Here is a 71,447-nt window from a genome sequence, read left to right as displayed (position 1 = left end):
AGTAAGGTGAATCTAAACTAGTTAGTGGACAGTAACCAGTCCCAGTAAGGTGAATCTGTATTGCTTAGTGGACAGTAACCAGTCCCAGTAAGGTGAATCTAAAGATGTTTGTGGACAGTAACCAGTCCCAGTAAGGTGAATCTGTAGTGGTTAGTGGACAGTAACCAGTCCCAGTAAGGTGAATCTAAACCAGTTAGTGGACAGTAACCAGTCCCAGTAAGGTGAATCTGTAGTGGTTAGTGGACAGTAACCAGTCCCAGTAAGGTGAATCTAAACCAGTTAGTGGACAGTAACCAGTCCCAGTAAGGTGAATCTGTAGTGGTTAGTGGACAGTAACCAGTCCCAGTAAGGTGAATCTAAACCAGTTAGTGGACAGTAACCAGTCCCAGTAAGGTGAATGTGTAGTGGTTAGTGGACAGTAACCAGTCCCAGTAAGGTGAATCTGTAGTGGTTAGTGGACAGTAACCAGTCCCAGTAAGGTGAATCTAAAACAGTTAGTGGACAGTAACCAGTCCCAGTAAGGTGAATCTGTAGTGGTTAGTGGACAGTAACCAGTCCCAGTAAGGTGAATCTAATCCAGTTAGTGGACAGTAACCAGTCCCAGTAAGGTGAATCTGTAGTGGTTAGTGGACAGTAACCAGTCCCAGTAAGGTGAATCTAAACCAGTTAGTGGACAGTAACCAGTCCCAGTAAGGTGAATGTGTAGTGGTTAGTGGACAGTAACCAGTCCCAGTAAGGTGAATCTGTAGGTGTTAGTGGACAGTAACCAGTCCCAGTAAGGTGAATCTAAAACAGTTAGTGGACAGTAACCAGTCCCAGTAAGGTGAATCTGTAGTGGTTAGTGGACAGTAACCAGTCCCAGTAAGGTGAATCTGTAGTGATCAGTGGACAGCAACCAGTCCCAGATAGGTGAATCTGTAGTGGTTAGTGGACAGTAACCAGTCCAAGTAAGGTCAATCTGTAGTGGTTAGTGGACAGCAACCAGTCCCAGATAGGTGAATCTGTAGGGGTTAGTGGACAGTAACCAGTCCCAGTAAGGTGAATCTGTAGCTGTTACAGGACAGTAACCAGTCCCAGTAAGGTGAATCTAAACCAGTTAGTGGACAGTAACCAGTCCCAGTAAGGTGAATCTGTAGTGGTTAGTGGACAGTAACCAGTCACAGATAGGTGAATCTGTAGTGGTTAGTGGACAGTAACCAGTCCCAGTAAGGTAAATCCAAACCAGTTAGTGGACAGTAACCAGTCCCAGTAAGGTGAATCTAAACTAGTTTGTGGACAGTAACCAGTCCCAGTAAGGTGAATCTGTATTGCTTAGTGGACAGTAACCAGTCCCAGTAAGGTGAATCTAAACATGTTTGTGGACAGTAACCAGTCCCAGTAAGGTGAATCTGTAGTGGTTATTGGACAGTAACCAGTCCCAGTAAGGTGAATCTGTACTGGTTAGTGGACAGTAACCAGTCCCAGTAAGGTGAATCTGTAGTGGTTAGTGGACAGTAACCAGTCCCAGTAAGGTGAATCTGTAGTGGTTAGTGGACAGTAACCAGTCCCAGTAAGGTGAATCTGTAGTGGTTAGTGGACAGTAACCAGTCCCAGTAAGGTGAATCTGTAGTGGTTAGTGGACAGTAACCAGTCCCAGATAGGTGAATCTGTAGTGGTTAGTGGACAGTAACCAGTCCCAGTAAGGTGAATCTGTAGTGGTTAGTGGACAGTAACCAGTCCCAGTAAGGTGAATCCAAACCAGTTAGTGGCCAGTAACCAGTCCCAGTAAGGTGAATCTGTAGTGGTTAGTGGACAGTAACCAGTCCCAGTAAGGTGAATCTAAACCAGTTAGTGGACAGTAACCAGTCCTAGTAAGGTGAATCTGTAGTGGTTAGTGGACAGTAACCAGTCCAGTAAGGTGAATCTAAACCAGTTAGTGGACAGTAACCAGTCCCAGTAAGGTGAATCTGTAGTGGTTAGTGGACAGTAACCAGTCCCAGTAAGGTGAATCTAAACCAGTTAGTGGACAGTAACCAGTCCCAGTAAGGTGAATCTGTAGTGGTTAGTGGACAGTAACCAGTCCCAGTAAGGTGAATCTGTAGTGGTTAGTGGACAGTAACCAGTCCCAGATAGGTGAATCTGTAGTGGTTAGTGGACAGTAACCAGTCCCAGTAAGGTGAATCTGTAGCTGTTACAGGACAGTAACCAGTCCCAGTAAGGTGAATCTAAACCAGTTAGTGGACAGTAACCAGTCCCAGTAAGGTGAATCTGTAGTGGTTAGTGGACAGTAACCAGTCCCAGTAAGGTGAATCTAAACCAGTTAGTGGACAGTAACCAGTCCCAGTAAGGTGAATGTGTAGTGGTTAGTGGACAGTAACCAGTCCCAGTAAGGTGAATCTGTAGGTTTTAGTGGACAGTAACCAGTCCCAGTAAGGTGAATCTAAAACAGTTAGTGGACAGTAACCAGTCCCAGTAAGGTGAATCTGTAGTGGTTAGTGGACAGTAACCAGTCCCAGTAAGGTGAATCTGTAGTGGTCAGTGGACAGCAACCAGTCCCAGATAGGTGAATCTGTAGTGGTTAGTGGACAGTAACCAGTCCAAGTAAGGTCAATCTGTAGTGGTTAGTGGACAGCAACCAGTCCCAGATGGGTGAATTTGTAGTGGTTAGTGGACAGTAACCAGTCCCAGTAAGGTGAATCTGTAGCTGTTACAGGACAGTAACCAGTCCCAGTAAGGTGAATCTAAACCAGTTAGTGGACAGTAACCAGTCCCAGTAAGGTGAATCTGTAGTGGTTAGTGGACAGTAACCAGTCACAGATAGGTGAATCTGTAGTGGTTAGTGGACAGTAACCAGTCCCAGTAAGGTGAATCTGTAGTGGTTAGTGGACAGTAACCAGTCCCAGTAAGGTGAATCTGTACTGGTTAGTGGACAGTAACCAGTCCCAGTAAGGTGAATCTGTAGTGGTTAGTGGACAGTAACCAGTCCCAGTAAGGTGAATCTGTAGTGGTTAGTGGACAGTAACCAGTCCCAGTAAGGTGAATCTGTAGTGGTTAGTGGACAGTAACCAGTCCCAGTAAGGTGAATCTGTAGTGGTTAGTGGACAGTAACCAGTCCCAGATAGGTGAATCTGTAGTGGTTAGGGGACAGTAACCAGTCCCAGTAAGGTGAATCTAAACCAGTTAGTGGACAGTAACCAGTCCCAGTAAGGTGAATCTGTAGTGGTTAGTGGACAGTAACCAGTCCCAGTAAGGTGAATCTGTAGTGGTTAGTGGACAGTAACCAGTCCCAGTAAGGTGAATCTAAACCAGTTAGTGGACAGTAACCAGTCCCAGTAAGGTGAATCTGTAGTGGTTAGTGGACAGTAACCAGTCCCAGTAAGGTGAATCTAAACCAGTTAGTGGACAGTAACCAGTCCCAGTAAGGTGAATCTGTAGTGGTTAGTGGACAGTAAACAGTCCCAGTAAGGTGAATCTAAACCAGTTAGTGGACAGTAACCAGTCCCAGTAAGGTGAATGTGTAGTGGTTAGTGGACAGTAACCAGTCCCAGTAAGGTGAATCTGTAGTGGTTAGTGGACAGTAACCAGTCCCAGTAAGGTGAATCTAAAACAGTTAGTGGACAGTAACCAGTCCCAGTAAGGTGAATCTGTAGTGGTTAGTGGACAGTAACCAGTCCCAGTAAGGTGAATCTAATCCAGTTAGTGGACAGTAACCAGTCCCAGTAAGGTGAATCTGTAGTGGTTAGTGGACAGTAACCAGTCACAGATAGGTGAATCTGTAGTGGTTAGTGGACAGTAACCAGTCCCAGTAAGGTAAATCCAAACCAGTTAGTGGACAGTAACCAGTCCCAGTAAGGTGAATCTAAACTAGTTTGTGGACAGTAACCAGTCCCAGTAAGGTGAATCTGTATTGCTTAGTGGACAGTAACCAGTCCCAGTAAGGTGAATCTAAACATGTTTGTGGACAGTAACCAGTCCCAGTAAGGTGAATCTGTAGTGGTTAGTGTACAGTAACCAGTCCCAGTAAGGTGAATCTAAACCAGTTAGTGGACAGTAACCAGTCCCAGTAAGGTGAATCTGTAGTGGTTATTGGACAGTAACCAGTCCCAGTAAGGTGAATCTGTAGTGGTTAGTGGACAGTAACCAGTCCCAGTAAGGTGAATCTGTAGTGGTTAGTGGACAGTAACCAGTCCCAGTAAGGTGAATCTGTACTGGTTAGTGGACAGTAACCAGTCCCAGTAAGGTGAATCTGTAGTGGTTAGTGGACAGTAACCAGTCCCAGTAAGGTGAATCTGTAGTGGTTAGTGGACAGTAACCAGTCCCAGTAAGGTGAATCTGTAGTGGTTAGTGGACAGTAACCAGTCCCAGTAAGGTGAATCTGTAGTGGTTAGTGGACAGTAACCAGTCCCAGATAGGTGAATCTGTAGTGGTTAGGGGACAGTAACCAGTCCCAGTAAGGTGAATCTAAACCAGTTAGTGGACAGTAACCAGTCCCAGTAAGGTGAATCTGTAGTGGTTAGTGGACAGTAACCAGTCCCAGTAAGGTGAATCCAAACCAGTTAGTGGACAGTAACCAGTCCCAGTAAGGTGAATCTAAACTAGTTAGTGGACAGTAACCAGTCCCAGTAAGGTGAATCTGTATTGCTTAGTGGACAGTAACCAGTCCCAGTAAGGTGAATCTAAACATGTTTGTGGACAGTAACCAGTCCCAGTAAGGTGAATCTGTAGTGGTTAGTGGACAGTAACCAGTCCCAGTAAGGTGAATCTAAACCAGTTAGTGGACAGTAACCAGTCCCAGTAAGGTGAATCTGTAGTGGTTAGTGGACAGTAACCAGTCCCAGTAAGGTGAATCTAAACCAGTTAGTGGACAGTAACCAGTCCCAGTAAGGTGAATCTGTAGTGGTTAGTGGACAGTAACCAGTCCCAGTAAGGTGAATCTAAACCAGTTAGTGGACAGTAACCAGTCCCAGTAAGGTGAATGTGTAGTGGTTAGTGGACAGTAACCAGTCCCAGTAAGGTGAATCTGTAGTGGTTAGTGGACAGTAACCAGTCCCAGTAAGGTGAATCTAAAACAGTTAGTGGACAGTAACCAGTCCCAGTAAGGTGAATCTGTAGTGGTTAGTGGACAGTAACCAGTCCCAGTAAGGTGAATCTAATCCAGTTAGTGGACAGTAACCAGTCCCAGTAAGGTGAATCTGTAGTGGTTAGTGGACAGTAACCAGTCACAGATAGGTGAATCTGTAGTGGTTAGTGGACAGTAACCAGTCCCAGTAAGGTAAATCCAAACCAGTTAGTGGACAGTAACCAGTCCCAGTAAGGTGAATCTAAACTAGTTTGTGGACAGTAACCAGTCCCAGTAAGGTGAATCTAAACCAGTTAGTGGACAGTAACCAGTCCCAGTAAGGTGAATCTGTAGTGGTTAGTGGACAGTAACCAGTCCCAGTAAGGTGAATCTAAACCAGTTAGTGGACAGTAACCAGTCCCAGTAAGGTGAATGTGTAGTGGTTAGTGGACAGTAACCAGTCCCAGTAAGGTGAATATGTAGTGGTTAGTGGACAGTAACCAGTCCCAGTAAGGTGAATCTAAAACAGTTAGTGGACAGTAACCAGTCCCAGTAAGGTGAATCTGTAGTGGTTAGTGGACAGTAACCAGTCCCAGTAAGGTGAATCTAATCCAGTTAGTGGACAGTAACCAGTCCCAGTAAGGTGAATCTGTAGTGGTTAGTGGACAGTAACCAGTCACAGATAGGTGAATCTGTAGTGGTTAGTGGACAGTAACCAGTCCCAGTAAGGTAAATCCAAACCAGTTAGTGGACAGTAACCAGTCCCAGTAAGGTGAATCTAAACTAGTTTGTGGACAGTAACCAGTCCCAGTAAGGTGAATCTGTATTGCTTAGTGGACAGTAACCAGTCCCAGTAAGGTGAATCTAAACATGTTTGTGGACAGTAACCATTCCCAGTAAGGTGAATCTGTAGTGGTTAGTGTACAGTAACCAGTCCCAGTAAGGTGAATCTAAACCAGTTAGTGGACAGTAACCAGTCCCAGTAAGGTGAATCTGTAGTGGTTATTGGACAGTAACCAGTCCCAGTAAGGTGAATCTGTACTGGTTAGTGGACAGTAACCAGTCCCAGTAAGGTGAATCTGTAGTGGTTAGTGGACAGTAACCAGTCCCAGTAAGGTGAATCTGTAGTGGTTAGTGGACAGTAACCAGTCCCAGTAAGGTGAATCTGTAGTGGTTAGTGGACAGTAACCAGTCCCAGTAAGGTGAATCTGTAGTGGTTAGTGGACAGTAACCAGTCCCAGATAGGTGAATCTGTAGTGGTTAGTGGACAGTAACCAGTCCCAGTAAGGTGAATCTGTAGTGGTTAGTGGACAGTAACCAGTCCCAGTAAGGTGAATCCAAACCAGTTAGTGGCCAGTAACCAGTCCCAGTAAGGTGAATCTGTAGTGGTTAGTGGACAGTAACCAGTCCCAGTAAGGTGAATCTAAACCAGTTAGTGGACAGTAACCAGTCCTAGTAAGGTGAATCTGTAGTGGTTAGTGGACAGTAACCAGTCCAGTAAGGTGAATCTAAACCAGTTAGTGGACAGTAACCAGTCCCAGTAAGGTGAATCTGTAGTGGTTAGTGGACAGTAACCAGTCCCAGTAAGGTGAATCTAAACCAGTTAGTGGACAGTAACCAGTCCCAGTAAGGTGAATCTGTAGTGGTTAGTGGACAGTAACCAGTCCCAGTAAGGTGAATCTGTAGTGGTTAGTGGACAGTAACAAGTCCCAGATAGGTGAATCTGTAGTGGTTAGTGGACAGTAACCAGTCCCAGTAAGGTGAATCTGTAGCTGTTACAGGACAGTAACCAGTCCCAGTAAGGTGAATCTAAACCAGTTAGTGGACAGTAACCAGTCCCAGTAAGGTGAATCTGTAGTGGTTAGTGGACAGTAACCAGTCCCAGTAAGGTGAATCTAAACCAGTTAGTGGACAGTAACCAGTCCCAGTAAGGTGAATCTATAGTGGTTAGTGGACAGTAACCAGTCCCAGTAAGGTGAATCTAAACCAGTTAGTGGACAGTAACCAGTGCCAGTAAGGTGAATGTGTAGTGGTTAGTGGACAGTAACCAGTCCCAGTAAGGTGAATCTGTAGGTGTTAGTGGACAGTAACCAGTCCCAGTAAGGTGAATCTAAAACAGTTAGTGGACAGTAACCAGTCCCAGTAAGGTGAATCTGTAGTGGTTAGTGGACAGTAACCAGTCCCAGTAAGGTGAATCTGTAGTGGTCAGTGGACAGCAACCAGTCCCAGATAGGTGAATCTGTAGTGGTTAGTGGACAGTAACCAGTCCAAGTAAGGTCAATCTGTAGTGGTTAGTGGACAGCAACCAGTCCCAGATGGGTGAATTTGTAGTGGTTAGTGGACAGTAACCAGTCCCAGTAAGGTGAATCTGTAGCTGTTACAGGACAGTAACCAGTCCCAGTAAGGTGAATCTAAACCAGTTAGTGGACAGTAACCAGTCCCAGTAAGGTGAATCTGTAGTGGTTAGTGGACAGTAACCAGTCACAGATAGGTGAATCTGTAGTGGTTAGTGGACAGTAACCAGTCCCAGTAAGGTGAATCTGTAGTGGTTAGTGGACAGTAACCAGTCCCAGTAAGGTGAATCTGTACTGGTTAGTGGACAGTAACCAGTCCCAGTAAGGTGAATCTGTAGTGGTTAGTGGACAGTAACCAGTCCCAGTAAGGTGAATCTGTAGTGGTTAGTGGACAGTAACCAGTCCCAGTAAGGTGAATCTGTAGTGGTTAGTGGACAGTAACCAGTCCCAGTAAGGTGAATCTGTAGTGGTTAGTGGACAGTAACCAGTCCCAGATAGGTTAATCTGTAGTGGTTAGTGGACAGTAACCAGTCCCAGTAAGGTGAATCTAAACCAGTTAGTGGACAGTAACCAGTCCCAGTAAGGTGAATCTGTAGTGGTTAGTGGACAGTAACCAGTCCCAGTAAGGTGAATCCAAACCAGTTAGTGGACAGTAACCAGTCCCAGTAAGGTGAATCTAAACTAGTTAGTGGACAGTAACCAGTCCCAGTAAGGTGAATCTGTATTGCTTAGTGGACAGTAACCAGTCCCAGTAAGGTGAATCTAAACATGTTTGTGGACAGTAACCAGTCCCAGTAAGGTGAATCTGTAGTGGTTAGTGGACAGTAACCAGTCCCAGTAAGGTGAATCTAAACCAGTTAGTGGACAGTAACCAGTCCCAGTAAGGTGAATCTGTAGTGGTTAGTGGACAGTAACCAGTCCCAGTAAGGTGAATCTAAACCAGTTAGTGGACAGTAACCAGTCCCAGTAAGGTGAATCTGTAGTGGTTAGTGGACAGTAACCAGTCCCAGTAAGGTGAATCTAAACCAGTTAGTGGACAGTAACCAGTCCAAGTAAGGTGAATCTGTAGCAGTTACAGGACAGTAACCAGTCCCAGTAAGGTGAATCTAAACCAGTTAGTGGACAGTAACCAGTCCAAGTAAGGTGAATCTGTAGCAGTTACAGGACAGTAACCAGTCCCAGTAAGGTGAATCTAAACCAGTTAGTGGACAGTAACCAGTCCCAGTAAGGTGAATCTGTAGTGGTTAGTGGACAGTAACCAGTCCCAGTAAGGTAAATCCAAACCAGTTAGTGGACAGTAACCAGTCCCAGTAAGGTGAATCTAAACCAGTTAGTGGACAGTAACCAGTCCCAGTAAGGTGAATGTGTAGTGGTTAGTGGACAGTAACCAGTCCCAGTAAGGTGAATCTGTAGCTGTTACAGGACAGTAACCAGTCCCAGTAAGGTGAATCTAAACCAGTTAGTGGACAGTAACCAGTCCCAGTAAGGTGAATCTGTAGTGGTTAGTGGACAGTAACCAGTCCCAGTAAGGTAAATCCAAACCAGTTAGTGGACAGTAACCAGTCCCAGTAAGGTGAATCTAAACTAGTTTGTGGACAGTAACCAGTCCCAGTAAGGTGAATCTGTATTGCTTAGTGGACAGTAACCAGTCCCAGTAAGGTGAATCTAAACATGTTTGTGGACCGTAACCAGTCCCAGTAAGGTGAATCTGTAGTGGTTAGTGGACAGTAACCAGTCCCAGTAAGGTGAATCTAAACCAGTTAGTGGACAGTAACCAGTCCTAGTAAGGTGAATCTGTAGTGGTTAGTGGACAGTAACCAGTCCAGTAAGGTGAATCTAAACCAGTTAGTTGACAGTAACCAGTCCCAGTAAGGTGAATCTGTAGTGGTTAGTGGACAGTAACCAGTCCCAGTAAGGTGAATCTAAACCAGTTAGTGGACAGTAACCAGTCCCAGTAAGGTGAATCTGTAGTGGTTAGTGGACAGTAACCAGTCCCAGTAAGGTGAATCTGTAGTGGTTAGTGGACAGTAACCAGTCCCAGATAGGTGAATCTGTAGTGGTTAGTGGACAGTAACCAGTCCCAGTAAGGTGAATCTGTAGCTGTTACAGGACAGTAACCAGTCCCAGTAAGGTGAATCTAAACCAGTTAGTGGACAGTAACCAGTCCCAGTAAGGTGAATCTGTAGTGGTTAGTGGACAGTAACCAGTCCCAGTAAGGTGAATCTAAACCAGTTAGTGGACAGTAACCAGTCCCAGTAAGGTGAATCTATAGTGGTTAGTGGACAGTAACCAGTCCCAGTAAGGTGAATCTAAACCAGTTAGTGGACAGTAACCAGTCCCAGTAAGGTGAATGTGTAGTGGTTAGTGGACAGTAACCAGTCCCAGTAAGGTGAATCTGTAGGTGTTAGTGGACAGTAACCAGTCCCAGTAAGGTGAATCTAAACATGTTTGTGGACAGTAACCAGTCCCAGTAAGGTGAATCTGTAGTGGTTAGTGGACAGTAACCAGTCCCAGTAAGGTGAATCTAAACCAGTTAGTGGACAGTAACCAGTCCCAGTAAGGTGAATCTGTAGTGGTTAGTGGACAGTAACCAGTCCCAGTAAGGTGAATCTAAACCAGTTAGTGGACAATAACCAGTCCCAGTAAGGTGAATCTGTAGTGGTTAGTGGACAGTAACCAGTCCCAGTAAGGTGAATCTAAACCAGTTAGTGGACAGTAACCAGTCCCAGTAAGGTGAATGTGTAGTGGTTAGTGGACAGTAACCATTCCCAGTAAGGTGAATCTGTAGTGGTTAGTGGACAGTAACCAGTCCCAGTAAGGTGAATCTAATCCAGTTAGTGGACAGTAACCAGTCCCAGTAAGGTGAATCTGTAGTGGTTAGTGGACAGTAACCAGTCCCAGTAAGGTGAATCTAAACCAGTTAGTGGACAGTAACCAGTCCCAGTAAGGTGAATGTGTAGTGGTTAGTGGACAGTAACCAGTCCCAGTAAGGTGAATCTGTAGGTGTTAGTGGACAGTAACCAGTCCCAGTAAGGTGAATCTGTATTGCTTAGTGGACAGTAACCAGTCCCAGTAAGGTGAATCTAAACATGTTTGTGGACCGTAACCAGTCCCAGTAAGGTGAATCTGTAGTGGTTAGTGGACAGTAACCAGTCCCAGTAAGGTGAATCTAAACCAGTTAGTGGACAGTAACCAGTCCTAGTAAGGTGAATCTGTAGTGGTTAGTGGACAGTAACCAGTCCAGTAAGGTGAATCTAAACCAGTTAGTTGACAGTAACCAGTCCCAGTAAGGTGAATCTGTAGTGGTTAGTGGACAGTAACCAGTCCCAGTAAGGTGAATCTAAACCAGTTAGTGGACAGTAACCAGTCCCAGTAAGGTGAATCTGTAGTGGTTAGTGGACAGTAACCAGTCCCAGTAAGGTGAATCTGTAGTGGTTAGTGGACAGTAACCAGTCCCAGATAGGTGAATCTGTAGTGGTTAGTGGACAGTAACCAGTCCCAGTAAGGTGAATCTGTAGCTGTTACAGGACAGTAACCAGTCCCAGTAAGGTGAATCTAAACCAGTTAGTGGACAGTAACCAGTCCCAGTAAGGTGAATCTGTAGTGGTTAGTGGACAGTAACCAGTCCCAGTAAGGTGAATCTAAACCAGTTAGTGGACAGTAACCAGTCCCAGTAAGGTGAATCTATAGTGGTTAGTGGACAGTAACCAGTCCCAGTAAGGTGAATCTAAACCAGTTAGTGGACAGTAACCAGTCCCAGTAAGGTGAATGTGTAGTGGTTAGTGGACAGTAACCAGTCCCAGTAAGGTGAATCTGTAGGTGTTAGTGGACAGTAACCAGTCCCAGTAAGGTGAATCTAAACATGTTTGTGGACAGTAACCAGTCCCAGTAAGGTGAATCTGTAGTGGTTAGTGGACAGTAACCAGTCCCAGTAAGGTGAATCTAAACCAGTTAGTGGACAGTAACCAGTCCCAGTAAGGTGAATCTGTAGTGGTTAGTGGACAGTAACCAGTCCCAGTAAGGTGAATCTAAACCAGTTAGTGGACAATAACCAGTCCCAGTAAGGTGAATCTGTAGTGGTTAGTGGACAGTAACCAGTCCCAGTAAGGTGAATCTAAACCAGTTAGTGGACAGTAACCAGTCCCAGTAAGGTGAATGTGTAGTGGTTAGTGGACAGTAACCATTCCCAGTAAGGTGAATCTGTAGTGGTTAGTGGACAGTAACCAGTCCCAGTAAGGTGAATCTAATCCAGTTAGTGGACAGTAACCAGTCCCAGTAAGGTGAATCTGTAGTGGTTAGTGGACAGTAACCAGTCCCAGTAAGGTGAATCTAAACCAGTTAGTGGACAGTAACCAGTCCCAGTAAGGTGAATGTGTAGTGGTTAGTGGACAGTAACCAGTCCCAGTAAGGTGAATCTGTAGGTGTTAGTGGACAGTAACCAGTCCCAGTAAGGTGAATCTAAAACAGTTAGTGGACAGTAACCAGTCCCAGTAAGGTGAATCTGTAGTGGTTAGTGGACAGTAACCAGTCCCAGTAAGGTGAATCTGTAGTGATCAGTGGACAGCAACCAGTCCCAGATAGGTGAATCTGTAGTGGTTAGTGGACAGTAACCAGTCCAAGTAAGGTCAATCTGTAGTGGTTAGTGGACAGCAACCAGTCCCAGATAGGTGAATCTGTAGGGGTTAGTGGACAGTAACCAGTCCCAGTAAGGTGAATCTGTAGCTGTTACAGGACAGTAACCAGTCCCAGTAAGGTGAATCTAAACCAGTTAGTGGACAGTAACCAGTCCCAGTAAGGTGAATCTGTAGTGGTTAGTGGACAGTAACCAGTCACAGATAGGTGAATCTGTAGTGGTTAGTGGACAGTAACCAGTCCCAGTAAGGTAAATCCAAACCAGTTAGTGGACAGTAACCAGTCCCAGTAAGGTGAATCTAAACTAGTTTGTGGACAGTAACCAGTCCCAGTAAGGTGAATCTGTATTGCTTAGTGGACAGTAACCAGTCCCAGTAAGGTGAATCTAAACATGTTTGTGGACAGTAACCAGTCCCAGTAAGGTGAATCTGTAGTGGTTAGTGTACAGTAACCAGTCCCAGTAAGGTGAATCTAAACCAGTTAGTGGACAGTAACCAGTCCCAGTAAGGTGAATCTGTAGTGGTTATTGGACAGTAACCAGTCCCAGTAAGGTGAATCTGTACTGGTTAGTGGACAGTAACCAGTCCCAGTAAGGTGAATCTGTAGTGGTTAGTGGACAGTAACCAGTCCCAGTAAGGTGAATCTGTAGTGGTTAGTGGACAGTAACCAGTCCCAGTAAGGTGAATCTGTAGTGGTTAGTGGACAGTAACCAGTCCCAGTAAGGTGAATCTGTAGTGGTTAGTGGACAGTAACCAGTCCCAGATAGGTGAATCTGTAGTGGTTAGTGGACAGTAACCAGTCCCAGTAAGGTGAATCTGTAGTGGTTAGTGGACAGTAACCAGTCCCAGTAAGGTGAATCCAAACCAGTTAGTGGCCAGTAACCAGTCCCAGTAAGGTGAATCTGTAGTGGTTAGTGGACAGTAACCAGTCCCAGTAAGGTGAATCTAAACCAGTTAGTGGACAGTAACCAGTCCTAGTAAGGTGAATCTGTAGTGGTTAGTGGACAGTAACCAGTCCAGTAAGGTGAATCTAAACCAGTTAGTGGACAGTAACCAGTCCCAGTAAGGTGAATCTGTAGTGGTTAGTGGACAGTAACCAGTCCCAGTAAGGTGAATCTAAACCAGTTAGTGGACAGTAACCAGTCCCAGTAAGGTGAATGTGTAGTGGTTAGTGGACAGTAACCAGTCCCAGTAAGGTGAATCTGTAGGTGTTAGTGGACAGTAACCAGTCCCAGTAAGGTGAATCTAAAACAGTTAGTGGACAGTAACCAGTCCCAGTAAGGTGAATCTGTAGTGGTTAGTGGACAGTAACCAGTCCCAGTAAGGTGAATCTGTAGTGGTCAGTGGACAGCAACCAGTCCCAGATAGGTGAATCTGTAGTGGTTAGTGGACAGTAACCAGTCCAAGTAAGGTCAATCTGTAGTGGTTAGTGGACAGCAACCAGTCCCAGATGGGTGAATTTGTAGTGGTTAGTGGACAGTAACCAGTCCCAGTAAGGTGAATCTGTAGCTGTTACAGGACAGTAACCTGTCCCAGTAAGGTGAATCTAAACCAGTTAGTGGACAGTAACCAGTCCCAGTAAGGTGAATCTGTAGTGGTTAGTGGACAGTAACCAGTCACAGATAGGTGAATCTGTAGTGGTTAGTGGACAGTAACCAGTCCCAGTAAGGTGAATCTGTAGTGGTTAGTGGACAGTAACCAGTCCCAGTAAGGTGAATCTGTACTGGTTAGTGGACAGTAACCAGTCCCAGTAAGGTGAATCTGTAGTGGTTAGTGGACAGTAACCAGTCCCAGTAAGGTGAATCTGTAGTGGTTAGTGGACAGTAACCAGTCCCAGTAAGGTGAATCTAAACCAGTTAGTGGACAGTAACCAGTCCCAGTAAGGTGAATGTGTAGTGGTTAGTGGACAGTAACCAGTCCCAGTAAGGTGAATCTGTAGGTGTTAGTGGACAGTAACCAGTCCCAGTAAGGTGAATCTAAAACAGTTAGTGGACAGTAACCAGTCCCAGTAAGGTGAATCTGTAGTGGTTAGTGGACAGTAACCAGTCCCAGTAAGGTGAATCTGTAGTGATCAGTGGACAGCAACCAGTCCCAGATAGGTGAATCTGTAGTGGTTAGTGGACAGTAACCAGTCCAAGTAAGGTCAATCTGTAGTGGTTAGTGGACAGCAACCAGTCCCAGATAGGTGAATCTGTAGGGGTTAGTGGACAGTAACCAGTCCCAGTAAGGTGAATCTGTAGCTGTTACAGGACAGTAACCAGTCCCAGTAAGGTGAATCTAAACCAGTTAGTGGACAGTAACCAGTCCCAGTAAGGTGAATCTGTAGTGGTTAGTGGACAGTAACCAGTCACAGATAGGTGAATCTGTAGTGGTTAGTGGACAGTAACCAGTCCCAGTAAGGTAAATCCAAACCAGTTAGTGGACAGTAACCAGTCCCAGTAAGGTGAATCTAAACTAGTTTGTGGACAGTAACCAGTCCCAGTAAGGTGAATCTGTATTGCTTAGTGGACAGTAACCAGTCCCAGTAAGGTGAATCTAAACATGTTTGTGGACAGTAACCAGTCCCAGTAAGGTGAATCTGTAGTGGTTAGTGTACAGTAACCAGTCCCAGTAAGGTGAATCTAAACCAGTTAGTGGACAGTAACCAGTCCCAGTAAGGTGAATCTGTAGTGGTTATTGGACAGTAACCAGTCCCAGTAAGGTGAATCTGTACTGGTTAGTGGACAGTAACCAGTCCCAGTAAGGTGAATCTGTAGTGGTTAGTGGACAGTAACCAGTCCCAGTAAGGTGAATCTGTAGTGGTTAGTGGACAGTAACCAGTCCCAGTAAGGTGAATCTGTAGTGGTTAGTGGACAGTAACCAGTCCCAGTAAGGTGAATCTGTAGTGGTTAGTGGACAGTAACCAGTCCCAGATAGGTGAATCTGTAGTGGTTAGTGGACAGTAACCAGTCCCAGTAAGGTGAATCTGTAGTGGTTAGTGGACAGTAACCAGTCCCAGTAAGGTGAATCCAAACCAGTTAGTGGCCAGTAACCAGTCCCAGTAAGGTGAATCTGTAGTGGTTAGTGGACAGTAACCAGTCCCAGTAAGGTGAATCTAAACCAGTTAGTGGACAGTAACCAGTCCTAGTAAGGTGAATCTGTAGTGGTTAGTGGACAGTAACCAGTCCAGTAAGGTGAATCTAAACCAGTTAGTGGACAGTAACCAGTCCCAGTAAGGTGAATCTGTAGTGGTTAGTGGACAGTAACCAGTCCCAGTAAGGTGAATCTAAACCAGTTAGTGGACAGTAACCAGTCCCAGTAAGGTGAATGTGTAGTGGTTAGTGGACAGTAACCAGTCCCAGTAAGGTGAATCTGTAGGTGTTAGTGGACAGTAACCAGTCCCAGTAAGGTGAATCTAAAACAGTTAGTGGACAGTAACCAGTCCCAGTAAGGTGAATCTGTAGTGGTTAGTGGACAGTAACCAGTCCCAGTAAGGTGAATCTGTAGTGGTCAGTGGACAGCAACCAGTCCCAGATAGGTGAATCTGTAGTGGTTAGTGGACAGTAACCAGTCCAAGTAAGGTCAATCTGTAGTGGTTAGTGGACAGCAACCAGTCCCAGATGGGTGAATTTGTAGTGGTTAGTGGACAGTAACCAGTCCCAGTAAGGTGAATCTGTAGCTGTTACAGGACAGTAACCAGTCCCAGTAAGGTGAATCTAAACCAGTTAGTGGACAGTAACCAGTCCCAGTAAGGTGAATCTGTAGTGGTTAGTGGACAGTAACCAGTCACAGATAGGTGAATCTGTAGTGGTTAGTGGACAGTAACCAGTCCCAGTAAGGTGAATCTGTAGTGGTTAGTGGACAGTAACCAGTCCCAGTAAGGTGAATCTGTACTGGTTAGTGGACAGTAACCAGTCCCAGTAAGGTGAATCTGTAGTGGTTAGTGGACAGTAACCAGTCCCAGTAAGGTGAATCTGTAGTGGTTAGTGGACAGTAACCAGTCCCAGTAAGGTGAATCTGTAGTAGTTAGTGGACAGTAACCAGTCCCAGTAAGGTGAATCTGTAGTGGTTAGTGGACAGTAACCAGTCCCAGATAGGTGAATCTGTAGTGGTTAGTGGACAGTAACCAGTCCCAGTAAGGTGAATCTAAACCAGTTAGTGGACAGTAACCAGTCCCAGTAAGGTGAATCTGTAGTGGTTAGTGGACAGTAACCAGTCCCAGTAAGGTGAATCCAAACCAGTTAGTGGACAGTAACCAGTCCCAGTAAGGTGAATCTAAACTAGTTAGTGGACAGTAACCAGTCCCAGTAAGGTGAATCTGTATTGCTTAGTGGACAGTAACCAGTCCCAGTAAGGTGAATCTAAACATGTTTGTGGACAGTAACCAGTCCCAGTAAGGTGAATCTGTAGTGGTTAGTGGACAGTAACCAGTCCCAGTAAGGTGAATCTAAACCAGTTAGTGGACAGTAACCAGTCCCAGTAAGGTGAATCTGTAGTGGTTAGTGGACAGTAACCAGTCCCAGTAAGGTGAATCTAAACCAGTTAGTGGACAGTAACCAGTCCCAGTAAGGTGAATCTGTAGTGGTTAGTGGACAGTAACCAGTCCCAGTAAGGTGAATCTAAACCAGTTAGTGGACAGTAACCAGTCCCAGTAAGGTGAATCTGTAGTGGTTAGTGGACAGTAACCAGTCCCAGATAGGTGAATCTGTAGTGGTTAGTGGACAGTAACCAGTCCCAGTAAGGTGAATCTGTAGTGGTTAGTGGACAGTAACCAGTCCCAGTAAGGTGAATCCAAACCAGTTAGTGGCCAGTAACCAGTCCCAGTAAGGTGAATCTGTAGTGGTTAGTGGACAGTAACCAGTCCCAGTAAGGTGAATCTAAACCAGTTAGTGGACAGTAACCAGTCCTAGTAAGGTGAATCTGTAGTGGTTAGTGGACAGTAACCAGTCCAGTAAGGTGAATCTAAACCAGTTAGTGGACAGTAACCAGTCCCAGTAAGGTGAATCTGTAGTGGTTAGTGGACAGTAACCAGTCCCAGTAAGGTGAATCTGTAGTGGTCAGTGGACAGCAACCAGTCCCAGATAGGTGAATCTGTAGTGGTTAGTGGACAGTAACCAGTCCAAGTAAGGTCAATCTGTAGTGGTTAGTGGACAGCAACCAGTCCCAGATGGGTGAATTTGTAGTGGTTAGTGGACAGTAACCAGTCCCAGTAAGGTGAATCTGTAGCTGTTACAGGACAGTAACCAGTCCCAGTAAGGTGAATCTAAACCAGTTAGTGGACAGTAACCAGTCCCAGTAAGGTGAATCTGTAGTGGTTAGTGGACAGTAACCAGTCACAGATAGGTGAATCTGTAGTGGTTAGTGGACAGTAACCAGTCCCAGTAAGGTGAATCTGTAGTGGTTAGTGGACAGTAACCAGTCCCAGTAAGGTGAATCTGTACTGGTTAGTGGACAGTAACCAGTCCCAGTAAGGTGAATCTGTAGTGGTTAGTGGACAGTAACCAGTCCCAGTAAGGTGAATCTGTAGTGGTTAGTGGACAGTAACCAGTCCCAGTAAGGTGAATCTGTAGTAGTTAGTGGACAGTAACCAGTCCCAGTAAGGTGAATCTGTAGTGGTTAGTGGACAGTAACCAGTCCCAGATAGGTGAATCTGTAGTGGTTAGTGGACAGTAACCAGTCCCAGTAAGGTGAATCTAAACCAGTTAGTGGACAGTAACCAGTCCCAGTAAGGTGAATCTGTAGTTGTTAGTGGACAGTAACCAGTCCCAGTAAGGTGAATCCAAACCAGTTAGTGGACAGTAACCAGTCCCAGTAAGGTGAATCTAAACTAGTTAGTGGACAGTAACCAGTCCCAGTAAGGTGAATCTGTATTGCTTAGTGGACAGTAACCAGTCCCAGTAAGGTGAATCTAAACATGTTTGTGGACAGTAACCAGTCCCAGTAAGGTGAATCTGTAGTGGTTAGTGGACAGTAACCAGTCCCAGTAAGGTGAATCTAAACCAGTTAGTGGACAGTAACCAGTCCCAGTAAGGTGAATCTGTAGTGGTTAGTGGACAGTAACCAGTCCCAGTAAGGTGAATCTAAACCAGTTAGTGGACAGTAACCAGTCCCAGTAAGGTGAATCTGTAGTGGTTAGTGGACAGTAACCAGTCCCAGTAAGGTGAATCTAAACCAGTTAGTGGACAGTAACCAGTCCCAGTAAGGTGAATGTGTAGTGGTTAGTGGACAGTAACCAGTCCCAGTAAGGTGAATCTGTAGTGGTTAGTGGACAGTAACCAGTCCCAGTAAGGTGAATCTAAACCAGTTAGTGGACAGTAACCAGTCCCAGTAAGGTGAATCTGTAGTGGTTAGTGGACAGTAACCAGTCCCAGTAAGGTGAATCTAATCCAGTTAGTGGACAGTAACCAGTCCCAGTAAGGTGAATCTGTAGTGGTTAGTGGACAGTAACCAGTCCCAGTAAGGTGAATCTAAACCAGTTAGTGGACAGTAACCAGTCCCAGTAAGGTGAATGTGTAGTGGTTAGTGGACAGTAACCAGTCCCAGTAAGGTGAATCTGTAGGTGTTAGTGGACAGTAACCAGTCCCAGTAAGGTGAATCTAAAACAGTTAGTGGACAGTAACCAGTCCCAGTAAGGTGAATCTGTAGTGGTTAGTGGACAGTAACCAGTCCCAGTAAGGTGAATCTGTAGTGATCAGTGGACAGCAACCAGTCCCAGATAGGTGAATCTGTAGTGGTTAGTGGACAGTAACCAGTCCAAGTAAGGTGAATCTGTAGTGGTTAGTGGACAGTAACCAGTCCCAGTAAGGTGAATCTGTAGTGGTTAGTGGACAGTAACCAGTCCCAGATAGGTGAATCTGTAGTGGTTAGTGGACAGTAACCAGTCCCAGTAAGGTGAATCTGTAGCTGTTACAGGACAGTAACCAGTCCCAGTAAGGTGAATCTAAACCAGTTAGTGGACAGTAACCAGTCCCAGTAAGGTGAATCTGTAGTGGTTAGTGGACAGTAACCAGTCCCAGTAAGGTGAATCTGTAGTGGTTAGTGGACAGTAACCAGTCCCAGATAGGTGAATCTGTAGTGGTTAGTGGACAGTAACCAGTCCCAGTAAGGTGAATCTGTAGCTGTTACAGGACAGTAACCAGTCCCAGTAAGGTGAATCTAAACCAGTTAGTGGACAGTAACCAGTCCCAGTAAGGTGAATCTGTAGTGGTTAGTGGACAGTAACCAGTCCCAGTAAGGTGAATCTAAACCAGTTAGTGGACAGTAACCAGTCCCAGTAAGGTGAATCTATAGTGGTTAGTGGACAGTAACCAGTCCCAGTAAGGTGAATCTAAACCAGTTAGTGGACAGTAACCAGTCCCAGTAAGGTGAATGTGTAGTGGTTAGTGGACAGTAACCAGTCCCAGTAAGGTGAATCTGTAGGTGTTAGTGGACAGTAACCAGTCCCAGTAAGGTGAATCTAAACATGTTTGTGGACAGTAACCAGTCCCAGTAAGGTGAATCTGTAGTGGTTAGTGGACAGTAACCAGTCCCAGTAAGGTGAATCTAAACCAGTTAGTGGACAGTAACCAGTCCCAGTAAGGTGAATCTGTAGTGGTTAGTGGACAGTAACCAGTCCCAGTAAGGTGAATCTAAACCAGTTAGTGGACAGTAACCAGTCCCAGTAAGGTGAATCTGTAGTGGTTAGTGGACAGTAACCAGTCCCAGTAAGGTGAATCTAAACCAGTTAGTGGACAGTAACCAGTCCCAGTAAGGTGAATGTGTAGTGGTTAGTGGACAGTAACCAGTCCCAGTAAGGTGAATCTGTAGTGGTTAGTGGACAGTAACCAGTCCCATTAAGGTGAATCTAATCCAGTTAGTGGACAGTAACCAGTCCCAGTAAGGTGAATCTGTAGTGGTTAGTGGACAGTAACCAGTCCCAGTAAGGTGAATCTAAACCAGTTAGTGGACAGTAACCAGTCCCAGTAAGGTGAATGTGTAGTGGTTAGTGGACAGTAACCAGTCCCAGTAAGGTGAATCTGTAGGTGTTAGTGGACAGTAACCAGTCCCAGTAAGGTGAATCTAAAACAGTTAGTGGACAGTAACCAGTCCCAGTAAGGTGAATCTGTAGTGGTTAGTGGACAGTAACCAGTCCCAGTAAGGTGAATCTGTAGTGATCAGTGGACAGCAACCAGTCCCAGATAGGTGAATCTGTAGTGGTTAGTGGACAGTAACCAGTCCAAGTAAGGTCAATCTGTAGTGGTTAGTGGACAGCAACCAGTCCCAGATAGGTGAATCTGTAGGGGTTAGTGGACAGTAACCAGTCCCAGTAAGGTGAATCTGTAGCTGTTACAGGACAGTAACCAGTCCCAGTAAGGTGAATCTAAACCAGTTAGTGGACAGTAACCAGTCCCAGTAAGGTGAATCTGTAGTGGTTAGTGGACAGTAACCAGTCACAGATAGGTGAATCTGTAGTGGTTAGTGGACAGTAACCAGTCCCAGTAAGGTAAATCCAAACCAGTTAGTGGACAGTAACCAGTCCCAGTAAGGTGAATCTAAACTAGTTTGTGGACAGTAACCAGTCCCAGTAAGGTGAATCTGTATTGCTTAGTGGACAGTAACCAGTCCCAGTAAGGTGAATCTAAACATGTTTGTGGACAGTAACCAGTCCCAGTAAGGTGAATCTGTAGTGGTTAGTGTACAGTAACCAGTCCCAGTAAGGTGAATCTAAACCAGTTAGTGGACAGTAACCAGTCCCAGTAAGGTGAATCTGTAGTGGTTATTGGACAGTAACCAGTCCCAGTAAGGTGAATCTGTACTGGTTAGTGGACAGTAACCAGTCCCAGTAAGGTGAATCTGTAGTGGTTAGTGGACAGTAACCAGTCCCAGTAAGGTGAATCTGTAGTGGTTAGTGGACAGTAACCAGTCCCAGTAAGGTGAATCTGTAGTGGTTAGTGGACAGTAACCAGTCCCAGTAAGGTGAATCTGTAGCGGTTAGTGGACAGTAACCAGTCCCAGATAGGTGAATCTGTAGTGGTTAGTGGACAGTAACCAGTCCCAGTAAGGTGAATCTGTAGTGGTTAGTGGACAGTAACCAGTCCCAGTAAGGTGAATCCAAACCAGTTAGTGGCCAGTAACCAGTCCCAGTAAGGTGAATCTGTAGTGGTTAGTGGACAGTAACCAGTCCCAGTAAGGTGAATCTAAACCAGTTAGTGGACAGTAACCAGTCCTAGTAAGGTGAATCTGTAGTGGTTAGTGGACAGTAACCAGTCCAGTAAGGTGAATCTAAACCAGTTAGTGGACAGTAACCAGTCCCAGTAAGGTGAATCTGTAGTGGTTAGTGGACAGTAACCAGTCCCAGTAAGGTGAATCTAAACCAGTTAGTGGACAGTAACCAGTCCCAGTAAGGTGAATCTGTAGTGGTTAGTGGACAGTAACCAGTCCCAGTAAGGTGAATCTGTAGTGGTTAGTGGACAGTAACCAGTCCCAGATAGGTGAATCTGTAGTGGTTAGTGGACGGTAACCAGTCCCAGTAAGGTGAATCTGTAGCTGTTACAGGACAGTAACCAGTCCCAGTAAGGTGAATCTAAACCAGTTAGTGGACAGTAACCAGTCCCAGTAAGGTGAATCTGTAGTGGTTAGTGGACAGTAACCAGTCCCAGTAAGGTGAATCTAAACCAGTTAGTGGACAGTAACCAGTCCCAGTAAGGTGAATCTGTAGTGGTTAGTGGACAGTAACCAGTCCCAGTAAGGTGAATCTGTAGTGGTTAGTGGACAGTAACCAGTCCCAGATAGGTGAATCTGTAGTGGTTAGTGGACAGTAACCAGTCCCAGTAAGGTGAATCTGTAGCTGTTACAGGACAGTAACCAGTCCCAGTAAGGTGAATCTAAACCAGTTAGTGGACAGTAACCAGTCCCAGTAAGGTGAATCTGTAGTGGTTAGTGGACAGTAACCAGTCCCAGTAAGGTGAATCTAAACCAGTTAGTGGACAGTAACCAGTCCCAGTAAGGTGAATCTATAGTGGTTAGTGGACAGTAACCAGTCCCAGTAAGGTGAATCTAAACCAGTTAGTGGACAGTAACCAGTCCCAGTAAGGTGAATGTGTAGTGGTTAGTGGACAGTAACCAGTCCCAGTAAGGTGAATCTGTAGGTGTTAGTGGACAGTAACCAGTCCCAGTAAGGTGAATCTAAAACAGTTAGTGGACAGTAACCAGTCCCAGTAAGGTGAATCTGTAGTGGTTAGTGGACAGTAACCAGTCCCAGTAAGGTGAATCTGTAGTGGTCAGTGGACAGCAACCAGTCCCAGATAGGTGAATCTGTAGTGGTTAGTGGACAGTAACCAGTCCAAGTAAGGTCAATCTGTAGTGGTTAGTGGACAGCAACCAGTCCCAGATGGGTGAATTTGTAGTGGTTAGTGGACAGTAACCAGTCCCAGTAAGGTGAATCTGTAGCTGTTACAGGACAGTAACCAGTCCCAGTAAGGTGAATCTAAACCAGTTAGTGGACAGTAATCAGTCCCAGTAAGGTGAATCTGTAGTGGTTAGTGGACAGTAACCAGTCACAGATAGGTGAATCTGTAGTGGTTAGTGGACAGTAACCAGTCCCAGTAAGGTGAATCTGTAGTGGTTAGTGGACAGTAACCAGTCCCAGTAAGGTGAATCTGTACTGGTTAGTGGACAGTAACCAGTCCCAGTAAGGTGAATCTGTAGTGGTTAGTGGACAGTAACCAGTCCCAGTAAGGTGAATCTGTAGTGGTTAGTGGACAGTAACCAGTCCCAGTAAGGTGAATCTGTAGTGGTTAGTGGACAGTAACCAGTCCCAGTAAGGTGAATCTGTAGTGGTTAGTGGACAGTAACCAGTCCCAGATAGGTGAATCTGTAGTGGTTAGTGGACAGTAACCAGTCCCAGTAAGGTGAATCCAAACCAGTTAGTGGACAGTAACCAGTCCCAGTAAGGTGAATCTAAACTAGTTAGTGGACAGTAACCAGTCCCAGTAAGGTGAATCTGTATTGCTTAGTGGACAGTAACCAGTCCCAGTAAGGTGAATCTAAACATGTTTGTGGACAGTAACCAGTCCCAGTAAGGTGAATCTGTAGTGGTTAGTGGACAGTAACCAGTCCCAGTAAGGTGAATCTAAACCAGTTAGTGGACAGTAACCAGTCCCAGTAAGGTGAATCTGTAGTGGTTAGTGGACAGTAACCAGTCCCAGTAAGGTGAATCTAAACCAGTTAGTGGACAGTAACCAGTCCCAGTAAGGTGAATCTGTAGTGGTTAGTGGACAGTAACCAGTCCCAGTAAGGTGAATCTAAACCAGTTAGTGGACAGTAACCAGTCCCAGTAAGGTGAATGTGTAGTGGTTAGTGGACAGTAACCAGTCCCAGTAAGGTGAATCTGTAGTGGTTAGTGGACAGTAACCAGTCCCAGTAAGGTGAATCTAAACCAGTTAGTGGACAGTAACCAGTCCCAGTAAGGTGAATCTGTAGTGGTTAGTGGACAGTAACCAGTCCCAGTAAGGTGAATCTAATCCAGTTAGTGGACAGTAACCAGTCCCAGTAAGGTGAATCTGTAGTGGTTAGTGGACAGTAACCAGTCCCAGTAAGGTGAATCTAAACCAGTTAGTGGACAGTAACCAGTCCCAGTAAGGTGAATGTGTAGTGGTTAGTGGACAGTAACCAGTCCCAGTAAGGTGAATCTGTAGGTGTTAGTGGACAGTAACCAGTCCCAGTAAGGTGAATCTAAAACAGTTAGTGGACAGTAACCAGTCCCAGTAAGGTAAATCTGTAGTGGTTAGTGGACAGTAACCAGTCCCAGTAAGGTGAATCTGTAGTGATCAGTGGACAGCAACCAGTCCCAGATAGGTGAATCTGTAGTGGTTAGTGGACAGTAACCAGTCCAAGTAAGGTCAATCTGTAGTGGTTAGTGGACAGCAACCAGTCCCAGATAGGTGAATCCAAACCAGTTAGTGGACAGTAACCAGTCCCAGTAAGGTGAATCTAAACCAGTTAGTGGACAGTAACCAGTCCCAGTAAGGTGAATCTGTGGTGGTTAGTGGACAGTAACCAGTCCCAGTAAGGTGAATCTAAACATGTTTGTGGACAGTAACCAGTCCCAGTAAGGTGAATCTGTAGTGGTTAGTGGACAGTAACCAGTCCCAGTAATGTGAATCTAAACCAGTTAGTGGACAGTAACCAGTCCCAGTAAGGTGAATCTGTAGTGGTTAGTGGACTGTAACCAGTCCCAGTAAGGTGAATCTAAACCAGTTAGTGGACAGTAACCAGTCCCAGTAAGGTGGATCTGTAGTGGTTAGTGGACAGTAATCAGTCCCAGTAAGGTGAATCTAAACCAGTTAGTGGACAGTAACCAGTCCCAGTAAGGTGAATCTATAGTGGTTAGTGGACAGTAACCAGTCACAGATAGGTGAATCTGTAGTGGTTAGTAGACAGTAACCAGTCCCAGTAAGGTGAATCCAAACCAGTTAGTGGACAGTAACCAGTCCCAGTAAGGTGAATCTAAACTAGTTAGTGGACAGTAACCAGTCCCAGTAAGGTTAATCTGTAGTGCCTAGTGGACAGTAACCAGTCCCAGTAAGGTGAATCTAAACATGTTTGTGGACAGTAACCAGTCCCAGTAAGGTGAATCTGTAGTGGTTAGTGGACAGTAACCAGTCCCAGTAAGGTGAATCTAAACCAGTTAGTGGACAGTAACCAGTCCCAGTAAGGTGAATCTGTAGTGGTTAGTGGACAGTAACCAGTCCCAGTAAGGTGAATCTAAACCAGTTAGTGGACAGTAACCAGTCCCAGTAAGGTGAATCTGTAGTGGTTAGTGGACAGTAACCAGTCCCAGTAAGGTGAATCTGTAGTGGTTAGTGGACAGTAACCAGTCCCAGTAAGGTGAATCTGTAGTGGTTAGTGGACAGTAACCAGTCCCAGTAAGGTGAATCCAAACCACTTAGTGGACAGTAACCAGTCCCAGTAAGGTGAATCTGTAGTGGTTAGTGGACAGTAACCAGTCCCAGTAAGGTGAATCTGTAGTGGTTAGTGGACAGTAACCAGTCCCAGTAAGGTGAATCTAAACCAGTTAGTGGACAGTAACCAGTCCCAGTAAGGTGAATCTGTAGTGGTTAGTGGACAGTAACCAGTCCTAGTAAGGTGAATCTGTAGTGGTTAGTGGACAGTAACCAGTCCCAGTAAGGTGAATCTGTAGTGGTTAGTGGACAGTAACCAGTCCCAGTAAGGTGAATCTGTAGTGGTTAGTGGACAGTAACCAGTCCTAGTAAGGTGAATCTGTAGTGGTTAGTGGACAGTAACCAGTCCCAGTAAGGTGAATCTGTAGTGGTTAGTGGACAGTAACCAGTCCCAGTAAGGTGAATCTGTAGTGGTTAGTGGACAGTAACCAGTCCCAGTAAGGTGAATCTGTAGTGGTTAGTGGACAGTAACTAGTCTCAGTAAGGTGAATCTAAACCAGTTAGTGGACAGTTACCAGTCCCAGTAAGGTGAATCTGTAGTGGTTGGTGGACAGTAACCAGTCCCAGTAAGGTGAATCTAAACCAGTTAGTGGACAGTAACCAGTCCCAGTAAGGTGAATCTGTAGTGGTTAGTGGACAGTAACTAGTCCCAGGAAGGTGAATCTAAACCAGTTAGTGGACAGGAACCAGTCCCAGTAAGGTGAATCTGTAGTGGTTAGTGGACAGTAACCAGTCCCAGATAGGTGAATCTGTAGTGGTTAGTGGACAGTAACCAGTCCCAGTAAGGTGAATCCAAACCAGTTAGTGGACAGTAACCAGTCCCAGTAAGATGAATCTGTAGTGGTTAGTGGACAGTAACCAGTCCCAGTAAGGTGAATCTAAACCAGTTAGTGGACAGTAACCAGTCCCAGTAAGGTGAATCTGTAGTGGTTAGTGGACAGTAACTAGTCCCAGGAAGGTGAATCTAAACCAGTTAGTGGACAGTAACCAGTCCCAGTAAGGTGAATCTGTAGTGGTTAGTGGACAGTAATCAGTCCCAGTAAGGTGAATCTAAACCAGTTAGTGGACAGTAACCAGTCCCAGTAAGGTGAATCTATAGTGGTTAGTGGACAGTAACCAGTCACAGATAGGTGAATCTGTAGTGGTTAGTAGACAGTAACCAGTCCCAGTAAGGTGAATCTGTAGTGGTTAGTGGACAGTAACCAGTCCCAGTAAGGTGAATCTGTAGTGGTTAGTGGACAGTAACCAGTCCCAGTAAGGTGAATCCAAACCACTTAGTGGACAGTAACCAGTCCCAGTAAGGTGAATCTGTAGTGGTTAGTGGACAGTAACCAGTCCCAGTAAGGTGAATCTGTAGTGGTTAGTGGACAGTAACCAGTCCCAGTAAGGTGAATCTAAACCAGTTAGTGGACAGTAACCAGTCCCAGTAAGGTGAATCTGTAGTGGTTAGTGGACAGTAACCAGTCCTAGTAAGGTGAATCTGTAGTGGTTAGTGGACAGTAACCAGTCCCAGTAAGGTGAATCTGTAGTGGTTAGTGGACAGTAACCAGTCCCAGTAAGGTGAATCTGTAGTGGTTAGTGGACAGTAACCAGTCCTAGTAAGGTGAATCTGTAGTGGTTAGTGGACAGTAACCAGTCCCAGTAAGGTGAATCTGTAGTGGTTAGTGGACAGTAACCAGTCCCAGTAAGGTGAATCTGTAGTGGTTAGTGGACAGTAACCAGTCCCAGTAAGGTGAATCTGTAGTGGTTAGTGGACAGTAACTAGTCTCAGTAAGGTGAATCTAAACCAGTTAGTGGACAGTTACCAGTCCCAGTAAGGTGAATCTGTAGTGGTTGGTGGACAGTAACCAGTCCCAGTAAGGTGAATCTAAACCAGTTAGTGGACAGTAACCAGTCCCAGTAAGGTGAATCTGTAGTGGTTAGTGGACAGTAACTAGTCCCAGGAAGGTGAATCTAAACCAGTTAGTGGACAGGAACCAGTCCCAGTAAGGTGAATCTGTAGTGGTTAGTGGACAGTAACCAGTCCCAGATAGGTGAATCTGTAGTGGTTAGTGGACAGTAACCAGTCCCAGTAAGGTGAATCCAAACCAGTTAGTGGACAGTAACCAGTCCCAGTAAGGTGAATCTGTAGTGGTTAGTGGACAGTAACCAGTCCCAGTAAGGTGAATCTAAACCAGTTAGTGGACAGTAACCAGTCCCAGTAAGGTGAATCTGTAGTGGTTAGTGGACAGTAACTAGTCCCAGGAAGGTGAATCTAAACCAGTTAGTGGACAGTAACCAGTCCCAGTAAGGTGAATCTGTAGTGGTTAGTGGACAGTAACCAGTCCCAGATAGGTGAATCTGTAGTGGTTAGTGGACAGTAACCAGTCCCAGTAAGGTGAATCCAAACCAGTTAGTGGACAGTAACCAGTCCCAGATAGGTGAATCTGTAGTGGTTAGTGGACAGTAACCAGTCCCAGTAAGGTGAATCCAAACCAGTTAGTGGACAGTAACCAGTCCCAGTAAGGTGAATCTGTAGTGGTTAGTGGACAGTAATCAGTCCCAGTAAGGTGAATCTAAACCAGTTAGTGGACAGTAACCAGTCCCAGTAAGGTGAATCTATAGTGGTTAGTGGACAGTAACCAGTCACAGATAGGTGAATCTGTAGTGGTTAGTAGACAGTAACCAGTCCCAGTAAGGTGAATCCAAACCAGTTAGTGGACAGTAACCAGTCCCAGTAAGGTGAATCTAAACTAGTTAGTGGACAGTAACCAGTCCCAGTAAGGTTAATCTGTAGTGCTTAGTGGACAGTAACCAGTCCCAGTAAGGTGAATCTAAACATGTTTGTGGACAGTAACCAGTCCCAGTAAGGTGAATCTGTAGTGGTTAGTGGACAGTAACCAGTCCCAGTAAGGTGAATCTAAACCAGTTAGTGGACAGTAACCAGTCCCAGTAAGGTGAATCTGTAGTGGTTAGTGGACAGTAACCAGTCCCAGTAAGGTGAATCTAAACCAGTTAGTGGACAGTAACCAGTCCCAGTAAGGTGAATCTGTAGTGGTTAGTGGACAGTAACCAGTCCCAGTAAGGTGAATCTGTAGTGGTTAGTGGACAGTAACCAGTCCCAGTAAGGTGAATCTGTAGTGGTTAGTGGACAGTAACCAGTCCCAGTAAGGTGAATCCAAACCACTTAGTGGACAGTAACCAGTCCCAGTAAGGTGAATCTGTAGTGGTTAGTGGACAGTAACCAGTCCCAGTAAGGTGAATCTGTAGTGGTTAGTGGACAGTAACCAGTCCCAGTAAGGTGAATCTAAACCAGTTAGTGGACAGTAACCAGTCCCAGTAAGGTGAATCTGTAGTGGTTAGTGGACAGTAACCAGTCCTAGTAAGGTGAATCTGTAGTGGTTAGTGGACAGTAACCAGTCCCAGTAAGGTGAATCTGTAGTGGTTAGTGGACAGTAACCAGTCCCAGTAAGGTGAATCTGTAGTGGTTAGTGGACAGTAACCAGTCCCAGTAAGGTGAATCTGTAGTGGTTAGTGGACAGTAACCAGTCCCAGTAAGGTGAATCTGTAGTGATTAGTGGACAGTAACCAGTCCCAGTAAGGTGAATCTAAACCAGTTAGTGGACAGTAACCAGTCCCAGTAAGGTGAATGTGTAGTGGTTAGTGGACAGTAACCAGTCCCAGTAAGGTGAATCTGTAGTGATTAGTGGACAGTAACCAGTCCCAGTAAGGTGAATCTAAACCAGTTAGTGGACAGTAACCAGTCCCAGTAAGGTGAATGTGTAGTGGTTAGTGGACAGTAACCAGTCCCAGTAAGGTGAATCTGTAGGTGTTAGTGGACAGTAACCAGTCCCAGTAAGGTGAATCTAAAACAGTTAGTGGACAGTAACCAGTCCCAGTAAGGTGAATCTGTAGTGGTTAGTGGACAGTAACCAGTCCCAGTAAGGTGAATCTGTAGTGATCAGTGGACAGCAACCAGTCCCAGATAGGTGAATCTGTAGTGGTTAGTGGACAGTAACCAGTCCAAGTAAGGTCAATCTGTAGTGGTTAGTGGACAGCAACCAGTCCCAGATAGGTGAATCCAAACCAGTTAGTGGACAGTAACCAGTCCCAGTAAGGTGAATCTAAACCAGTTAGTGGACAGTAACCAGTCCCAGTAAGGTGAATCTGTGGTGGTTAGTGGACAGTAACCAGTCCCAGTAAGGTGAATCTAAACATGTTTGTGGACAGTAACCAGTCCCAGTAAGGTGAATCTGTAGTGGTTAGTGGACAGTAACCAGTCCCAGTAATGTGAATCTAAACCAGTTAGTGGACAGTAACCAGTCCCAGTAAGGTGAATCTGTAGTGGTTAGTGGACTGTAACCAGTCCCAGTAAGGTGAATCTAAACCAGTTAGTGGACAGTAACCAGTCCCAGTAAGGTGAATCTGTAGTGGTTAGTGGACAGTAATCAGTCCCAGTAAGGTGAATCTAAACCAGTTAGTGGACAGTAACCAGTCCCAGTAAGGTGAATCTATAGTGGTTAGTGGACAGTAACCAGTCACAGATAGGTGAATCTGTAGTGGTTAGTAGACAGTAACCAGTCCCAGTAAGGTGAATCCAAACCAGTTAGTGGACAGTAACCAGTCCCAGTAAGGTGAATCTAAACTAGTTAGTGGACAGTAACCAGTCCCAGTAAGGTTAATCTGTAGTGCCTAGTGGACAGTAACCAGTCCCAGTAAGGTGAATCTAAACATGTTTGTGGACAGTAACCAGTCCCAGTAAGGTGAATCTGTAGTGGTTAGTGGACAGTAACCAGTCCCAGTAAGGTGAATCTAAACCAGTTAGTGGACAGTAACCAGTCCCAGTAAGGTGAATCTGTAGTGGTTAGTGGACAGTAACCAGTCCCAGTAAGGTGAATCTAAACCAGTTAGTGGACAGTAACCAGTCCCAGTAAGGTGAATCTGTAGTGGTTAGTGGACAGTAACCAGTCCCAGTAAGGTGAATCTGTAGTGGTTAGTGGACAGTAACCAGTCCCAGTAAGGTGAATCTGTAGTGGTTAGTGGACAGTAACCAGTCCCAGTAAGGTGAATCCAAACCACTTAGTGGACAGTAACCAGTCCCAGTAAGGTGAATCTGTAGTGGTTAGTGGACAGTAACCAGTCCCAGTAAGGTGAATCTGTAGTGGTTAGTGGACAGTAACCAGTCCCAGTAAGGTGAATCTAAACCAGTTAGTGGACAGTAACCAGTCCCAGTAAGGTGAATCTGTAGTGGTTAGTGGACAGTAACCAGTCCTAGTAAGGTGAATCTGTAGTGGTTAGTGGACAGTAACCAGTCCCAGTAAGGTGAATCTGTAGTGGTTAGTGGACAGTAACCAGTCCCAGTAAGGTGAATCTGTAGTGGTTAGTGGACAGTAACCAGTCCTAGTAAGGTGAATCTGTAGTGGTTAGTGGACAGTAACCAGTCCCAGTAAGGTGAATCTGTAGTGGTTAGTGGACAGTAACCAGTCCCAGTAAGGTGAATCTGTAGTGGTTAGTGGACAGTAACCAGTCCCAGTAAGGTGAATCTGTAGTGGTTAGTGGACAGTAACTAGTCTCAGTAAGGTGAATCTAAACCAGTTAGTGGACAGTTACCAGTCCCAGTAAGGTGAATCTGTAGTGGTTGGTGGACAGTAACCAGTCCCAGTAAGGTGAATCTAAACCAGTTAGTGGACAGTAACCAGTCCCAGTAAGGTGAATCTGTAGTGGTTAGTGGACAGTAACTAGTCCCAGGAAGGTGAATCTAAACCAGTTAGTGGACAGGAACCAGTCCCAGTAAGGTGAATCTGTAGTGGTTAGTGGACAGTAACCAGTCCCAGATAGGTGAATCTGTAGTGGTTAGTGGACAGTAACCAGTCCCAGTAAGGTGAATCCAAACCAGTTAGTGGACAGTAACCAGTCCCAGTAAGGTGAATCTGTAGTGGTTAGTGGACAGTAACCAGTCCCAGTAAGGTGAATCTAAACCAGTTAGTGGACAGTAACCAGTCCCAGTAAGGTGAATCTGTAGTGGTTAGTGGACAGTAACTAGTCCCAGGAAGGTGAATCTAAACCAGTTAGTGGACAGTAACCAGTCCCAGTAAGGTGAATCTGTAGTGGTTAGTGGACAGTAATCAGTCCCAGTAAGGTGAATCTAAACCAGTTAGTGGACAGTAACCAGTCCCAGTAAGGTGAATCTATAGTGGTTAGTGGACAGTAACCAGTCACAGATAGGTGAATCTGTAGTGGTTAGTAGACAGTAACCAGTCCCAGTAAGGTGAATCCAAACCAGTTAGTGGACAGTAACCAGTCCCAGTAAGGTGAATCTGTAGTGGTTAGTGGACAGTAACCAGTCCTAGTAAGGTGAATCTGTAGTGGTTAGTGGACAGTAACCAGTCCCAGTAAGGTGAATCTGTAGTGGTTAGTGGACAGTAACCAGTCCCAGTAAGGTGAATCTGTAGTGGTTAGTGGACAGTAACCAGTCCTAGTAAGGTGAATCTGTAGTGGTTAGTGGACAGTAACCAGTCCCAGTAAGGTGAATCTGTAGTGGTTAGTGGACAGTAACCAGTCCCAGTAAGGTGAATCTGTAGTGGTTAGTGGACAGTAACCAGTCCCAGTAAGGTGAATCTGTAGTGGTTAGTGGACAGTAACTAGTCTCAGTAAGGTGAATCTAAACCAGTTAGTGGACAGTTACCAGTCCCAGTAAGGTGAATCTATAGTGGTTAGTGGACAGTAACCAGTCACAGATAGGTGAATCTGTAGTGGTTAGTAGACAGTAACCAGTCCCAGTAAGGTGAATCCAAACCAGTTAGTGGACAGTAACCAGTCCCAGTAAGGTGAATCTAAACTAGTTAGTGGACAGTAACCAGTCCCAGTAAGGTTAATCTGTAGTGCTTAGTGGACAGTAACCAGTCCCAGTAAGGTGAATCTAAACATGTTTGTGGACAGTAACCAGTCCCAGTAAGGTGAATCTGTAGTGGTTAGTGGACAGTAACCAGTCCCAGTAAGGTGAATCTAAACCAGTTAGTGGACAGTAACCAGTCCCAGTAAGGTGAATCTGTAGTGGTTAGTGGACAGTAACCAGTCCCAGTAAGGTGAATCTAAACCAGTTAGTGGACAGTAACCAGTCCCAGTAAGGTGAATCTGTAGTTGTTAGTGGACAGTAACCAGTCCCAGTAAGGTGAATCTGTAGTGGTTAGTGGACAGTAACCAGTCCCAGTAAGGTGAATCTGTAGTGGTTAGTGGACAGTAACCAGTCCCAGTAAGGTGAATCCAAACCACTTAGTGGACAGTAACCAGTCCCAGTAAGGTGAATCTGTAGTGGTTAGTGGACAGTAACCAGTCCCAGTAAGGTGAATCTGTAGTGGTTAGTGGACAGTAACCAGTCCCAGTAAGGTGAATCTAAACCAGTTAGTGGACAGTAACCAGTCCCAGTAAGGTGAATCTGTAGTGGTTAGTGGACAGTAACCAGTCCTAGTAAGGTGAATCTGTAGTGGTTAGTGGACAGTAACCAGTCCCAGTAAGGTGAATCTGTAGTGGTTAGTGGACAGTAACCAGTCCCAGTAAGGTGAATCTGTAGTGGTTAGTGGACAGTAACCAGTCCCAGTAAGGTGAATCTGTAGTGGTTAGTGGACAGTAACCAGTCCCAGTAAGGTGAATCTGTAGTGATTAGTGGACAGTAACCAGTCCCAGTAAGGTGAATCCAAACCAGTTAGTGGACAGTAACCAGTCCCAGTAAGGTGAATCTAAACCAGTTAGTGGACAGTAACCAGTCCCAGTAATGTGAATCTGTAGTGGTTAGTAGACAGCAACCAGTCCCAGTAAGGTGAATCTAAACCAGTTAGTGGACAGTAACCAGTCCCAGTAAGGTGAATCTGTAGTGGTTAGTGGACAGTAACCAGTCCCAATAAGGTGAATCAAAACCAGTTAGTGGACAGTAACCAATCCCAGTAAGGTGAATCTGTAGTGGTTAGTGGACAGTAACCAGTCCCAGTAAGGTGAATCTAAACCAGTTAGTGGACAGTAACCAGTCCCAGTAAGGTGAATCTGTAGTGGTTAGTGGACAGTAACCAGTCCCAGTAAGGTGAATCTAAACCACTTAGTGGACAGTAACCAGTCCCAGTAAGGTGAATCTGTAGTGGTTAGTGGACAGTAACCAGTCCCAGTAAGGTGAATCTGTAGTGGTTAGTGGACAGTAACCAGTCACAGATAGGTGAATCTGTAGTGGTTAGTGGACAGTAACCAGTCCCAGTAAGGTGAATCTGTAGTGGTTAGTGGACAGTAACCAGTCCCAGTAAGGTGAATCTGTAGTGGTTAGTGGACAGTAACTAGTCTCAGTAAGGTGAATCTAAACCAGTTAGTGGACAGTTACCAGTCCCAGTAAGGTGAATCTGTAGTGGTTGGTGGACAGTAACCAGTCCCAGTAAGGTGAATCTAAACCAGTTAGTGGACAGTAACCAGTCCCAGTAAGGTGAATCTGTAGTGGTTAGTGGACAGTAACTAGTCCCAGAAAGGTGAATCTAAACCAGTTAGTTGACAGCAACCAGTCCCAGTAAGGTGAATCTGTAGTGGTTAGTGGACAGTAACCAGTCCCAGATAGGTGAATCTGTAGTGGTTAGTGGACAGTAACCAGTCCCAGTAAGGTGAATCCAAACCAGTTAGTGGACAGTAACCAGTCCCAGTAAGGTGAATCTGTAGTGGTTAGTGGACAGTAACCAGTCCCAGTAAGGTGAATCTAAACCAGTTAGTGGACAGTAACCAGTCCCAGTAAGGTGAATCTGTAGTGGTTAGTGGACAGTAACTAGTCCCAGGAAGGTGAATCTAAACCAGTTAGTGGACAGTAACCAGTCCCAGTAAGGTGAATCTGTAGTGGTTAGTGGACAGTAACCAGTCCCAGATAGGTGAATCTGTAGTGGTTAGTGGACAGTAACCAGTCCCAGTAAGGTGAATCCAAACCAGTTAGTGGACGGTAACCAGTCCCAGATAGGTGAATCTGTAGTGGTTAGTGGACAGTAACCAGTCCCAGAAAAGTGAATCCAAACCAGTTAGTGGACAGTAACCAGTCCCAGTAAGGTGAATCTGTAGTGGTTAGTGGACAGTAATCAGTCCCAGTAAGGTGAATCTAAACCAGTTAGTGGACAGTAACCAGTCAAAGTAGCAGAAGAAAAGGCTGCCTCATATCAATGTAAACAAGATAACATAATCATTAAAAAAACAACAGTTCTTACAGTAGTAACTCTTTTCCTTGTTTTTACTGATATTTTTAATATAGCACATTGAGAATATGTCAAAAATTGTGACATTGAACCATTGTAGTTATGCTGTATTTCTCTTGTTGCGACATTTCTTTTTTTTTACAAATACATTGTTTTTGTCACATACGAGTAACCGTGGGGCTACACAAGTAAGTGTTAGGTGTTAAATGTCAACATTGTCTCTTGTCACCCATTCTAAAATATAAATATTGATGGGGGGGGGGGGGGGGGGGGGGGGGGTGCTTTGTGAAGCGCAAGTCATTGGCTAAAGCAGAGAGTGATGAATCAATCAATCAATCAATCAGTTCATAGAATATATTAGGTAGTGAAGTATTGCTGTTCTGTATATATTATGTGTATCCTGTGCAAGCATCAAAATAAGAAACATAGAGTATATTAGTCATAAGTTACCCTCTGAGGTATATATTACACTATATACAGTGCATACACATATTAGGCCTGGGAGTTGATTTTTAAAAAAAATGATCGATTCCCGATTCCTAACAGTGATGAGAAATTGGAAATAAACTCCTTCACACGGAATCAATTCATTTTTTAATCGGAATTAATGTTATATAATCCAATGATGATCCGTTCCAGTGAAAATGTCTGTTGTTGAGTTATTTGAGGTTAAGGAGTCTGTTTGAGGTGAAGAACTCATGGCATAAAGTGCTGACCATCCACAGTACCAAAAGTAAACCTGGCAAACAAAATTAAGCTCTTAGGACGTCCTCAGGACGTCTTGAAATGGTCCCCGTAAAGTGGTCAGGACTTTGTGTCATGGTCCCCTGGAGGTTTTGTCTTGTTCCCGGGTTGTTCATGATGGTCAGAAAGAAACAGTCCCCTCATTACCCATCAACCCTTGTTACTTTTGCCTATTCCTGATTGGTGATCAACTGATCCATTTACAACAACAACATTTTTTTGGCAATGTTTAGGGACACCCACACAAAAGGTACGTTTATACGTTGTTTCAACTTCCAAATGTGACACAGTTTGACGTAGATGTATTACGTTGTGTACGTTTATTCATACAGAAATTATTATTCAACACGTCCTCACCTGGGCTTTGAACTCACAACTTCTTTGTTCACCACATTCCAATCTTCCTGCTACGCCACCATGTCTGTCTCAATGACTGATTATACCTGTATTCCTACACTTTGCTCTTCAATGTAAATTTCAGAAAAAAGTATTATATTTATCATAGTGATTGAGGAGTAACAGAATAATACAGCATGCCTCACCAACATTAGACAACTATACTGAAAACCCTCAAAATGCTGAAATAAGTAAATGAAATCAAGGATAAGAGAATAATCGGATTAACTGCTAGCTAAAATAGCAGTGCAGTCGGCACTCTTTTTTTCTAAGTGCAGAGAAGATGTATTATAGGTAACGAATGTGTAAGGGACTTGACATTCTACAGACTTTTTGACACAGCCTACTGCAAATCCAGCGGTTGTGAGTTCAAATTCTAGGTGGGGTCATGTCGAAAAGTCAGTATGATTATGTCAATCCATCACGTGACAAAAACCCTCTAGAGGACCATGACACAACGTCCCAGGAATGTCCTTAAAATATCCTCGGGGACGTCCCCGTGACAATCGGGAAGTAGACAAAACCTCCAGAGGACCATGACACGACGTCCTAAAAACGTCCCCGGGACAAACTGGAAACTAGAAAAACGTTCCCCCAGTGAATGTTCCATTGGGACCATCATGTGATGTTCTTAGAATGTTCTCAGAGTGTCTGTGAAATAACGTTGCGCCGGAACCCTTAAAGGACCTAATGGAAATGTCCTCAGGATGTCCCCTGTTTGCTGGGAATCCTCAATCATGAATTGTCAAATTCCAAAATTCCACATATAAAGAAAGAGAGAAAACAAATCATATTTATAGAACGTAGAGGGAAACTATCCGTCAAAGTCAGCAATGGGATAATATCACATCACTATGATGACAGCCAGCACTTGCAATCCATTCTCAATCAGTCCTCGCAATGGACGTTTCACCCATCAAACCAAACTCAGTAATAAGTACTATAAAAACAAGCACATCTCCATGGGCATCAAAGTCACTCCGGGATAATGTTTCCTCTAGGTACAGATCTTGGATCAGTTTTCCCTACCCTAATCCTAACCTTAACTACTAGTGGGGCAAATGTAAAACTGACCCAACATCAGCGACTTGGGGCAACTTTTACCCTACTTCACTAAAGTCAGTAATGTTAAAATCCATTTCATTGTGTTCCTTTAGGCGTAGAAAATGAGTTCAGGTATCTGACCCCCCTGTACTCCTGTCCCATTGGTGCTGTCTGACGAACACTGGAACTGAAATGTCACCTTCCCACACTGCACCTCTGTCATTCCTTCCTGACCAAAGTAACTCAACTCGTTCCCATCCAAAACTACAGAAGCCGTGTAGAATGTATCAGGTTCTATCTGCACGGGGTACTCAAACCACACAGGGAACGTGTTACTAGAACCGTCAGAGAAGTATTTACTCAGGTTATGTCCAAGGAGAATGCCTTGGCGCTTGAGCTCGATCTTAGCTGAGTACTCTGCAGAGCCGCAGCTGGAGCCGTAGAGTCCGAACCCGGCGATGAAGACGCGTTTGTCCACAGCGAACTGGATGCTGTCGCATCGCCCTCGGTAACGCCATTGGTTGCTGCGGTAGGCGCAGGATTGGAACCGGTGGCAGCGTTGCGGAGATAACCCCTTCCGTGGCTGGCTGGCGAACTGGAGGTCCGGTTTCTTGGCAGCGGTGTACCACAGGAAGATGTCGTTGGTCTCATTCAGGGTCAGGACGCCCGACTGGGCGGCACCATTGGCGAAGTCGTCCAATGCCATGGTGGGGATGCGGATCAGGAACACGGCCTTGCCGAGAACCTTGAATAGAAAACAGTATACAAATGAACCATATAAATGTTGCTTTGCTACAAGAGCATTTCCAATGTAACAAGTATGTTAGTGTGTCAGGGGAAATGCAAGGGAATATATTACTTTATGTTGTATATTTTTCTACTGTATTATTGACTGTATGTTTGTTTATTCCATGTGTAACTCTGTGTTGTTGTATGTGTCGAATTTCTACGCTTTATCTTGGCCAGGTCGCAGTTGCAAATGAGAACTTGTTCTCAACTAGCCTATCTGGTTAAATAAAGGTGAAATAAAATAAATAAAAATAAAAAATAAAGTATTTCTTCAAGGAATATAGTGAACTATAGGTAAATATTTACAAAAAAATATCAATACTTGAGTAAAGTACAGATACACTCAAAAGTACTTAAGGACAGTACAAGTATTTGTACTTTAATCCACCGATACATTTGATCAAAAGCAACCATCAGAAATACCTTTCTCTTGTTGTCTATGGAGGTGGTGAGGTCCTGTCTCTGACACTCTGCCTCGGCCCAGCTCAGAGCTGCCTCAAACACCACCTCCTCCTTGGCGTTGAGGGTCTCTCTCTGGAGGATACTCTCTAGTGTCTGGGAGTCGATGTCAGTGAAACCCTCCGACCGCAGGGCCAGCTCTGCCTGGGCGTCAATCACCTGGTGGGATGGAGGTGTACAGCAGAATGTAGCTAGTCTGGAATGATTCATTGAATTTTCTACACAGAGATCGTTTTGGCCATAAGTAAAGGGCCAAGTTTAATCTTTTAGCACTACCAAATGACTCGTCACTGAACTTGGACTCAAGTATAAAGGACTTAGACTTGGGCTTGGAATCGAATGCTATGGAGTTAACCCTAACCCTTATTCTAATCCTAAACCTAACCCTTATTCTAACCCTAACCCTAACTCTAACCCTAACCTAAACCCCTATCCTAACCCTGAAGTTAACCCATATTATAATCCTAAACCTAACCCTTATTCTAACCCTAACCCTAACCTAAACCCCTATCCTAACCCTAAACTTAACCCTTATTCTAACCCTAACCCTAACTCTAACCCTAACCTAAACCCCTATCCTAACCCTGAAGTTAACCCATATTCTAATCCTAAACCTAACCCTTATTCTAACCCTAACCCTAACTCTAACCCTAACCTAAACCCCTATCCTAACCCTAAACCTAACCCTTATTCTAACCCTAACCATAACTCTAACCCTAACCCTAACCTAAACCACTATCCTAACCCTAAACTTAACCCTTATTCTAATCCTAAACCTAACCCTTATTCTAACCCTAACCCTAACCTAAACCCCTATCCTAACCCTAAACTTAACCCTAACTCTAACCCTAACCTAAACCCTTATCCTAAACCTAAACGTAACACTTTTTTTAAACCTAACCCTTACCCTTATTCTAATCCTAAACTTAACACTTATTCTAAACATAACCCTAGCCCTTAATCTAACCCTAACCTAAACCCTTATCCTAACCTTAAACTTAACCCTTTTTCTAACCCTAACCTTAGTAACAGATCCGGAGTAACCAAATAAAGTTTGACCACGTATTCATCACTCACCTCCCAGCAGCGTTGTGTGAGTTCGGGCTCTTCGAACAGACAGCTCTGTGACAGCAGGACGCAGGCATTCTTAGCTGACAGGCTAGTCTCTAGGAAGTTAACACAGGCTCTGGCCAGATGAGGCACGATGTACTTCTTAGCAGCGTAGAGCGTGGCCAGCACTGTGTCAGCACTCAGGTCTATCTCATCACAGTAGATGTACCTAGGGACAGGTAGAGGAGTTGGATTAGTCGACAGGTATGTGGTTATCAACTAAACATATGACCAATAAGGACAGTATATACATATAAAGTGCATTCAGACCTCTTGACTTTTCCCCTATTTTGTTAACTTACAACCTTATTATAATACCCCATAATGACAAAGTGAATACAGGTTTTAAGAGATTTTGGCAAATGTATGAAAAACTAAACTAGAAATACCTTTATTTACATAAGTATTCAGACCCTTTGCAATGAGACTCAAAATTGTGCTCCGGTGCATCCTGTTTCCATTGATCATCCTTGAGATGTTTCCACAACTTGATTGGAGTCCACCTGTCATAAATTCAATGGATTGGACATCATTTGGAATGGCACACACCTGCCTATATAATGTACCACAGTTGACAGTGCATGTCAGAGCAAAACCAAGCCATGAGGTCGAAGGAATTGTCCGTAGAGCTCCGAGACAGAATTGTGTCGAGGCAGAGATCTGGGGAAGGGGACCCAAACATATATCTCCTGCATTGAAGGTCCCCAAGAACACAGTGGCCTCCATCATTCGTAAATAGAAGAAGTTTGGAACCACGAAGACTCTTCCTAGAGCTGGCTGCCCGGCCAAACTGAGCAATCGGGAGAGAAGGGCCTGTGTCAGAGAGGTGACCAAGAACCCGATGACCACTCTGACAGAACTCCAGAGTTCATCAGCGGAGATGGGAGAACCTTCCAAAAGGACAAACATCTCTGCAGCACTCCACCAATCAAGCCTTTATGGTAGAGTGGCCAGACTGAAGCCACTCCTCAGTAAAAGGCACATAACAGCCCGCTTGGAGTTTGCCAAAAGGCACCTAAAGACTCTGAAACCATGAGAAACAAGATTCTTTGGTCTGATGGAACCACGATTTAACTCTTTGGCCTGAATGCCAAGTGTCAAGTCTGAAGGAAACCTGGCACCATCTCTATGGTGAAGCATAGTGTTGGCAGCATCGTGCTGTGGGGATGTTTTTCAGCGGCAGAGACTGGGAGAATAGTCAGGATCAAGAGCAAGATCAACTGAGCAAAGAACAGAGAGATCCTGGATGAAAACCTGCTCCAGAGCGCTCAAGACTTCAGACTGGGGTGAAGGTTCACCTTCCAACAGGACAACGACTTTGAGCACTCAGCCAAGACAAGGCAGGGGTGGCTTTGGGACAAGTCTCTGAATACCCGGACTTGAACCCGATCTAACATCCCTTTAGAGACCTGAAAATAGCTGTGCAGCGACGTCCCCCATCCAACATGACAGAGCTTGAGAGGATCTGCAGAGAAGAATGGGAGAAACTCCCCAAATACAGGTGTGCCAAGCTTGTAGCGTCATACCCAAGAAGACTCAAGGCTGTAATCGCTGCCAAAGGTGCTTCAACAAAGTATTGAGTGAAGGGTCTGAATACTTTCTGTTTTAACAATTAACAAACTGTTTTTTCTTTGTTATTATGGGGTACTGTGTGTAGATTGATGAGAATATATATTTTTTTATCCATTTTAGAATAAGTTTGTAATGTAGCAACGTTTTGAATAAGTAAAGGGGTCTGAATATTTTCCAGAGGCAGTGTATAAAGAATGTGACCAACTGTTGACAGTATGTATTAGGTAGAGGTTGCTACAGTACAGATTAATTTACCTTTACCAAATTTATATTCATGAGAGGACAACACAGGCTGCGTTGAGGGTCAAACACATGACAACGTCCACAACCCAAATGGCACCCTATTCGCTGCATAGGACCCTGGTCAAAAGTAGTGCACTACATAGGGAATAGGGTGAAATGTGGGTAGAAAACAGCATTGGATGTGTTATTTAGGCAGCCTAGAGGACACCATTTGTTTTCACATTTCAGATGTATCTCGTAAGCACAACAATAATGTATTTTCTGACACTGGTGTGAGGACTGGGAATATGTGAAAGGTAAAAATAGATATTAACTACAGTGAAGAGATATAGTGCTGGAGGCAGGAACACAGAGTTTAATCCATTTTGCAGTAACACAGCAGCTGGTATACTCCTACACACTATGCCTCCCAAATGGCCCCCACTGTCTCCTACATAGTGAAATACCCTACATAGTGCACAACTTTCGACCGGAGCCCTATGAAGCCCCATGGACCCTGGTCTAAAGCAGTGCACTACATCGGGAATAGGGCACCATTTGGGAGTCAGACACTGAGCTTATATACCACTCAGTACCCACACAGGGGCAGGAACAACACGACTCACACAGGAGAGAGAGAAACAGCAGAGAGGGTGAGAGAGAGAGGGAACACTGTATATATACGCATTTCTACAGCACTGTATATAACCATAATATTACATTTGACATGTCTTTATAATCTATAACTACGGAACTTTTGCGAGTGTAATATTTACTGTTTATTTTTGATTGTCAAAGCAAGTGAAATAGATAATAAACAATGTTAACATATGTTTCCCATGTCAATAAAGCTATTTGAATTTAATAGAGAGAGCGAGAGAGCGAGAGAGCGAGAGAGAGAGAGAGAGAGAGAGAGAGAGAGAGAGAGAGAGAGAGAGCAGAGGCATGGGTGAGAGAGAGGGAGAGAGAGAGGGAGAGAGAGAGAGAGAGAGAGAGAGAGAGAGAGAGAGAGAGAGAGAGAGAGAGAGAGAGAGAGAGAGAGAGAGAGAGAGGGGCGTGGGTGACAGAGAGAGATTGACTGGGTGGCTGTGTGGAAATGTGACCATATTGCTTCAATGGTATCCGATTTTCTCATCTTCACAAGCGTCTATCTGTTAGTAGGGGGTATATAGTGCCTATGGGTTAGTAGGAGGTCTATTTGTGCTACAGAGCTACAGGGAGTTAAAAGAGGAGAGGAGAAGAGAGAAGGAGAGGAGAGGAGAGGAGAGGAGAGGAGAAGCGAGGGGAAGCGAGGGGAAGAGAGGTGAAAGAGGAGAGGAGTGAGGAAGAGAGAGGTGAAAGAGGAGAGGAGAGAGGAAGGTGAAAGAGGAGTAGAATCCTTCCTTACTTCAACATGGCCAGGAATGCTGCAGGCTCCACGTCCGGAATTCGGATTTCATCCCTGTTTTCCGCCAGCTCTCCATAAAACATGGCATGGAACACAGAACTGCCAACAGCCAGAACATACTGTTGGACAGAGAGAAAATAAGTTAAGGAGAGAGAGAGAGAGAGAGAGAGAGAGAGAGAGAGAGAGAGAGAGAGAGAGAGAGAGAGAGAGAGAGAGAGAGAGAGAGAGAGAGAGAGAGAGAGAGAGAGAGAGAGAGAGAGAGAGATGTAAAACACCAATTCTGCAGAGCAGAGCAGAATTAGGCCAATACCCACTAATGATCAACATATGAAAAAGTGCCCTTAAATTCTACAACCACCTAAAGGATGTGATTCCTAAACCTTCCATAACAAAGCCATCACCTACAGAGAGATGAACCTGGAGAAGAGTCCCCTAAGCAAGCTGGTCCTGGGGCTCTGTTCACAAACACACCCCACAGAGCCCCAGGACAGCAACACAGTTAGACCCAACCAAATCATGAGAAAACAAAAAGATAATTACTTGACACATTGGAAAGAATTAACAAAAAAACTGAGCAAACTAGAATGCTATTTGGCCCTAAACAGAGAGTACAGAGTGACAGAATACCTGACCACTGTGACTGACCCAAACTTAAGGTTTGGGTTTTTAAAGGAAAGCTTTGACTATGTAAATACTCAATGAGCATTGCCTTGCTATTGAGAAAGGCCACCATAGGTTCCTGGTTCTCAAGAGAAGACAGGCTATGTGCAACACTGCCCACAAAATGAGGTGTAAACTGGGTTGTATTTCCTAACCTCCTGCCAAATGTATGACCATATTAGAGACACATATTTCCCTCAGATTACACAGACCCACAAAGAATTAGAAAACCAATCCAATATTGATAAACTCCCTTATCTACTGGGTGAAATACTACAGTGTACCATCACAGCAGCAAGATTTTGTGACCTGTTGCCACAAGAAAAGGGCAACCAGTGAAGAACAAACACCATTGTAAATACAGCCCACATTTATGTTCATTTATTTTCCCTTTTGTACTTTAACTATTTGAACAAAATATCACATTTGAAATGTCTTTATTCTTTTGGAACATTTGTGAGTGTAATGTTTAATGTCAATTTTTTTATTGTTTATTTCACTTCTGTTTATCCATTTCACTTGCTTTGGCAATGTCAACATATGTTTCCCATTGAATTGAATTGAATTGAATTGAATTGAATTGAATTGAATTGAATTGAGAGAGAGAGATAGTTGAACTGTACTAATACATTTAGATAGAGAAAGAGATAGAGGCGGAATGTATGGTGATTCATGCAATCGTATTTCCAATCACTATTGTTGTTTTTGTGTATAGTGTATAGTCGAAACAGTCGATATAGTACATCCACATGGATGATTGTCTTGTACAGCTTCACCCCTCTCTCCTCACCCCCTCTCTACTCTCCCCTCTCTCCTCACCCCCTCTTTCCTCTCCCCTCCCTCCTCCCCCTCCCTCCTCTCCCTCTCTGCTCTCTCCTCAACCACTCTCTCCTCTCTCCTCACCCCCTCTCTCCTCTCTCTTCACCCCTCTCTCCTCACCCCCTCCCTCCTCTCCCCTCTCTCCTCACCCCCCTCTCTCCTCTCTCTCCTCACCCCCTCTCTCCTCTCCCCTCCCTCCTCACATCCTCTCTCCTCTCTTCTCACCCCCTCTCTCCTCTCCCCTCTCTCCTCTCTCCTCACCTCTCTCTCCTCACCCCCTCTCTCCTCTCCCCTCTCTCCTCACCCCCTCTCTCCTCTCCCCTCCCTCCTCACCTCCTCCTCCTCTCTCCCCCCCTCTCTCCTCTCCCCTCTCCCCTCTCTCCTCACCCCCTCTCTCCTCTCTCCCTTCACCCCTCTCATCTCTCTCCTCTCCCCTCCCTCCTCACCCCCTCTCTCCTCTCCCCTCTCTCCTCACGCCCTCTCTCCTCTCTCCTCACCCCCTCTCTCCTCTCCCCTCTCTCCACTCCCCTCTCTCCTCTCTCCTCACCCCTCTCTCCTCTCCCCTCTCTCCTCTCTCCTCACCTCCTCTCTCCTCTCCCTTCTCTCCTCTCTCCACTCTCCTGTCTCCTGTCTCCTCTCTCCTCTCTCCTCTCTCCACTCTCCTGTCTCCTGTCTTCACTCTCCTCTCCTGTCTTCACTCTCCTCTCTCCTGTCTCCTGTCTCCACTCTCCTCTCTCCTGTCTTCATTCTCCACTCTCCACTCTCCTCTCTCCTGTCTCCTGTCTCCACTCTCCACTCTCCACTCTCCTCTCTCCTGTCTCCTGTTTCCTCTCTCCTCTCTACTGTCTCCTCTCTCCTGTCTCCTGTCTCCACTCTCCACTCTCCTGTCTCCTGTCTCCTGTCTCCTCTCTCCTCTCTCCACTCTCCACTCTCCACTCTCTTGTCTCCACTCTCCTCTCTCCACTCTCCTGTCTCCTGTCTATTGTCTCCTCTCTCCTCTCCCCTGTCTCCTGTCTCCTCTCTCGTGTCTCCTGTCTCCTGTCTCCACTCTCCACTCTCCTGCCTCCTCTCTCCTCTCTCCACTCTCCTGTCTCCTGTCTCCTGTCTCCACTTTCCACTCTCGACTCTCCTCTCTCCTGTCTCCTCTCTCCTGTCTCCTGTCTCCTGTTTCCTGTCTCCTGTTTCCTGTGTCCTCTCTCCTCTCTCCTGTCTCTTGTCTCCACTCTCCCCTCTCCTCTCTCCTGTCTCCTGTCTCCTGTCTCCTCTCTGCACACTCCACTCTCCACTCTCCACTCTCCTCTCTCCCCTCCTTTTCTCCTGTCTCCTCTCTCCTGTCTCCTGTCTCCTCTCTCCACTCTCCTGTCTCCTCTCTCCACTCTCCTGTCTCCTCTCTCCACTCTCCTCTCTCCTGTCTCCTGTCTCCTATCTCCTCTCTCCTCTCTCCTGTCTCTTCTCTCCGCTCTCCACACTCCACACTCCACTCTCCTCTCCTCTCCCCTCTCCCCTGTCTCCTGTCTCCTGTCTCCTCTCTCCTGTCTCCTGTCTCCACTCTCCACTCTCCTGTTTCCTCTCTCCTCTCTACTGTCTCCTCTCTCCTGTCTCCTGTCTCCACTCTCCTGTCTCCTGTCTCCTGTCTCCTCTCTCCTCTCTCCACTCTCCACTCTCAACTCTCCTCACTCCTGTCTCCTGTCTCCTGTCTACTGTCTACTTTCTCCTCTCTCCTCTCTCCACTCTCCACTCTCCACTCTCCTGGCTCCACTCTCCTGTCTCCACTCTCCTGTCTCCTCTCTCCTCTCTCCTGTCTCCTGTCTCCTTTCTCCTCTCTCCTCTCTCGTGTCTCCTGTCTCCTCTCTCCTGTCTCCACTCTCCTGCCTCCTCTCTCCTCTCTCCTCTCTCCACTCTCCTCTCTCCTGTCTCCTGTCTCCTGTCTCCACTTTCCACTCTCCACTCTCCTGTCTCCTGTCTCCTGTTTCCTGTCTCCTGTTTCCTGTGTCCTCTCTCCTCTCTCCTCTCTCCTGTCTCTTGTCTCCACTCTCCACTCTCCTCTCTCCTGTCTCCTGTCTCCTGTCTCCTCTCTGCACTCTCCACTCTCCACTCTCCTCTCTCCCCTCCTTTTCTCCTGTCTCCTCTTTCCTGTCTCCTGTCTCCTCTCCCCTCTCTCCTGTCTCCTCTCTCCACTCTCCTGTCTCCTCTCTCCACTCTCCTCTCTCCTGTCTCCTATCTCCTCTCTCCTGTCTCCACACTCCACTCTCCACTCTCCACTCTCCACTCTCCTCTCCTGTCTCCTCTCTCCTGTCTCCTGTCTCCACTCTCCTGTCTCCTGTCTCCGCTCTCCGCTCTCCACTCTCCACTCTCCTCTCTCCTCTCTCCTCTCTCCCGTCTCCTGTCTCCACTCTCCTGTCTCCTGTCTCCCCTCTCCTCTCTACTGTCTCCTCTCTCCTCTCTCCTGTCTCCTCTCTCCTGTCTCCTGTCTCTTGTCTCCACTCTCCACTCTCCTGTCTCCTCTCTCCTCTCTACTGTCTCCTCTCTCCTGCCTCCTGTCTCCTGTCTCCACTCTCCAGTCTCCCGTCTCCTGTCTCCACTTTCCACTCTCCAGTCTCCTGTCTCCTTTCTCCTCTCTCTTGTCTCCTCTATCCTCTCTCCTCTCTCCTGTCTCCTGCTTCCTCTCTCCTCTCTACTCTCTCCTCTCTCCTCTCTCCTCTCTCCTGTCTCCTCTCTCCTCTCTCCCCTCTTTTTCTCCTGTCTCCTCTCTCCTGTCTCCTCTCTCCTGTCTCCACTCTCCTGTCTGCTCTCTCCTGTCTCCTGTCTCCTGTCTCCTGTCTACTGTCTCCTCTCTCCACTCTCCTGTCTCCTGTCTCCTGTCTCCACTCTCCACTCTCCACTCTCCACTTTCACTCTCCACTCTCCTCTCTCCTGTCTCCTCTCTCCTGTCTCCTGTCTCCACGTTCCACTCTCCACTCTCATCTCGAGTTTATTTGACCATGCAATATGCTGAAGCACACACAAAGATTCCCCACAATCAGCAGCAATGCCTAACTACAGTTGTAAGAATCATAATTGCCCCCTGGGGGCCAGAAAGACACCCAGGGTCAGTCCCAAATAGCACCTTATTCCCTTTATAGTGCACACAGGGTCCCGTGTGTGTCTGGTCAAAAGTAGTGCAGTATATAGGGAATAGGGCTCTAGTCTAAAGTAGTGCACTATACAGAGAATAGGGCTCTGGTCTAAAGTAGTGCACTATATAGGGCACAGTGTGTAATTTGGGACGAACCCCCAGTTCTATTAATAATATACCTGCCTCTTCTCTCACTTCAGAGAAGAACAAGAGTGATACCCTATTCCCTTTAGATTGAAATATGTCTTTCACATTTAAGCCAACCCCTCTGAATCAGAGAGGTGCGGAGGGCTACCTTAATCGACATCAATGGCACACAGTAGGACAGATTTATATGGTCAGCTTGGGGATTTGATCCAGCTACCTTTTGGTTACTGGTCAAACACTCTACCCACTAGGCTACTTCTGCCACCCCAAGAGGAGAGACATTGGGGAGAAGAGAGGGAGAAGAGAGGGAGAGGAAAGGGAGAGACGTTAAGGAGAAGAGAGGGAGAAGAGAGGGAGAGGATAGGGAGAGACGTTAAGGAGAAGAGAGGAAGAGGAAAGAGAGAGAGACGTTAGGGAGAAGAGAGGAAGAGGAGAGGAGAGACATTAGGGAGAAGAGAGAAAGAGGAGAGAGAGAATAATTAGGGAGAAGAGAGAGAGAGGAGAGGAAGAGGCGAAAGAGAGACGTGAGGGAGAGGAGAGAGGGAGACTTTAGGGAGAAGAGAGGGACATTAGGGAGAGGAGAGGAAGAGGAGAGAGACAGATGTGAGGGAGAGGAGAGAGACAGACGTGAGGGAGAGGAGAGGAAGAGGACAGAGAGAGACATTAGGGAGAGGAGAGGAAGATGAGAGAGAGAGACATTCGGGAGAGAGAGGAAGAGGAGAGAGAGAGGTTAGGGAGAGAGAGGAAGAGGAGAGAGACAGACATGAGGGAGAAGAGAGGAAGAGGAGAAAGAGAGACATTAGGGAGAAGAGATGAAGAGGAGAGAAAGAGGAGAGGAGAATAAAAATGTATGACTCAAGTGGAATCAATTTTAAGTAGGGGACTGTTGCTGGGTTAAAAAAAAAAACATCTCAAATATGACTAATAGGTCAGCAAATATCAGTAATGTGACGTCTAACTGATGAGACCATGTTAACTATGACCCAGTGTCTACAGTAATATGACCCAATGTCTACATTAATATGACCCAGTGTCTACAGTAATATGACCCAGTGTCTACAGTAATATGGCCCAGTAATATGACCCAGTGTCTACAGTAATATGGCCCAGTGTCTACAGTAATATGGCCCAATGTCTACAGTAATATGACCCAGTAATATGACCCAGTGTCTACAGTAATTTGACCCAGCGTCTACAGTAAACAATTATCAAAAAATACTTTTGAGTAAAATCTTATTTTGATAATAGTGGACATCTATCAGGGTTGGTCAAGCTGGAATAGGTAGAGATGGTTATTATTGTTGTGTTCTTTAGGGAGAGGCCAATTGAAATTCAGCCGGGACACAGATGTGATTTCAGAGTAAAGTATAGTATCATGTAAATCATTAACCATGGCGATAGAGTTACTGCTGCTCTCCCCATCATGTCTTGGTCAATGAAATCATGATGAATATCTGAACGCCTGCAAAATGGATATCAGACACACACACACACACACACACACACACACACACACACACACACACACACACACACACACACACACACATCATAAAGTCCTGCTCGACAGATCGTCATAATTGCATGCCCCATTGGCAGACTGTACTGGCTCTGAATGGGTCTGTAATGGTATCCTATTCTCTATGTAGTGCACTACATTTAACCAGGGCCTTATGGGCTCCACTCAAAGAATAGTGCACTACTTTTAACCAGGGCTTTATGGGCTCCAATCAAAAATAGTGCACTACTTTTAACCAGGGCCTTATGGGCTCCAATCAAAAATAGTGCATTACTTTTAACCAGGGCCTTATGGGCTCCAATCAAAAGTAGGGCACTATGTAGTGTTATAGGATGCTATTTGAGATGCAGACTCAACCAATCATCCACAATGCCTTTCCGTAACTGCATTCCATAAAATGAGCAAAGTGCATCCCTGCCAACCAATCATAGGCCAATATATTTCACCCTTAAATGAACAGAACGATGACTCATGCTTGGCTCAGCTCTTGGATGTATTCTGGGAATGAATATGGGCAGAAGGCTGCAGTCAGAGTCAATTTTAAAGGCACAACCCTTAATTCAGGAGTCAATTGGTAAAACCGTATATCCTTCAGACTCAACTCTGGACCTCGAAGCCAGTTCCAATGCATTTAAAAAATATATATAATTCCCGTCTAATCAGGGACTTATGCCTGGGACACCAGGTGTGTGAAATTCATTATCAGGTAAAATAGAAAACCTGCAGGCTCCGGACCTCGTAGGATAAAAGTTGAATATATATAGTATATTTGTTTAACCTTTATTTAACTAGGCAAGTCAGTTAAGAACAAATTCTTATTTACAATGACGGCCAAACCCGGACGATGCTGGGGCAATTGTGCGCCACCCTGTGGACTCCCAATCACGGCCGATTGTGATACAGTCTGGAATAACCTTGCCCTATATCATAAGTCATATGAACATTGAACAGCTAGTAAATACTGCAGCACATTGCAACCCACATCTCCTCTATGGGCCGTTTTCCCTGACCCCCATGAAGCCTAGTTTCTGGACTAACAAACCACCCAACTAGCACATTTGGTTCCTTGGAATTTGTGGGAACGTACGTTTTCCATTTCCCATTTGGAACGAAGCCATAAGTTTCCTGACTGGTAAAAATGAATGTTTTTTAAACATGGTGAGAATGGAACTAGAAATGTTGCATATACTGGGAACTTACATTTGTGGTTGCAGAGATGTTCTAAGATTATTTTACTATGGTTCCCTGAAAGTTTTCCTGGGAGATTTGATTAACATTTAGAGAACGTAAATTATAGGTTATTTGAAGGTTGTATTAATGTTCTGATAACATGTTTCAATCAGACTTTTAGTAACAGTGCAACCTTAGGTTAACTGTTTTGAACTTGAAGTACAATTAAGACACATGGGAATTAATTTGCTTAGGCATTAATCATTTACTGTGGCACGACATCAGTGAGATCCCAACATATGATCTTCTGTTCTCTATCCATGGGTTTAGTCCACTGCACCACCAGGATGGAGATAGCATGCCATGTTTTTTTACTCATACAAAGCTGTTCATTTTTTGTCTATTTAAACAGACCCCATTTCAAATGAAACAAGGACACATTAAGATCAGCTGTGGACAATTAGTGGGTGAGGCCAACACACCTGAACACACTTAACAAGATAGAGGATAGAGAGAGTTTTGTTGATGATGAGAACGGAATGTATATGTTTTTAATTAACATTCTTAGAACGTTCTTTGAACGTTTACTAAAATTGTCTTGTGGTTTTTATGGAACGTTTTCTTAATGTTCTGAGAACAGTGATGAGAATGTTCTTAAATAGAACCATGAGGAAACACATGCAGAAAATGTTATGCTCAAGTACTAAAATTCCCACAGAAGAACGTTGTTTCTGAATGTTCTCTGAACATTTCTGAGAACATGGCTTTAAATAGAACCACGAGGAAACCCGATGGAAACATTATGCTGAAGTAATGATATTTCCACCAAAGAAACACATGGTTCTGAGAACGTTATGTGCTTGCTGTGTATACACAATTGATCAATCTCCATTGATAATGTTTTTTTGATTCCAGCACTATAGGCGTAATATGTCTCTGGGAAACTGGCCATGTATGGAGATTCTCCATTGAGCATAATTTAAATCCAGGACCAGGCATAATCTGGGTCAGGGAAAGCTGGCCTTATGTGTTTTAGCAGAGTATGTTGTAGCTAGCTAGTCATATCCATGTAGTGATAGTAATGCTCAGTTCATGGTGAAGCATGGGTCCATGAAAATGTTATGAACGGGGAGTAATAATTAACTCAAACATCTGGTAAATACAATGATGTCAGGCAGAGAAGGTATGGGGTAAAAACAGACATTGAAATATAATTACTATAATGGTAATAGCCCTTCAGTATAGATATGACCTTTCTAGTTAATCTACTTCTATGATCCGCAGAAATAAGACAGTCTAACAAAATCACAGAGATCCTTTTATATGTAATTCTATGCTCACAGGGCCGGACTACCGCATTTGGATCCCTGGGGGAGACAGCAATATATGTCACAATGTCCTAAAATAGTAAAACATAGTCTGTTCCCAGATCTGTCTGTGCAGCTATACACTAATGCGTGTAAATGTAAGGTAATTCCCTTTTTTATGCACTTTTCTCTCTATGCGTATTCTGACCTTGAATTTAAGCATGGGAATAGCATGCTATTCATCCGCTATTTGTTTTGGGTGTAGATCAAAGAGAAGAAGGTGTGGTGGAGGTGTGTCTACAGACATGCTGTATTCCAGTCTCTCCATCCTCCTCCTCCACTACACTCCCTCCCTTCATCTCTCCATCCTCCTCCCCCACCTCCTCCTCCACTACACTCCCTCCCTTCATCTCTCCATCCTCCTCGTCCACTACACTCCAACCCTTCATCTCTCCATCCTCCTCCTCCACCTCCTCCTCCACTACACTCCCTGCCTTCATCTCTCCATCCTCCTCCTCCACCCCACTCCTCCTCCTCCACTACACTCCCTCCCTTCATCTCTCTATCCTCCTCCTCCACCTTCTCCTCCACTACACTCCCTCCCTTCATCTCTCCATCCTCCTCCTCCACCTCCTCCTCCACCCCACTCCTCCTCCTCCACTACACTCCCTCCCTTCATATCTCCATCCTCCTCCTCCACCTCCTCCTCCACCCCACTCCTCCTCCTCCACTACACTCCCTCCCTTCATCTCTCCATCCTCCTCCTCCACCTTCTCCTCCACTACACTCCCTCCCTTCATCTCTCCATCCTCCTCCTCCACCTCCTCCTCCAACCCACTCCTCCTCCTCCACTACACTCCCTCCCTTCATATCTCTATCCTCCTCCTCCACCTCCTCCTCCACCCCACTCCTCCTCCTCCACTACACTCCCTCTCTTTATCTCTCCATACTCCTCCTCCCCCTCCTCCTTCACTTAAGCTGTGTGTCTCAGTCTCTCCATCCTTCCTCTACCCCTCCTCCTCCTCCTCCTCCTCCTTGACTCCTGTCTCCATCCCTTCATCCTTTAGCCTCATGTAGTTAAATAATTGAGTGGCGTCTGAAAGACACATGGTGAAGGAAGTGAGAGAGGAACACAAAGGATTCCTGCTTCTAAACCTACAGTGTTGTCTGCTATGAAGCGATGAAGCAGAGTCTATGTGATGATAGTAACGGTACCAATACTGATAGATGATGATGTAATGATACTAACAGTAATGATACTAACAGTAATGATGCTAACAGTAATGGCACTAACAGTAATGATGCTAACAGTAATGATACCAACAGTAATGATGCTAACAGTAATGATGCTAACAGTAATGATGCTAACAGTAATGATGCTAACAGTAATGGTACTAACAGTAATGATACTAACAGTAATGATGCTAACTGTAATGATGCTAACAGTAATGATGTTAACAGTAATGACACTAACAATAATGATTCTAAGGATACTGGCCCTTACCCTGTGTCCTGGTAGTCTCTGTGTCCCTCCTGTTTGTCCAACCACAAAGTGAACGTCGGCCATCAACTCATTGTTGAACATCACAGAGTTCCTGAAAAACAGATCAGAGAATGATTGAAGGACTTCATTGGACAGAGCAGTAACCTGTTTGGTATTTTGTCAACCCCTAATATATTACTGGTCGACAGAGAGAAAGGTTGTGTCGGGGGTCTTTGATCGTACTGTCACTGTTTTGATCGAATCTGTCTCGTAGAGTACTATCAAGATTGAGAGAGAGAGGGAAAGAGAAAGGGAGAGAGAGCGATAGAGAGAGACAGAGAGAGAGAGAGAGTGAGAAAAAGAGAGAGAGAGAGAGAGAGGGAAAGAGAGAAGTGAGAGTGAGAAAGAGAAAGAGAGAGAAAGAGAGAGAGAGAGAAAGAGAGAGAGAGAGAAAGAGAGAGAGAGAGAGTGTGTGAGAGAGAGAGAGAGAGAGGTAGAGAGATATCAAGAGAGGGATGGACAAGGACAATTAAAAATGGAATTAAATAAATCAAGGAAAATCAATATGAAAAAGGAAACTCCTACTACTACATGGATTTATAGCCACAGGCAATCACATTCAATCTCACACAATTTCATTTCAGAACTGAATTGACTACATGGCCTCTACTTTGTTCTGTTGCTCAGGAGAAAACAGAAGTCCTCTGGATGCAGCAGTTAAATGGTCTACTAGCTTTTTGGCAAGAATTCAATACTCGGTTAATTACAACTCTTTATCTTACACAGGTGGGAATCATTCCTCACATTAACACCCCTTCAGCGCATAGAAGGAATACAACAAATGTCATTACCCAATTGTTAACTTGAGTGTTCAAGAGAATGATCGCTGATCTAAGATCAGTTTTGCCTTTTAAATCATAATGAATGAGAGAGCAGATCTGATCCTAGATCACCTACTCCGAGACTCTTTATGACCTGATCCTAGATCACCTACTATGAGACTCTTTGTGACCTGATCCTAGATAACCTACTCTGAGACTCTTTATGACCTGATCCTAGATTATGTACTCTGACACTCATTATGAACTGATTCTAGATCATGTACTCTGAGACACTTTATGACCTGATCCTAGATCACCTACTCTGAGACGCTTTATGACCTGATTCTAGATCACCTACTCTGAGACGCTTTATGACCTGATCCTAGATCACCACTCCTACTGAGACTCTTTATGATCTGATCCTAGATCAACACCTCTACTGAGACTCTTTATGACCTGATCCTAGATCATGTACTCTGAGACTATTTATGACCTGATCCTAGATCACCTACTCTGAGACTCTTTATGACCTGATCCTAGATCACCTACTCTGAGATGCTTTATGACCTGATCCTAGATCACCACCACTGAGACTCTTAGTAACCTGAGCCTAGATCACCACCACTGAGACTCTTTATGACCTGATCCTAGATCACTTACTCTGAGACTCTTTATGACCTGATCCTAGAACACCTACTCTGAGACTATTTATGACCTGATCCTAGATCAGCTACTCTGAGACTCTTTTTGACCTGATACTAGATCACCAACTCTGAGACTCTTTATGACCTGATCCTAGATCACCACTCCTATTGAGACTCTTTATGACCTAATCCTTGATCAAGACTCCTACTGAGACACTTTATGACCTGATCCTAGATAAACACCCCTACTGAGACGCTTTATGACCTGATCCTAGATCATGTACTCTGAGACTATTTATGACCTGATCCTAGATCACCTACTCTGAGACGATTTATGACCTGATTGTAGATCACCTACTCTGAGACTCTTTATGACCTGATCCTAGATCAGCTACTCTGAGACTATTTATTACCTGATCCTAGATCAGCTACTCTGAGACTCTTTTTGACCTGATCCTCTCTGATCCTAGTTCACCACTCCAATTGAGACTCTTTATGACCTGATCCTAGATCACCACTCCTACTGAGACTCTTTATGATCTGATCCTAGATCAACACCCCTACTGAGACTCTTTATGACCTGATCCTAGATCATGTACTCTGAGACTATTTATGACCTTATCCCAGATCACCTACTCTGAGACACTTTATGACCTGATCCTAGATCACCACCACTGAAACTCTTCATGACCTGATCCTAGATCACCACCACTGAGACGTTTCATGACCTGATCCTAGATCACCTACTCTGAGATGCTTTATGACCTGATCCTAGATCACCACCACTGAGACTCTTAGTGACCTGAGCCTAGATCACCACCACTGAGACTCTTTATGACCTGATCCTAGATCACTTACTCTGAGACTCTTTATGACCTGATCCTAGATCACGTACTCTGAGACACTTTATGACCTGATCCTAGATCACTTACTCTGAGTCATTTTATGACCTGATCCTAGATCACCACCATTGAGACTCTTTATGACCTGATCCTAGATCACCACCACTGAGACTCTTTACGACCTGATCCTAGATCACCTACTCTGAGACTCTTTATGACCTGATCCTAGATCACGTACTCTGAGACACTTTATAACCTGATCCTAGATCACTTACTCTGAGACACTTTATGACCTGATCCTAGATCACGTACTCTGAGACACTTCATGACCTGATCCTAGATCACCTACTCTGAGACGCTTTATGACCTGATCCTAGATCAGCTACTCTGAGACTATTTATGACCTGATCCTAGATCACCTACTCTGAGACTCTTTATGACCTGATCCTAGATCAGATACTCTGAGACACTTTATGACCTGATTCTAGATCATCGACTCTGAGACTATTTATGACTTGATCCTAGATCACCTACTCTGAGACGCTTTATGACCTGATCCTAGATCACCTACTCTGAGACGCTTTATGACCTGATCCTTTATCACCACCATTGAGACTCTTTATGACCTGATCCTAGATCATGTACTCTGAGACTATTTATGACCTGATCCTAGATATTACTACTCTGAGAGTCTTTTTGACCTGATCCTAGATCACGTACTCTGAGACACTTTATGACCTGATCCTAGATCAGCTACGCTGAGACTATTTATGACCTGATCCTAGATCAGCTATTCTGAGACTCTTTATGACCTGATCCTAGATCACCACTCTTACTGAGACTCTTTATGAGCTGATCCTAGATCACCACTCCTACTCTGAAACTCTTATGAATACAGGCCCTGGTCCACACTGTCCACATACAATAGTTGTATTCATTATGATGTAAAGGTTAAACTAATCCTAGATCAGCACTCCTACTCCTAGGGTTTCTGGAAAAAGTCCACTGTAATGTTTTAACCCTACTCAGTACCCAGGCTGGTCCTTGCTCTAGAGGAGAGTAGCCAGGCTGGTCCTGGCTCTAGAGGAGAGTACCCAGGCTAGTCCTGGCTCTAGAGGAGAGTACCCAGGCTGGTCCTGACTCTAGAGGAGAGTACCCAGGCTGGTCCTGACTCTAGAGGAGAGTACCCAGGCTGGTCCTGGCTCTAGAGGAGAGTATTCAGGCTGGTCCTGGCTCTAGAGGAGAGTACCCAGGCTGGTCCTGGCTCTAGAGGAGAGTAACCAGGCTGGTCCTGGCTCTAGAGGAGAGCCCCCAGGCTGGTCCTCGTTCTAGAGGAGAGTACCCAGGTTGGTCCTGGCTCTGGAGGGGAGTACTCAGGCTGGTCCTCGCAATATAGCAGATGCTTTCTCAGTGCTCAGGCCGAGTTACATTCTGATTCCCTGTGCGGGGGTCTAGAAGAGGATGATTCCTGTTCAGCTTGTGGTACACAGTTACTGTACCTATCTCGATCGTATAGTAGTGTACAGCCCTGTTCTGGGCTGAGAGCCCTTAAACTCAGCTCTGGACCTTGAAGTCAGATCCATTATGTTTTTCATTCTTCCTCTCATATCAGGGACTGATTAAGACCAGCAGTACTACAGACTTCATGGGGTAAGATATGAATACACCTGCTCTACAAAGTGCTGAGGTTAGATTACAGTATGATTCCCTGGTCTGTGTTCTAGAACATGCTGAGGTTACATTACAGTATGATTCCCTGGTCTCTGTTCTTGAAGATGCTGAGGTTACATTACAGTATGATTCCCTGGTCTCTGTTCTAGGACATGTTGAGGTTACATTACAGTATGATTCCCTGGTCTCTGCTCACTGCCCAGCCTGGGACCTGACCCAAAACAGCAAAGTGTAACAATCCAAATATCCAAAAGGAGCTAGTGAATATGAGTTAGTTAGTGTCACCTTGTAGTATATGAGTTAGTTAGTTAGTGTCACCTACCTGTCTAGTATATAAGTTAGTTAGTTAGTGTCACCTACCTCTCTAGTATAAGGGTTAGTTAGTTAGTTAGTTAGTTAGTTAGTTAGTTAGTTAGTTAGTTAGTTAGTTAGTTAGTTAGTTAGCGTCACCTACCTCTCTAGTATATGAGTTAGTTTGTTAGTGTCACCTACCTCTCTAGTATATGAGTTAGTTAGTTAGTGTCACCTACCTCTCTAGTATATGAGTTAGTTAGTTAGCGTCACCTACCTCTCTTGTATATTAGTTAGTTTGTTACTGTCACCTACCTCTCTAGTATAAGGTGTTAGTTAGTTAGTGTCACCTACCTCTAGTATATGAGTAATTAGTTAGTCACCTACCTCTAGAGTATATGAGTTAGTTAGTTAGTGTCACCAAGCTCTCTAGTATACGAATTAGTTAGTTTCACCTAAACTCGAGAATATGAGTTAGTTAGTTAGTTAGTTAGTGTCACCTACCTCTCGAGAATATGAGTTAGTTAGTTAGTTAGTTAGTTACACCAAGCTCTCTAGTATATGAGTTAGTTAGTTTCACCTACCTCTCGAGAATATGAGTTAGTTAGTTAGTGTCACCTACCTCTCTAGTAAAAGAGTTAGTAGGTTAACGTCACCTACCTCTCTAGTATATTAGTTAGTTTGTTAGTGTCACCTACCTCTTTAGTATATGAGTTAGTTAGCGTCACTTATCTCTCTTGTATATTAGTTAGTTAGTTAGTGTCACCTACCTCTAGAGTATATGAGTTAGTTAGTTAGTGTCACCAAGCTCTCTAGTGTACGAGTTAGTTAGTTAGTGTCACCTACCTCTTTGCTATATAAGTTAGTTAGTTAGTGTCACCTACCTCTCTAGTTAGTTAGTTAGTTAGTTAGTTAGTTAGTTAGTTAGTTAGTTAGTTAGTTAGTTAGTTAGTTAGTTAGTTAGTTAGTTAGTGTCACCTACCTCTCTAGTATATGAGTTAGTTTGTTAGTGTCACCTACCTCTCTAGTATATAGTTAGTTAGTTTCACCTTCCTCTCGAGAATATGAGTTAGTTCGTGTCACCAAGCTGTCTATTACACGAGTTAGTTAGTTAGTTTCACCTTCCTCTCGAGAATATGAGTTAGTTAGTTAGTGTCACCTACCACTCTAGTTTATGAGTTAGTTAGTTAGTCTCACCTCCCTCTCTAGTGTATGAGTTAGTTAATTAGTTAGTCTCACCTCCCTCTCTAGTGTATGAGTTAGTTAGTTAGTGTCACCTACCTCTCTAGTATATGAGTTAGTTAGTTAATGTCACATCCATCTCTAGTATATTAGTTAGCTAGTTAGTGTCACCTCCCTCTCTAGTATATGAGTTAGTTAATGTCACCTCCCTCTCTAGTATATGAGTTAGTTAGTGTCACCTAGCTCTCTATTATAAGAGCTAGTTAGTTAGTTTCACCTACCTCTCTAGTATATGAGTTAGTTAGTTGGCATCACCTACCTCTCTAGTATATTAGTTAGTTATATTAGTTAGTTATATTAGTTAGTTAGTTAGTTAGTGTCACATCCCTCTCTAGTATATTAGTTAGCTAGTTAGTGTCACCTACCTCTCTAGTATATGAGTTAGTAAGTTGGCGTCACCTACCTCTCTAGTATATTAGTTAGTTATATTAGTTAGTTAGTTAGTTAGTGTCACATCCCTCTTTAGTATATTAGTTAGCTAGTTAGTGTCACCTCCCTCTCTAGTATATGAGTTAGTTAGTGTCACCTAGCTCTCTAGTATATGAGTTAGTTAGTGTAACCTAACTCGCTAGCATATGGGTTAGTTAGTTCGTCTCACCTACTTCTCTAGTATATGGGTTAGTTAGTTAGTTAGTTAGTTAGTTAGTGTAACCTACCGCTCTAGTATATGGGTTAGTTAGTTAGTTAGTTAGTTAGTGTCACCTACCTCCTTAGTAACGCTAGCATGGTGTTTGCAACGCCAGGGTTGTGGGTTCGATTCCCACGGGGGGCCAGTACAAAAAAAAATGCACGAAATGAAATGTATGCATTCACTACTGTAAGTCGCTCTGGATAAGAGCGACTTACAGTAGTGTAAATATTAAATGAATATGAGTGAGTTAGTTAGTGTCACCTATCCCCTATAGTAAATGAGTTAGTTAGTTAGTGTCACCTACCTCTCTAGTATATGAGTTAGTTCGTTAGTGTCACCTACCTCCTTAGTATATGAGTTAGTTATTTGGTGTCAACTACCTCTCTAGTATATTAGTTAGTTAGTTAGTGTCACCAACCTCTCTAGTATATGAGTGAGTTAGTTAATGTCACCAACCTCTCTTGTATATGAGTTAGTGTCACCTACCTATCTAGTATATTACTTAGTTAGTTAGTTAGTTATTGTCACCTTCCTCTCTCATATATTAGGGTAGTTAGTTCGTTAGTTAGTTTGTGTCACCTATCTATCTAGTATATGAGTTAGTTAGTTAGTTAGTGTCACCTACCTCTAGTATATTTATTACTTAGTTTGTTTCACCTACCTATCTAGTATATGGGTTAGTTAGTTAGTTAGTTAGTTAGTTAGTTAGCTAGTTAGTTAGTTAGTTAGTTAGTTAGTTAGTTAGTGTCACATACCTCTCTCGTATAGTGGAGTACAGCCCCTGCCAGTTACAGTTCTGAATTGTATTGTTATTATTCAGGTTCTGTTGTTGGTACTCCTGCACTGTGGCGGACGACCCTCCACCCTGCTTCTTAGTACTGGGGAAAATATCTGCTGCCATCTTCTTCTTCTTCTTGTTCTTCAGGGTAATGATCTCGTAGCACACCGGCGGCAGCTTGGACCCGGTACTACCTCCGGAAGCGCCACCGACGTTAACTGTCTTTTTGGAGCTCTTAGAACTCGCCGACTTGCTCTTGACTGACTCTGGGAGCATCAAGAGGAAGGTCAGACATTTCATTTTCCGGCCCTTGGCATCGACCATGAGTGTGTTGTTCTGCAGAGCAGTGGGAGAGTGTGCAGAGAAAAGACATACACTGGCAGAGTAGAAGTGGAAGAGGAGGACAGGGTGCTGAGGAGGGGGAGAAGGAGGATGCTCAGACAGGACAGTGGTATCGGAGAGTTGTGCAGTGGCAGAAAAACAGCAGCAACAATGAGCAACGAGCTCAGTTCATCAGTCAGTAAAAAAATACTGAGTAGGAAATCAGTCAGTAAGACAGCGAGAAATCCTCTCCTACTCCAAATGTGTCTCCAGTAGCAGAGTGAGAGAGTAGTGCAGAGAAACCAGCTCAGAAACCCTCCTATAGTCCTACTGTATGATTGACTCAGCTTTTAGGGAGCAAACAGTCACAGTACGGGTTATCCCCCAGTACGGGTTATCCTCCTCTCTCCTTCACTTTTTCTGAGTATAGACAGAATCCAATGTTTTTTTCTGAAGAGAAACAGGAACAATCTGACAATCCAATGGATGATCCTAAGGGATGTTTCCTTTCACCTAGTTTTCCTTTTAAGTTTGATTTTGTGACAGACGATGTTTGTCCCAGATACCGTACCAATGAGGTCCTTATTGAAATCACTCTTCACTTCTCTCTCCTTCTCTCCTCTGCTGTGCACTGGTGTGACAGCCTAGAGATTTAGTGGAGATGCAGTGGTCCTGAGGCAGACAGCCTGTTTTCTCTCTCTCTCTCTCTCTCTCTCTCTCTCTCTCTCTCAGCTCCTGTCTCTCCGGTCTCTGGCTCCTCTACCCACCGCCTGTATTCTGCTGACTACAGCGGATGAATGGATGAGCACAGAAAAGAGGAGAGAAGAGAGAGAAAACTAGAGAAACCCCCCCATCAAATGGCACAAGGCATCCTCCGCAGCCTCGGCCAATAGACACACTCAGGCCTCCTGATTGGCTGCAGCTGAGTACGGTAACTACTAGGATATGCTAAGTGAACTCCTTCTATTAAAGTGACAGCCATGGCCCCTAATAATGATACAGTATATGGCTGCACCCTATTCCCTATTTAGAGCTCTGATCATATCTAAGGTAGTGTGTAGGGAATAGGGTGACATTTTGGACGAGAAGACAAACAACCTATTCATATACTGCTTTATTTAGATACTCTGTTTTAGCTCCCAATCTAAACTTCAAGCATTCTGTCTCTCCCACATATGTATTTGATATTTTTACATTCTATATTCATACAGTTTAATTCCATGCAGGATTCAGTCACACAAATGTTAATACAGTATATTTACATAGTTAGGGACATTTGAAGAAAGAACATTTAATTGTAGGATTGTTCGTTCATAGGATATAAAATTAGAGTATTAAAAAACGAATGAATATATCTGTATTTATAAGGGAGCCAATGTTACTGCAGGTAATACTTCTTACTTCCTTTATATCTGTCAGACGGTTGCTAGGAGTGGTGGTAGGAGTCAGGCGCAGAGAGCAGAGGTACGGAACTTTGTGTTTATTTAAATAAAAACACAACACGATCGACGCCAACACAAACAGGTGCACAGCATGCATACAATATTACAGTAGTAAATCGCCAGCACATCCAACTACAAAAACACAACCTGACGCTAAAATAATCCCACACAACACTGGGCGGGCTAACCAGGCTTAAATAACCAAAATCAAAAGACAAATGAGGAACAGGTGCAAACAATAAGACATACCAAACGAAAAGGAAAAAGGGATCAGCGGCGGCTAGTAGGTCGGTGACGACGACCGCCGAGCGCCGCCCGAGCAGGCAGGGGAGCCACCTTCGGTGGGATTCGTGACAATATCCCGTCCAGAACACGCTGCTGTGTTTGACCTGCCTTGGTCTCTACATCAGAGAACACTGGGCTACAAATCCAAGCCACTCTATGTGTAACGCATTGAAGCAACTATTTGTAAGTAACACTGTTCTCGTTCAGCAATTATCGTTCAAAGGGCATGGCGGTTTGGTATTGTATCAATTTTCTAATGTGAAGTTTAGTACGATTTTACACATGATGACAAAAATAGTTATTCTCATTAGATGAATCGTAGCACCTTAACACCAGCTACTAAAGGACAATGTGTACTTAATTTTGTCCGACACTGTAATATTTTAGTATCGTTTTATATCTAACTTTAGCACGGTGTAAATGGTCTACAGTTATGTGCTTCCTTATCACTGTGAAGAGGTATTTGAAAAGTAACTGAAAAAAATAGAAAAGCCAGAATCTTTGCTGTTTACTCTTACATATCAGCCTCTTGGCCTTCGTCAGAGCTTTATGGTTCAGGCTGACTAGTGTCAATATATAACTCCACTATAAGTTACCAGGCTGACTAGTGCCAACATATCACTCCACTATAAGATACCAGGCTGCCTAGTGCCAATATATCACTCCACTATAAGATACCAGGCTGCCTAGTGCCAATATATAACTCCACTATATACTAGAGGTCGACCGATTAATCGGAATGGCCGATTAATTAGGGCCGATTTCAAGTTTTCTTAACAATCGGTAATTGGTATTTTTGTCCACCGATTTGCAGATTTTTTTATTTTTTATTTTTTTAAACCTTTATTTAACTAGGCAAGTCAGTTAAAGAACACATTCTTATTTTCAATGACGGCCTAGGAATGGTGGGTTAACTGCCTTGTTCAGGGGCAGTACGACAGATTTTTACCTTGTCAGCTTGGGGATGCAACCTTAAGTTAACTAGCCCAATGCTCTAACCACCTGCTTTATGTTGCCAAGGTAAGTTGCTAGCTAGCATTAAACTTATCTTATAAAAAAATCTATCAATCATAAACACTAGTTAACTACACATGGTTGATGATATTACTAGTTTATCTAGCCTGTCCTGCTTTGCATATAATCGATGTGGTGCGCAATCGCGAAAAAGGACTGTCTTTGCTCCAATGTGTACCTAACCATAAACATCAATGTCTTTCTTAAAATCAATACACAAGTATATATTTTTAAACCTGCATATTTAGTTAATATTGCCTGCTAACATGAATTTTTTTTAACTAGGGAAAATGTGTCACTTCTCTTGCAGAGTCAGGGTATATGCAGCAGTTTGGCCGCCTGGCTTGTTGCGAACTGTGAAGACTATTTCTTCCTAACAAAGACAGCAGACTTTGCCAAACGGGGATGATTTAACAAAAGCACCTTTGCGAAAAAAAAGCACAATCGTTGCACGACTGTACCTAACCATAAACATCAATGCCTTTCTTAAAATCAATACACAGAAGTACATATTTTTAAACCTGCATATTTAGCTAAAAGAAATCCAGGTTATTGGCAATATTAACCAGGTGAAATTGTGTCAGTTCTCTTGCATTCATTGCACGCGGAATCAGGGTATACAGAATCTGGCTCATTGCGAACTAATTTGCCAGAATTTTACGGAAATATGAAATAACATTGTAGGTTGTGCGATGTAACAGGAATATTTAGACTTATGGATGCCACCCGTTAGATAAAATACGGAACGGTTCCGTATGTCACTGAAAGAATAATGTTTTCGAGATGATAGTTTACGGATTTGACCATATTAATGACCTAAGGTTTATTATATTATAGTTAAGTCTATGATTTGATATTTGATAGAGCAGTCTGACTGAGCGGTGGTAGGCAGCAGCAGGCTCGTAATAGTCAAAGGTATATGGTTTAGAGAGAAATAGTCGACGAGTCATAATTCCTGTAATAACTTGCGGCTGAACTTGAAAGGGGTTCCTTCGTTATTTTACCGTTCATGTTTTCCATAGAGAATGTATTGATCTACTTCAAATAAGGTCTGTGTTTTATGCTTAAACCGCCTCGGTGTTTTGATACCCGTGTAAATCTCACTAGGCAACGTTGTCAACATATTTTCATAAATCCACTCTACAAAAATAATTATCTTTGCTTATATTGATCAGAGTTATATCCTATGGATATCTACACAGTTATAAAATTGGCAAGGTGGTGTAAGCCTAAACCAAACACAGACCTTATTTTAAGTTAATCTAAAAATATCCTATGGAATAAATGAAGGAACCGCTTTTCAGATTTTGCTAGAAGGTGTCATGGGAATTATGACTCGCACTTTGGTAGTCAATTCTTACCATGCCCATTATTAAAATAGGATTTCCTGCATATAGAAATTACAGTTTTTGTTTTCAGCATTCATCACAGGTAACTTAAACTCTATTTTTATTATTCAAACAGTTGAGAGTATTTGTCTCCTAAGCAGACTCTTCAGTATTGTTGTCACTTCAGAGCTGTGTGTGTGTGTGTGTGTGTGTGTGTGTGTGTGTGTGTGTGTGTGTGTGTGTGTGTGTATATATAAAAAAAGCATAATAATAATCAGCCGATTAATCGGCATCAGCTTTTTTTTTGGCACTCCAATAATCGGTACCGGTATCGGCGCTGAAAAATCATAATCGGTCGACCTCTACTATATACCAGGCTGACTAGTGCCAATATATCACTCCACTATAAGATACCAGGCTGCCTAGTGCCAATATATAACTCCACTATATACCAGGCTTTCTAGTGCCAATACATCACTCCACTATAAGATACCAGGCTTTCTAGTGCCAATGTTTCACTCCACTATATACTAGGCTTTCTAGTGCCAATGTTTCACTCCACTATATACCAGGCTTTCTAGTGCCAATGTTTCACTCCACTCTATACCAGGCTTTCTAGTGCCAATGTATCACTCCTCCTTGCAGCAATGCTGTATAATACTGTACCCTGTGTGTGTGTGTGTTCTCCCATCATGCAACAACATTATAAACTACTGTAAGCCGAAAGCCACCGGAGACGTTACCTTGGTAACCATATCCACAGCAACATCAGGACCGGCAGAAAAAGGCGACGGTAGACATGGAGGGATGTGGACTTAATGATAAGGGGGAGGAATGGGGCCTAATGGTATAGGAACTTAATGACAGGGGGGGGACTTAATGGTATAGGAACTTAATGGTAAGGGAGAGGAACTTAATTGTAAAGGGTTAAATTTAAGACTTAAACTATGAAAAATGTATGTAGACACTACAGTAAGTCGCTCTGGATAATAATGTCTGCTAAATGACTAAATTGTAAATGTAAACTCCGAAATCTTGTGGATAGGTATTAAATGTGAATGCTTAAAGTAAGTGTTAAGGTTTGGGATAGGCTTCAAACAAAAACAACTATCTGCCATCTAGCTTCCCTGTGGCTCAGCTGGTAGAGCATGGTGTTTGCAACGCCAGTGTGAGTTCGATTCCCACGGGGGGCCAGTACAAATAAAAATGCATGAAATGAAATGTATGCATTCACTACTGTAAGTTGCTCTGGATAAGAGCATCTGCTAAATGACTAAAATGTAAATGTACAATGCTCTAGCAAAACCTACTTGAAGGTAACAGCACTCCTTGTTGCCCCTAGTGACCGGTTTCCACCTCATCTCCCGACGTTCTCAGACAAGGATAGACGTTGTATACGGACTTGTATCAAGTGTGACCTGGCTTAAATTTAATGAATCTCTTCCTTGTTTCACACCTGGTAGTTTAATGGATGGGAATACCAGGTCTCTGTAACCTATAGCGCAACCAGTCGGTCCATCTCCTCTATGCCATGTTTCTTGTAAGATGAACATTCCTGTATTTCACATTTTTATTTGATGAAGTCTGGGTTCCTGTTCTTTAGGCCAAAGGAAGATGACCTCAGACCTTGTATATTCTAGGATGAGACAGTAAAAGCTTTGTGTTCCATAGTGTCTAGTGTTGTTTTTCAGTAGGTGTGAGCAGAGCATGTTAAGCATTCGATACATGGAAGAGAAACAGAGAGCCGCACACTCTAGGTGCTCAGATGCAATAATTTAATAACAAACGTCAAACCCTGATGAAGACAGCTTGTCTGTCGAAACGTTGGTTATTAGGGTATTACATTATTGCATCTGAGCTCCTAGAGTGCGCGGCTCTCCTTTTCTCTTCCAGGTGTTCTACTCCGCTAGCCAGCACCTCTCCTAAACAGGTGTTCTACTCCGCTAGCCAGCACCTCTCCTAAACAGGTGTTCTACTCCGCTAGCCAGCACCTCTCCTAAACAGGTGTTCTACTCCGCTAGCCAGCACCTCTCCTAAACAGGTGTTCTACTCCTCTAGCCAGCACCTCTCCTAAACAGGTGTTCTACTCCTCTAGCCAGCACCTCTCCTAAACAGGTGTTCTACTCCTCTAGCCAGCACCTCTCCTAAACAGGTGTTCTACTCCTCTAGCCAGCACCTCTCCTAAACAGGTGTTCTACTCCTCTAGCCAGCACCTCTCCTAAACAGGTGTGCGTTTCTTTCGCCTCCAGAGCATCTGATACATACCTCTTAGGTCGCAGGATGAGGCTTGGGGGGGGGTGCATTAGTGGGGGTAGGGCCTGTTGCTCTGCTCACAACCTGGGCATACATGGGGCTGTCATGTTGTGGTCCTTGCTGAATGAGGGGGGGCAGAAGGGGCATAGGCCTGGTTGGGGGGGTCTATAAAGGATGTGGCGGAATTTGTTTTTGGGGGGGGTCTCAGCTGGTTTGGGTGGGGCTGGGGCTGTGACTTGTGATGCTGTGGTCTGGGTGTAGGTCCTCTTGGCATGGGTTCTCGGGAGTGAGTCTCTCTGTATCTCTTCTCCCACTTCCTTTCTTTCTGTCTCTGTGTCTTTCTCTCTTTCTCTCCCGCTCTCTCTCTCCCTCTACAGATTGATTGTTGATAGAGTATTTGTGCTGATCACTCTGCATACAGGATACAGGATGCTACCCTATCAGTCAGGGTGATGGATAGCAAGGTCAGTTCTCTGACAGTGTGTTATCTATAATCCACTGTAGCATGCATTAAACTGACTAGGTCTCAGCTGGACAGGCCTGGACTGAGGTTGGCTGGGGTGGTTTCAGTAGATGGTTCCTGGGTTGATTTTACATAACATTTTGACCTTGCTGTACAAAACAGTACAACTGGGTCCTGTTTATCTTAACCTTGCTACAATAATAAATCCTCCCTTATAAAAAATACAGTTATTATGATTTATTATTCAAAACGGCATATTAAAGCTTTTCTGATCTCTGGAAGCAAAACCGAAACCTACTTGAAGGTAACAGAGCTCACCGTTGCCCCTAGTGACCTGTTTCCACATCATCTCCCGACGTCCTCAGATATGGAAGGTCGTTGAATACTGACTTGTACCACGGCTGACCCGCATGCTCACACCCCCGTCCCTAATGCCTGCATTATTGTTTGCCGCTTGGCCTAAAAAATATGTACCATTTAGATTTTCCTCGGTTGCCCATGCTATTTCAATATTTAAATCATAAATCATTAGATTTTTTTTCATTGTCCTAGGGATGGTGGATTGATTGAGTTCCACGTTTTTAGTATAGGTTTTTTCAAGATGAGTGATGAGAAGAGAATCGTCCAGCTCATTGTGTATCTCACTACACCCCCATATGAAATATGCAGACAGAAGGATTAAAAGTAAGTTTATATTGTAATATTTCTGACAGCCAACTTTCTACCTCCGCCCACAACTTCCGGACTTTAATAGCCTTCCCAGAAAGCATGGATTATTTAAGACATATCAGTTTGATGCTTAAGACATGACTCTGCTGTCGTGCTGCAGAATTTGTGAATTTTGTCTCTTGTATAATAAATTATATACATTCGTAAATAATGGATTAATCATACATTTTCATTAAGTATAATTTTGTTAAGTTATGTTCCAACATTCCCTCCATCATGTGGAGGCTCTAACCAATAGTGCGAGAAAAAAACGCTATGTGTGTGCGTGTGTGTGTGTGTGTGTGTGTAGGTAAGGAAGTATGTACATGAATGCATAGTTAAAGTGACTATGCATATATGATACACAGAGAGTAGCAGCAGCGTAAAAGAGGGGTTGGGGGGGGCACACCATGCAAATAGTCCGGGTAGCCATTTGGTTACCTGTTCAGGGGTCTGGCTTGGGGGTAAAAACTGTTGAGAAGCCTTTTTGTCCTAGACTTGGCACTCCGGTACCGCTTGCCATGCGGTAGTAGAGAGAACAGTCTATGACTGGGGTGGCCATTTTTAGGGCCTTCCTCTGACACCGCCTGGTGTACAGGTCCTGGATGGCAGGAAGCTTGACCCCAGTGATGGACGGGGCCGTACGCACTACCCTCTGTAGTGCCTTGCGGTCGGAGGCCGAGCAATTGCTGTACCAGGCAGTGATGCAACCAGTCAGGATGCTCTCGATGTTGCAGCTGTAGAACCTTTTGAGGATCTCAGGACCCATGCCAAATCTTTTTGGTTTCCTGAGGGGGAATAGGTTTTGTCGTGCCCTTTTCACGACTGTCTTCGTGTGTTTGGACCATTCTAGTTTGTTGTTGATGTGGACACCAAGGAACTTGAAGCTCTCAACCTGCTCCACTACAGCCCCGTCGATGAGAATGGTGGCGTGCTCGGTGCTCCTTTTCCTGTAGTCCACAATCATCTCCTTAGTCTTGGTTATGTTGAGGGATAGGTTGCTATTCTGGCACCACTTGGCCAGGTCTCTGACCTCCTCCCTATAGGCTATCTCATCGTTGTCGGTGATCAGGCCTACCACTGTTGCGTCGTCTGCAAAATGAATGATGCTATTGGAGTCGTGCCTGGCCATGCAGTCATGGGTGAACAGGGAGTACAGGAGGAGACTGAGCATGCACGCCTGGGGAGCTCCAGTGTTGAGGATCAGCGTGGCAGATGTTTTGCTACCTACCCTCACCACCTGGGGGCGGCCGTCAGGAAGTCCAGGATCCAGTTGCAGAGGGAGGTGTTTAGTCCCAGGTTCCTTAGCTTAGTGATGAGCCTTGTGGGTACTATGGTGTTGAACGCTGAGCTGTAGTCAATGGATAGCATTCTCACATAGGTGTTCCTTTCATTCAGGTGGGAAAGGGCAGTGTGGAGGGCAATAGAGATTGCATCATCTGTGGATCTGTTTGGGCGGTATGCAAATTGGAGTGGGTCTAGGGTTTCTGGGATAATTGTGTTGTGAGCCATTACCAGCCTTTCAAAGCACTTCATGGCTACGGGCGTGAGTGCTATGGGTCTGTAATCATTTAGGCAGGTTGCCTTTGTGTTCTTGGTCCCAGGGACTATTGTGGTCTGCTTGAAAGATGTTTGTATTACAGACTCAATCAGGGACATGTTGAAAATGTCAGTGAAGACACCTGCCAGTTGGTCAGCACATGCCCGGAGCACACATCCTGGTAATCCATCTGGCCCCGCAGCCTTGTGTATGTTGACCTGTTTAAAGGTCTTACTCACGTCGGCTACGGAGAGTTTAATTACACAGTCGTCCGGAACAGCTGATGCTCTCATGCATGCCTCAGTGTTGCTTGCCTCGAAGCAAACATAGAAGTGATTTAGCTCGTCTGGTATGCTCGTGTCACTGGGCAGCTCTCGGCTGTGCTTCCCTTTGTGGTCTGTAATGGTTTGCAAGCCCTGCCACATCCGACGAGCGTCAGAGCCGGTGTAATACAATTCGATCTTAGTCCTGTATTGACGCTTTGCCTGTTTGATGGTTCATTGCAGGGCATTGCGGGATTTCTTGTAAGCTTCCGGGTTAGAGTCCCGCACCTTGAAATCGGCAGCTCTACCCTTTAGCTCAGTGCGAATGTTGCCTGTAATCCATGGCTTCTGGTTGGGGTATGTACGTACAGTCACTGTGGGAACGACATCCTCGATGCACTTATTGATAAAGCCAGTGTCTGATGTGGTGTACTCCTCAATGCCATCGGAAGAATCCCGGAACATGTTCCAGTCTGTAATAGCAAAACAGTCCTGTAGTTTAGCATCTGCTTCATCTGACCACTTTTTTATAGACCAAGTCACTGGTGCTTCCAGCTTTAATTTTTGCTTGTAAGCAGTAATCAGGAGGATAGATTTGTTGTCGGATTTACTAAATGGAGGGCGAGGGAGAGCTTTGTACGCGTCTCTGTTTGTGGAGTACAGGTGATCTAGAATTTTTTCCCTCTGGCTGCACATTTAACATATTGATAGAGATTTGGTAGAACATTTAAATTTCCCTGCATTAAAGTCTCCGGCCACTAGGAGCACCGCCTCTGGGTGAGTGGTTTCCTGTTTGCTTATTTCCTTATACAGCTGTCTGAGTGCGGTCTTAGTGCCAGCATCTGTTTGTGGTGGTAAATAGACAGCTACGAAAAGTATAGCTGAGCACACTCTAGGCAAGTGGTGTGGCCTGCCATTTATCACAATATACTCTACTTCAGGCTAGCAAAATCTAGAGACTTCCTTAGATTTTGTGCACCAGCTGGACCGCCCCCACTCGTCTTACCGGATTGTGCTGTTCTATCCTGTCGGTGCAGCGTATATCCCGCTAGCTGAATATCCATGTCATCATTCAGCCACAATTCCATGAAACATAGGATATTACAGTTTTTTATGTCCCGTTGGTAGGATATTCGTGATCGTACCCCGTCTAATTTATTGTCCAATGATTGCACGTTGGCAAGTAATATTGACCTAATGGCAGCTATCCTACTCGCCTTCTGCGGGTCCTGACGAGGCATCCGGCTCTTTGTCCTCTGTACCTGGATCGCTTCCTCTTGCGAATAACTGGGATGTTGGCCCTGCCGGGTGTTTGGAGAATATCATGTGAGTCTTGCTTGTTGTTGAAAAAAATCTTTGTCGTATCATATGAACATCCTATTCTGAATCAAATAAGATTCCCTCAAGGTTGCTCTCATGTGCAAAAGATTTCAAATCAAAATGATGTGATATGTAATTTGTATGTATTTCAACTTATCTACATTGGTCAGTCCAAAATTACTTTTTAACACTTCTTCGGGATCTGTGTCCCGTCCACGGCACAGTTGAGCTAACATAGGCTAATGCAATTAGCATGAGGTTGTAAGTAACAAAACAAATTCCCAGGACATAGACATATCTGATATTGGCAGAAAGCTTAAATTATTGTTAATCTAACTGCACTGTCCAATTTACAGTAGATATTACAGTTAAAGAATACCATGATATTGTTTGAGGAGAGTGCACCATTTTGAACATGAAAAGTTATTCATAAACAAATTAGGCACATTTGGGCAGTCTTGATACAACATTTTGAAAAGAAATTCAATGGTTCATTGGATCAGTCTAAAACGCTGCACATACACTGCTGCCATCTAATGGTCAAAATCTAAATTGCATCTGGGCTGGAATAATACATTATGGCCTTTCTCTTGTATTTTAAAGATGATGGTACAAAAAAAATACAAAAGAACGGTTGGCTTTTTCTTTGTATTATCTCTTACCTGATCTATTGTGTTATATTCTTATACATTCCTTTCACATTTCCACAAACTTCAAAGTGTTTCCTTTCAAATGGTACCAAGAATATGCATATCCTTGCTTCAGGACCTGAGCTACAGGCAGTTAGATTTGGGTATGTAATTTTAGGCAAAAAAAGAAAAAAAGGTGCGGATCCTTAAGATAAACAAATCAAAATGTATTTGTCTTGATGACAGCTTTGCACACTCTTGGCATTCTCTCAACCAGAATCATGAGGTAGTGATCTGGAATGCATATACAGTACCAGTCAAACGTTTAGACACACCTACTCATTCCAGGATTTTTCTTTATTTTTACTATTTTTTTAAATGTCGACATTGACATGATCAGTCCAATCAAGGCAACTGTAGATATAACATGATTTGACGTCATTTTATCTGTGTCCAATGACCTTGAGCCTTCTTGGATTGGCACTTCTAATATAACTCTATGGCAGCACCCAAGGATCTTGAATTTTCAAGCTCTACCCTTAGATTTGAAAGTGATGTAGTGTCCCCATGAGTGACAGGACACTGAGCCAATCACGGCGCAACTAGAGAACATTACCTACCCCTATACTCTTTATTTTCCTCTGGCTGCCCCACCACAACAGAAAGCACTGAGCTGGGCTGAAACACCTGCATTTTGGAGCTGCCTTACTCAAGAAAGCAAAAAAGAGACCATGTTTGTATTAACTCAATGATTTTAGATATATTTTGATAATATTTTTTTTGCAAAAAATGTGGGGCTCAAAACAGGTTGGGCTCCTTTTCTGAACGAACGTATTTGTGTGTTTTTGGAGCTTTTGTCCACTGGTGTTGCAGAACGAGCATGAGGAAGTCTATAGCTGGTGAAATTGCCCCAAAAAAGTGTCTGGACTCTTCTATACCATAACATAAAA

At 44.4% G+C, this 71,447-nt stretch overlaps 1 protein-coding gene across 1 annotated transcript; it reads right to left on the bottom strand.

Moving 5' to 3' along the window:
* Window positions 1–34,343: 34,343 nt before the first annotated feature.
* Window positions 34,344–60,050, bottom strand: btbd3b (BTB domain containing 3b). Its single transcript, XM_014157563.3, has 6 exons — window positions 58,909–60,050; window positions 52,033–52,123; window positions 41,792–41,910; window positions 38,578–38,779; window positions 37,465–37,659; window positions 34,344–36,997 (listed from the first exon to the last, which is right to left on the bottom strand). The coding sequence occupies exons 1-6, from the start codon at window positions 59,253–59,255 to the stop codon at window positions 36,362–36,364; spliced, it is 1,590 nt and encodes a 529-aa protein (XP_014013038.1). The 5' UTR covers window positions 59,256–60,050; the 3' UTR covers window positions 34,344–36,361.
* Between the last annotated feature and the right edge of the window lie 11,397 nt (window positions 60,051–71,447).

This window comes from Salmo salar, chromosome 19 (genome assembly GCF_965601325.2).
Source record: "Salmo salar chromosome 19, fSalSal1, whole genome shotgun sequence".
NCBI lineage: Eukaryota > Metazoa > Chordata > Actinopteri > Salmoniformes > Salmonidae > Salmo > Salmo salar.
This window is presented reverse-complemented; position numbering and strand designations above follow the sequence as displayed.

Coding starts and splice junctions, on each gene's coding strand:
- btbd3b (XM_014157563.3), bottom strand. CDS start 59,255: ATGGTCGATGCCAAGGGCCGGAAAATGAAATGTCTGACCTTCCTCTTG. Junction 41,911..52,032: donor AGAGACTACCAGGACACAGG/GTAAGGGCCAGT, acceptor TCTGTCCAACAG/TATGTTCTGGCTGTTGGCAG. Junction 36,998..37,464: donor CCATAGACAACAAGAGAAAG/GTATTTCTGATG, acceptor TTTCTATTCAAG/GTTCTCGGCAAGGCCGTGTT.